The following is a 72,089-nucleotide window of genomic DNA, read 5'->3' on the forward strand; positions in this document are numbered from 1 at the left end:
AAACCTCTCAGATTGCTAATGGAAAATCCTCACATTTCTATGCTGACTAGTAATTTTCATATTCAAGACTCCAATTTTTAAAGAAGAATAAACTGTGTATTCACATGGCAAATGCAAACTCAGTTTGGGCCATATCATTTTTGCTACTGCTAAGAAATAAGGCTATGTTTGTAGCTCAGTGCTACAGTGGGTGCTTAGCTTGCCCTGTGTTTAATTCTCGAAGAAGAAGAAGAAGAAGAAGAAGAAGAAGAAGAAGAAGAAGAAGAAGAAGAAGAAGAAGAAGAAGAAGAAGAAGAAGAAGAAGAAGAAGAAGAAGAAGAGGAGGAGGAGGAGGAGGAGGAGGAGGAGGAGGAGGAGGAGGAGGAGGAGGAGGAGGAGGAGGAGGAAGGGGAAGAAGAAGAAGAGGAAGAGGAAGAAGAAGGAGAGGAGGAGGAGGAGGAGAGGAGGAGGAAGCAAAAGAAAGGGAAAGATATAAGCTTAAAAAAATTCATGGAGTCATTTATTGTTATTTGCACAAAAAAGTGATAACTTCTTTTTTATCCACCCCCCTCCCCCCCAGGACCTTGCGCTTGCCAGGCAGGAGTGGCACTGCTGAGCTGCATCCCGGCTCTCTCTTTTATTCTATATCCCTTTCCCAAGCAGTTTTGAGATGGCCTTATTGGTAGTTAAAGTCTCATAATCTGTGGTGATTTTTAAAAATATAAATCAACTACACAATCAGCTGGTTTTGGGGGATAAGGCAGCTAATATAGTTCCAGACCTGCAGATAGATCTTAGGCAAAATTGTAAAGAAGAGTAATTTGACTTTGATCCAATAGCATCCCTCTTTTGCAGACTTTTAGCCTCTTTCCCAAGTGCTGGGCTCCTGCTGCAGCTCTAGCCCTGTCCTTGGAACCACTTCCCCAGCCCATTCTAGTACAGCTCCCCCTCTCTGCTCTACTCGCCAGGACTCGCCCTCCAACATCAGGACAGACAGCAGAAGAGCTGCCACCCCTGGCCCCTGCTCCTAACCACTCTCAAAAGTAGTGCCAAAAACACCAGCAGAGGGTGTGAAAGGGGTCACACTCTCCCTGGCTCCTGTCCTGCCACAACAACTGACACAGTGGACAGAGACAGTGGGAATGAAAACCAGCTCCACTTACAGGGTACATGATAGGTCTAATGCCTCTAATTTGTTCTCTGCAGTGTTTCATCCTATTTCTTTCCCTCATCTTACATTTTTTGCTAGGTTTCTCACTATTCCCTTGGACGTCAGGCCGTGTGTCCTCTCTTTCTTGTCTACTTCCCTTGATCTTGACCATTCTAGATATTTTCACCTACCCTATCTGTGGATGTTTCTCTGTTCCTGGCCCATGGCCGGAATCAAACACCTAGACTAGACATCACAACCCCTGAGTTACACATTTACTGTCAGTACCCAGGCTTTGTCTTGGGCTTCCCAACTCTTATTTAACCTGTTTTCCTTATTAATACTGTTATTAAGGTTGATTCCTTGCCCTATTAAGCCGCACAGTCTACATGAGGCCAGAAATTCAGTGATCTGACTTTTCTAGTATTTTCACATGATAATGCTTCAGTACTAAATCCCAAACTAATATGCACATTTTCTAAAAGTCAGTAATAGTATTTTGTCATAAAGAAGTGATTGGTGTGGGGGAAAAATTCTTCTGTTTCTACTTTGCATATAGGGGTGAAAGACCATTGCAGAAAAAAAATGGTGAAGAAAAATAGAGAAAATTTCTTCTATAGGGAAGAAAAATGTGGCTCAGAGTAGGACAAATATGCTCCCTACTCCTTATGCTGCAGAACTGTATCTCAATTAAAGGAAACATGAGTGTTATTATTTCATTTTTCCCACATCCCAGGGAGGGGATTCAAATGCCTATTTATATGCAATGATCAGAGTTATCGAACTTTTGCCCTATCTGCAGCTTGTTTTATTTCTATGAAAATTTATAAGCTAAATGTCAGTAAGTAGAGATATATCTGTGCTGGAACTCAATTTATATTAGCTATGAAGAAAGGAAGGTTTATTGATTCTTGTTTTAGACAGTTCTAACATCCTCTGCTCACAACGCTTAGAAGTCACAAATAAGAAGTGGTAATAGTATAAGAAATAGAAATTTAGAAGCAGACAGCTAAGACAGCATTCCTTAGAGGAAGGGACACAGAAAAAAAATGAATAGAAGTTTAGGGTCATTTTATATAAGAACAGAAAAATCTATTACATCTCTCAGAGAATGATAAGGGCATCAAAACATTATAGGAAAATTCAGCAACTGAGATTAAATTAGCTTCATGCACACTTTGATGAGACAAATGAGTTTGTAATACGATTGAGACCATTACCAGCTTCTGTCTCCCCAAGTCACTCCTCCTCTCCATACCCAGAGTTTTACTACTAAGTCACAAAGGTCATCTTGTCATTTTCCTGATTAAAACCCCTCAATGGTTCTCCTTTCTTTGCCTACTAGATAGCAGCCCAGCTTTTCTGCCTGATGTACAAAGCTCTTTACAGTCAAACTATAATAATCATCATACTTACATACATTATCAATATGCTCTATTTTAAGTATGAACATTATTTCATTTATGTATTATAAAAAATATTTAGTAATTGTATACGTGTAAGGAAACTATAGCTCATGTTAAGGTAAACGTTAACTGACACAATATTTTATAACTAGCGACTAGTGAAGGTCAGTGTAAAGGTCATCTTGTTAGGTGGCTGCCTCGGGCCTTATCTGAGAGCCCCTTGGACAGCTGTGGTCATTCTCCCAAGAAAAGGTATTCCCTGTTCTGTCATTTATATTTCTCAGGATTTCCTAAAAAGAGAGAAACTGAATGTAATAGGAGAGATTAATACGATTTTTGTGTATTGCTCAGTAAAATTTAAATTCAAAGAAGAATTGGGTAGATATGTAACAAAGAGTGTTGTCTTTTTGATAAGATAGACAGAAAATAGAGGTCCTGATCCACTTTGGATAATTAAAGAGTATGTGACACATCTTGAAAGTGAAGAGGTATGAATTCCAGTACCCTGGCCAAATTCCGACACACATAATTATATCTTCCACTCTACCTAGAAATTTTCCTCAGAGTTTCAACTAAAAAATAAATTCTTGACTTCCTCCTAGTTACCTTGCTGCTTGTAAGACAGTTTTATGCTTCTTAAGTAAGCTTTTCCTATATTTCACCAAAGTCAAATTTTCTGTTCAAGGTAGATCAAGAGAATAGATACAGTTTGGTGTGTCTTTCCATACTCTGTTGGATGAATATACTAAACATGTTCAATTTTCTCCTAGGGAAGTGGCATAGAGATGTGTAAATGTAGAGATGGATACATAAATACATAGACATCAAAATTATGCTAAAATCAAGATAATAGAAAATAATAAGTATGAGATTTTTTTTCTAGTTATAATTTATCTCTAAAAATGAGTGGCTTGTTGATAGGATGAAACAAATGGAATATTTTTAATTGTAGGTGACAAAATAAAGATCAAAGAAATTTGCAAGTGTATTTTTGGACAGGATTATCCATTGACTTTCAAGTGTAATTGAAATTTGGTCCAAAGAATTATGCTAGAAAGTGTTGTAACAAATAGTAATTAAAGTTGATATGTCTTTATTAATACTGATAGCATATTTTAGCACCTCTGTGTATATTAAGTAGAAATCCTTGCTAAACATAGGGAAATTATAAAAATAGAAAAAAGAAATCAGTTTTGTCTCTTTTATTTTAACTGTGCCACTGATAAAATTTATTAAAATTACAGACTTTATTTAGTGACCTGTTAACATTTATTGACTAAAGTCCCCAGCACTATGCTAAGGGTTTTACATGATCCATTCTGCAGAATTTTGTGTGCTTCCTTGAACTGCCAAGGAATAGAAATGAGACAAGAGAATTCACCCATTTTACTGTTGAGAAAAAGGAACCAAACAATCTCAACCTTATTTTCTTAACTAAATGTGAAACACACTGCATAAAGGAATGACCTCAAATTTCAAATTACTTTTTGGCTAAAACACCAATGTTTTAAACAATTTTTGCTCTTGTAATGAGGTTGTTTAATAGAGTGATTGGAGAAACAGAGGGTCAAAATAACTAGGAATGATTGGTCTATGAATAATAATTGCTTTGATACTATAAGACCATATCTCATTCCAGGTCAAGAAATCAAGGTTTTTAAATTTTTTCTCCAAATCTCTAACATGTTCTGATCCTCATTTAAAAGAATTAGTCTCTCAACCAGAGCAAGACTCTTAGTCTATGGTAATAACATAACCTCTATAAAGCAAGGTAAATGTGTATATCAGGAATTAAACACCTAGTCTAGCAGTCAACATGACTTTGCTTATGCAAAAAACCAATACAAAAGGATCTAGAGCAGTTCAAGTGCAGAACATAAATAAACTGTGTGCATTTAATCTGCTTTGATTTTACACACATCTATGTACTCCAACACTTTTTTTTTTTTTTTTTTGCTGAAGAAGTAAAAACGGTTTTATGAAACATTCAGGTATAAACTGAAACTTTGGTTAAAAGAAAAGTCACTTAAGATATCATTTTGTTTAATTTATTTTAATTCATTATTATCTTTTTGCAATGTACCTTGCTAATTGTTGTTTTCTTCTTGAACTAAATGACAGCTTTGTGAAACAACTGCTACTGCTTACAAAATGCTGTCAAATTATGAATTATAGAAGTCTTTGATGGCAACAGTAAAGACAGACTAGCATTGCCTTTCCTTTCTTAAGCTGCATTTCTCTCCAAGATTTTGTTTCAGTCAATACCACTATTGCTACTTATGCATTCTTTTTTTTAAAGAGGTTTTCATTGTGTTTTTTGCTTTCCTTCTTTTTCTAATCATTAAGTTTATTGGTACAGTTTAGATATATATAATGATCACATTCATAGTATGGAATTTGTACCTGTACATGATTATCTTGATCTTATTTTTTCCCACTCTCCTCCCCTCCCCTCTACCACTCTTCTCCTTATTTACAAGAGCTTTGTTTCCATTTTATGTCTTTTCTCATTTTTTTCTTACCCCTTCCTTCCTTTTCCTCTCCCTCTTCCTTTGTGCCCCTTCCCATTTGAACATTTTTTTTCCTATTTCAGAAGATCTATTATAAAATTTGGTCCTTATTTACACTTTCAGTTTCTCATACCAGAGAAACAATGAGATATTTACACATGAGTGTCTGATTTATTTCATTTTATGGCCTCTGGTTGCATCCCCTTAGCTATAAAGGCATTCTTGTCATTCCAACAAAAAGTAAATTTTTTGTCTTTCTAATTTGTCAAATATCTGTTAGACATTACAATTCTTTTTTTAAAAAACTGAAACTTGTTGGTGGCATAATATTAAAGGCTAGTGTTCCATATAATTAATACATGATTATTTAAAAAGTGAGAGAAGAAACTCCAGTGCAGTGACTTACAAGCTACACACTTGGAATAGTTTGGGTCTGGAATGTCCCCCAAAGGCCCTGTGTTAAAGCTTTAGTCCTCAGTTTGGTCTATAGGCAGTGATGGAAACCTTAAGAGATGAGGCCTAGTGGCATTGGTCATTGGTGGCATGCTCTTGAAGGGAACTGTAGAATTCTTGTTCCTTCCTTTTCCTCTCTTTTATTTGGACCCAGCTACAAGGTGAATGAACTTTCTCCTTGAGGTTCTCCCATCATGATATACTGCTTCATCACAGGCCAAAAGCAATGGGGCTAACACCCATTGCCTGAACCCTCCAAAACTGTGAGCCAAAATAAAACTTTTCATAAGTTGATTATGCTAGTTATTTGCTGCAGTAAGAAAAAACTGACTACACGAGGTATTTGATAACTTAACCACTCTCTGGCTTAGTTTATTCATGACTTAGGCATGATGATTCTAAACTTTTGTTTTACAATGAGAATTATATGAGCTAATTTTTGAAAGTGCCTCAAAACCTATAATGTGGAACATAAATGTACACTATTATTAAATGATACAACTTTATATTCTATAATTATTAATGCTTTGAATAATGAGGTCATCATATGTAGCTCTGAGTGTCTTGAAACAGACTGATACATGCTGTATTGTATGTATTATATTCACACATAGGTGTTCATACCATGTGGTATCTTCCTAATTCTCCAGTATCATAAGGGAGGCTGTAATCTGGAAAATAGGTAGTGATCTGCAAGAAGATCGTAAGAGGTTGTGCTGTTCTAGTGTTAGTGAGTTTCTAGCATTAACAAATTGGACTTTTATCAACTTCTTTATTTAATGCCTTTTATTTTCCTTCTCTACAAGGAGTTTGCTTCAGCCAGTGTTCTTGTGGTTGCAGGAGATGGAGGTATTGATAAGGTGACCAACTGTCCCAGTTTGGCTGGGGACTTCAATGTTTCATGGCATGAGACTTTCAGCGTTCATACTGGGATAGCCCCAGGCAAATTGAAATGTTTGCTCACCCTACTGTCAGAGTTTATTGAGAGAACATCTTGCATGGAAGCTAGGCAAAGTTTAATAAAACCTCAAAGAAATAACCACTAGTCAGTTTTATGGTGCAGCCATATAACATTCATCACCATAAATCGTCTCTTTTCCTCTTTGTCCACTGACTTCCCTTACTTAATCTTTATTTCTCTTCTTCCATAACTTTGTTTCTGTTTTTCCATAACAATTTAAACTAAAATGTAAATAGCCTGCTTTTAGAGTCAGGATACATTTAATTTCAGATGAGCCATGAATCAACCATTGCCCAAAACGGACAGAGCAGTGAGGTCATGTGTAACCAACCACTGGGACTGTAGAGAGCAGAGCTTGTGCACTCAGTCCTATGCCACAGTGCAGGTGTGAGTAGGACAAACTTTCCAATCTGTTTTGGGCACTCCATTCTCCCTTCTACTCATTCTGTCTGCCATTGGTTCAGGTGTACTCTCGGATGCAAGTTCACAGGCCAGTGTGAAATACAAGCATAGGACTTCTCACTTTGTAGTCAAATGCCCTTAAGTAATCTTAACTTTTCACAACACAGCATATTCTTTCAATAGACCAGTTTAAAGCATCTGTAGTCTTCCTTGGATCTCTAGCCCTCTGGTCCTAAATGTCATCAACAGCTCCTGGAGTCTGTCTCAAGATTTCCTAATTCATGTCTTATATGTTTTACATGTTCTTTAGCCTATTAGTCTGGTTTTCAATCTGTATCTGTGACAATTATTTTATAAGGACTTATAAAAATGAATTTGATACTGGAAAAATGAAAAGGGGATGGGGGAAGGGAGGAAATAGAATTGAAATGTGTTATGTACATGTACTAATTTCCTACAGTGAATGTAATCATTATGTATGCAAACATATACTAATAAAAGTCAAAAAATGAAAAAAAAGATTTCCTAATTCATTTTTAAGACTAACTCTTTCACCAATAGACTGCTATCATCTGACTTATATGTGCACCTTAACATTCTGATTTTATGAGCTATGAGGCCTCTATTTCCAAATACTTTGAAAAAATGCAGCGGCTTTTGACAGTTAAGCTTACAATTTTAATTTTTCCAATTATCTATGTAAAATGTAGGATTGATAATGTAAATATCTAAGAGTAAGTAGTTTTAAAAATCACACCACAATTGAAACTCCTGATTTCATAACCCTTTCTGTATTTGAACTGTACCATGAAACCCAATATCGATTTCTCTTGCTGCTATAGAACTCTCTCTTGCTATGCATGTTTCTTTAAATAATGTAATTACTAATCTATTTCTGACCATCATCTCAGGACTTTAATTTTTTAATTATTATTTTGATTAATACATAGAAACAAATAATACTATAGAGATTTATTTCTATCACATATAGGAGACTATCCACAAAAAAGGAAAGCATTCTTCTTGTTTATTACTGATATATGGTATTTTATCTAATTGCAAAAAAGTCAGTAATGCCTATCTTCCAAAGAGATCCTCTGGGTAAATTTTCAATTTCCATTTTATCAAGCAAATCCACTTAAGGACAATAAACTGTGCCCTCATAAATTTAGTGTAAATTATAATTGATAGGATTTCTACTACTATTCTAAAATAGCTATTGAAACCTTAATAAAATTTATGATTTATACTGTGACATCCATTTAGAATTTATTAAATTGGAAGAGCTGAGGAAACTCATTGATTCAAAGAAAATACCCTCTGAAAATTGTTCTTATTATCAGCTTGAAATATTCAACCTTCAGAAGTATTCACTATGAATCATTCAAGAATGGAAGCAAATAAGTAAGAACATTTTGTGTATTGGGTAAATATAAAATATTCACTTGTATGTTTGTGATGTAGTTTATAAGCTCAAGACCGTAATCCATCGGCAGTTTAAGAATTTTCCTGAAGTGGTAAACTAAAATCCCCTGTCACATTGACTTTGTCATACATCTATTTTATTCTATTGAAATTTGGTTTAGCTTTATAATCAATATATATGTGCATGTTTCTTATATTTCTCTCTTTTTCACCTTTTATACATTTATCCTAGTGTAGTCCCTCATCACTCAATAGATTACTTTCCTCCTCAGTAGTAAAATTCTCTACAATCTCTTCTCTCCACAATCTACATACCAGTTCCTAACACATGGATCTTCTTAAAATCCTGATTTTAACATGTAACTCCTCTACCAACAGCCTCTAAATTTATCTCAAAAAGTCATCTTGAAATAAAAAAGCCATAAACATCTTGGATTATAAGGAAATTTAGAGATGTTTAATCTAACCTCCTACAACATCCATAGTATATGATTTATTCATCTAGTCAACAAATACTTATTACATCCCTACTCGTATTAGACATGAGGGAAAACCACAAAGCATAGGTGTCCAAACTTTTGACTTGCCTGGACCCCGCTGAGTGAAGAGGAATTGTCTTAGGCCTCATTAATATGTGTAATATGGTTAATGTATATAGGTAATAAAACTTCCTTTTAAAATATTTTCATTATAACATTTTTAAAAGAGAACAACAAAAACATCAAAGTAGTGGGATACACTCTGGTTTTGATTTGACTGTGTGAGGTGGGCAGAAGGTGGAGTTAGCTGCTCCACCTATAAGCATCAAGAATTCAAGTCATGAAAAATATCACTAAAATCACATCATAGTTTTAAAAGTTTTTGATCTTGTGGGCCACATTATTAGCTACCCAAGGCCTATGCTGTGGGTCATATGTGCCTGAAGGATAATAGAGGAACACACAAAAAAATTATAGCTACTCTTTTAGAATTTACCTAATAAGTCAGAGAGAAGAACAGATAAGGAAACACTAAAAATAGTCAAGCAGTGATAAGAACCATGAATAAAATAAATAAAAAATAAAATGTTATGGTAACTTCTGGTTCCTTTACATTGGAGGTCAGAGATGGCATAGTAGCTTCCTGGATCTGGTAAAACAAAGTACCACACACGTGGTAGCTTAAAACATCCTGCATTTATTCTCTCACAATTCTAGATGCCAGAAGTCTGAAATCAAGGTGTCAGTGAGCCAGTGCTCTCTCAGAAGGCTCTGGGGAGGATTCCTTCTTACCTCATTCAGCGTTTGATGACATACAGCATTTTCCCCATCGGAACAGCCTGTTCTTCTCTCCATGATTCTTCTCTATGTGTCCTAGCAGGCATTTGTCACTGAATTTAAGGCACATCTAGCTAATCTAGTGCCATCTCAGTGTTCCTAATAGCTTCTGCAAAGCCTTTTTCCAAATAAAGTTGCATTCACTAGTTCCAGGGGTTATGGCATAGACTTTTTGTATACTACCATTCCACCCTCTGTAAAAGAATTCTCTAAAGACATAGCATAGAGGGAGGGATGGAGGGGTTGAAGGGAGGGCAGGGGAATGGGGAAAAATAAGAACCAAGATAGATTATCTAAAGGTGCAAATTTCCAATGTTAAATGTCATTATTTTGTATACCTAAAATGTACCAATAAAATTAACTTTTAAAAATGACATAGCATAGAATGAAAAACTAGAGTCATTTATAGCTAAATAGATGCATATCGAGGCCATACTCTTAATTGAAATAAATAGGACACACATGTGTGAATACCAAATAGTTTCACTAGTGTGAGAAACTGATAGTGTAAACAAGGGTTAAAATGATTAAAATGAATAATTGATAATTTGAAATAGGAAAAAGGTCCAAAGACGAAGGGGTGAAGGGAGGGGAAGGGGAAAAGAAAAGAGGGAAAGGAAAAACTATGAGAAAAGAAAAAAAAAATGGAAATGAAATCTATGTAAATAGGGAAGGGCAGAGGGGGTGAAGGGCACACAGGTAATGGGGAAAAAAAATATAAGAACCGAGATACATCATGTAGAGGTACAAACACCCAATGATAAATGTAAACGAATTGTATACCTAAAATGTACCAATAAAAGAACAACAACAAAAAAATGACATAGCATAGAAAGAAAGAGACAGAGAGAGGAGAGAAAGAGAGAGGGGAGAGTGAAGGAGGGACAGAGGAAGGGAAGGTAGACAGAAGGACAGAAGGAAGGAGGGAGGGAGGGAGGGAGGGAATGAATGAATATAGGGAAACCTATGAAGATTGGGGAAAGAGATCACAAGAAGAAAGACCAGCCAGTACAAAGACTAAAGTAAAACCAATTTTGCATGTTTGAGGAAGTAAAAGGAAACCAGCATGGCTAGAGATTCATAGTGAAAAGAATTTACAAAATGGGCCAAGAGCGCAAGGTTGATCCTGATTGTTTGAGTAGATACTTAAAAGATCCTGTAATTTAGTGCCAATGTTGAGAGTACGGAGCTTATGTTTTTAGCCAAAAGGAAGTCACTGAAGAGTGGTAAATAGAACAAAGGTATGATACCGTTTAAGTTTCAAAATTTCACTGTGCCTTCTGTATAGATTCTGAGAAGCCAAGAGCAAACGCAAATAGACAAGTTAAGAAGTCATTTAAGTAATAGTTCAGGCAAGAGGCAACCATGGCTGATGGTAGCTTTAGCAGAGAGAAAATACATAAATTCAGAATACATTGCACAGCTATGGTTGATAAGATTTGCTGGTTGGTTGCATACAGAAAGAAGAAGAAAAGAGATGAACAAAGGATGAGCCCTGGATTTTTAGTAGAAAGTGTTACTACTTCCTGGAATGACTGTGAGAGGAACTTCTTCGAAGTAGAAAAAGCAAGGATTTGGTTTTGGTCATCATTCATGTGGAAATCTTACATAGGTGAATACAAGAATTTAGCATTAAGGCAAAATGCTAGCACTACAGACAGAATTCTGATAATTATATTACTTCTGTTTGGATATACTTCTGATCACTTAATATTTAACAATTCAGGCTGGGGATTTAGCTCAGTGGTTTCACCACCTGCCTCGCAAGCGCAAGGTCCTGAGTTCGATCCCCGGTACCAAAATAAAAAAATTCAGTTGTGTTCTTGGACTTGTAATTAGAGCTCAAAGTGCTCACTCCTCTCTTAAGGACATTGCCTGATCATACTGCCTTCGATCAGCAAGCACAGCAAAGGAATGTGATGTTAGTTTACCTAATATATTCACTTTGTTTCTTAAGCTCAAGTTTTCACTGAAATTACAAGAGTTCTGAAATTCTAAAAGCTTGAAATTGTAGCCATGCAGTTGTGACAATTTATATGGCTTCCCAAGGTATCAAACTTCTCTGGAGCAAGTGTCATTCTGTAGGAAAAATGTGGATGTTTTCCAAGTTGTGGAATGTTTTTTAAAAATATTTTTATACTCATTTCTGATGTAGAATGACATCTGTGTACATTTGTACATACATGCAAATATATATATGTAAAATATGAGATAAATGTATGGATGACAGATAAATATAGCTGGAAAAAAAGAAGAAATACCTCACAGCTTTAAATGAGAATACTACAGTAAATCTGTGAAGAGATTAGAAATCACATAAACAAGTTGGGGAAAGTTGTAGTACAAATTATGTATTCTGTTACATGCTCCCACAACTGCTACTCGTTTTTGTCCAACTTAAACATCCAGAAGTCGGTTGGAAACTCTGTTCTGTATGACAGTACAGTAGCTCATAGCACCTGGGTGCTAAAGCCTTTGTCTTTTCTCTCTCTCTCTCTCTCTCTCTCTCTCTCTCTCTCTCTCTCTCCAGGAATAGTAGTCAGTCTCAAGCCAATACCACTGACTTAAAATTGAGGATGAAAATAAATTTAGTGATTAAGCAATCTCCATTTTCTGATTTGGTCTGAACCCCTTCAGTTTTCCTTGCTTCTCAGAAACCATGGGGATTTATCCCCCCACCCCAGGATAAACAAACTTGCAACATAAAAATGCACAAAGAGCTATGAAATCCCAAATTGAAATATACTTTGGTCCAGAAACAAATGGCCCTGTGTAACTCGGCTGTCTGCGAGTCATCTCTGGAGGGTGGCCACTGGAATCTTATGACCTGCTTTGTTTCTCTGAGAGACCATGTGGTATTTGTGCTTTGAACTAAAACACCTGTGTTTGAATCTGGTTCTACCATTTAGTAATATGTGACTCTAGGAAATTCGCTTGAATTCTCTGAATTTTAGTTTTTTCATCTGTAAAATGCTAGCAATGTCACTTATAGGGAGGTGGCAAAGTGATTTGCAATATGTTTGTATTGATTTTTCTTATTTACCATAAATATTAAAACTTACTTTTTTAACTTCTCAGAATATATGAGTCTGTTGGCACTGTTAGGAATATTGGTTAAAAGTAAAAACTGTAAAAAAAAAAAAAAAGCATAGGGAAAGACACTAAGCCACAACAGGAAAAAGAAATGGGGAGAAATATACAGAGTCTTCAAGGAGGGTCAATGCAGACCTTTAGAAGAGGGGGATGTTAGACATGCCTTGTTGAAGAGGACTGGTCTAGACTGAAACACAGCACTAGAAAGGCTACATGTTGAGAAGTAACGAAATGTAGAAAGCAAAGGCCAGAGAAAGGTTGTCTGTTTTTGATTCAAAGAATATCTGTCAACAAACGTAGCTTAGCCTTGGTCTGTCCATGAAAATGTAAAGTAAACTAGCAAAACAAAGCAATAAAAAGCCACAGGTCAGCCTGAAAAATGACAAAATGTGGACATCCTTAAATTGATCAAAGTTTTAACAGTGTCAATCTGTTTATGTAAGTTGAGGTGTACACTTTAAACTTATGTCAAGCATCTCTGATATGTGCCACAAGAGTTTCTCTGCTTTGTAGAATACTAAGCTAAGAATATTATGGGCCAAAGATACTGCAGACAAAAAAGCAGGAAAGTGGTGTCAGTTAAAGATGTTCATAAAGGAGACATTACTCTGGTTCTTCAATCAAAAGACCACCTACCTTGCCCCCAAAGTCTTCTCTATAGAAGTCTACCCAGAGAGGAAAGAAGCAGGCATTTATACAGGAAGGAAGATAAAGGAAGTGCTCAGATAAAACACCATATTTTGGGTTCCAAGTTATCTCGCTGATCAATTGCTTTGCTATCTAGCAGAGTGCAATTAGCTAACTTCAAAGTTAAGGGGGAAACAGTATGTGTGTGCTTAAATTTTTAATGTGCTAAGGCTCAAATGCACTACGTTGAACTGGAACCAATCCTGACTCAAAGAGTATCTAGTAATTAGAGAAAGGCCACAGTTAGTTCCAAGTGAAACAATGATCACAAAGGAGGCTGAAACAGATTGTGCCCACAGACATATAGTTTTTTAAAAATTATCATCAATGAATTCAGAATGCATATATATCTGAATTGTGAATTAGTGACTTCTTCACAGCTAATACTCTCCAAACACTTAAAGAAGGAATGGAAGTAATAAAAGGAATTGTTCATTCATTGGCAGAAGAGCAAATAAACTGTTCAAAATGGCCAGAGGATATCAGGGTAATTGTACCAGCACTTCAGTTATGCCTCTGGTACCAGGGACTATAATCTTCATACTTTCATGACCACAGCTACTTAAAATGCCTTTGTCCCATTCAGTGCAAATTTTCAGTCTTTCCCCAGAAAGACTTCAGGAAACCCAGTTTTGTTTTTCCTTGCCTAAATCCCTCATAAGTAAACTGTATGATACAGGTAGTATCCATTTCTTTCTGGGGTGTTATTTAGTACACTGATTCATGCTTCCAACTGTACTCTTGTTCTAGTACTACATACCAAAGTAGCCTGTATGTCACTTTCTTGTCATTTCCATTGGCTACCATTGCACTATTGTTATGGAGATAGCACATGGTCTATACTATAATTTATAACAGGACTAGATTCCAATTTCTATCCCTTATTAGCTTTAAGGTTTGAGTTAAGTAGTTTTCCCTGCTCTCATTCTCAGTGGCCTTTGTTGGGGTACTCTATTGTTCTTAACTCCAAAGCTCTGTATTAATGATTGCTGCTTTCCTGTGTGGTAAAACAGTGATAACAATAGAGTAAATTAGAAGGAAAATGAACAATGTCTCTCAGGAGAAATCATGAGTTAAGATTTGGATACTCTAGGCTTGAACAGGTGTGATATATGTAGCAGCCAGGAAAACATATTTGTGACTTCACTCATACCTGAGGCTTAACTGAGAATCCAAAGCTACATTTCCCTGGAGTGGTCTGTACATTACCAGAGTTTAGTATATGCAGAGTGCTCTAAAACCTTCTATGACTCCCTGCTTTCTTCAGGTAAATATCCAAATGTGGTGGAAATGTAAAGCTATCCATGTGCCTGCCATGTTTCCATTCTCTAAACGTGGCAATCCTCTGATTTATATAGTGTTTGACATGCACTCTGCTTTCCTGGGAGTTACAGGATAAAACAGATAGTACTCATCTGAAGAAGAATGTACAAACTGGAAATAAAAAGTACTTGGGAATTAAGGAAAGTAACCTGAGGGTCATTCTTGAATTTTGAAAGGGAGAAAACTATCTTATATTATTCTTTTAAAATAGTGATCTGTATACTTGTACATTTCCCTATGTTTGGAAGATACTCCTCTATACCCTATCTATGTAGCTCTTTACTTAAAATCACCCTAGATGCAATGTTTTCCTAGTGTCTAATTTAAGTCTCTTACTATAGGGTAAGCTTTCTCCTCCTATACTCAGTGAAAGGGAAATGAGTGAAATCTGCTTAAATAATATTCTTTTATATATGTTAACATTATTTGAAATAATTGTTTCCAATCTTTTCTTCCATGGGCAAAATCCTACAAACCCTATTCCTTTAGACTTTATTAGTAATACTATAGCTTTAAACCTTTTTAGTAGACATATTTCTTTTTTATCTGAATCTTAAATCAAATGACAAATGCATATATGTGGATCTTAAAAAGTCAATAAAAAAAGGAGAGTAGGAATGTGGTTTTCAGGGGTAGAATGGTGGAGGAAATGAGAAGGTAATGATCAAAGAGAACAAAATTGCAATTATATAATAAAAACTTCTGGAGACCTAATGTACAGCCTATTGACTATAGTAAATAATAATGTATTATGTACTTTAAATTCCTTAAGAAAGCACTCTTACTACACACAGTAGTAGTTGTTGTATGAGTAGCAGTATAGTATGAGGTGATGTTGTATGGAGTAGTAGTTGTATCAGTGATGGATATGTTAATTAGGTTGATTGTGGAAATCATTTCACAACATGTACATGTATCAAAACAGCACATTTTACATGTAGGATATATATAATCTCTACTTGTCAGACCTCTGTAAGCCTGGGGGAGAAAGCCAAATTTTATTTTATTAAAAGCACATATCTCATATTACAGAAAACAAATAAGATATAGAAACATGTCTTTGTCTACCTAACAAAATGACCTCTTTCCTGTTATATACAACAATATTCTTGGAGTGATTCGTAATGGCTATTAAGGTTTTTTTCTTCTACATAGAGCCCTTTACTGTTCTATTTAGGACTGTTTATTTCAGTCCTGCCTTTCAGTAAAATGTTAAATTTCCATATTGGTCTTTTCTTAACATAATCTTCACATATTTCAAGCAAACATCAGTAACTTTATTTTAAAATCTTGGTCTCTGCAGCATTTAAATACTAGTATAGATGACATATAGGTTCAATGATGATCTCATAATGATTATCATTATTATTTAAATCCAACTTATTTTTAAATCCTTTTCAAAAATTTAAAAGTATAGGCTAAGAAAAAATAATCTTGTCTGAGAGGGATCATTTTGCTTTCTCCTCTTAATGATAAACCTCAATCATTTGTTCAGTTCATTCAGGTCAGCGTGTGTGTGTTTGTATGTGTGTATGTGTGTTGTGTGTGTGTGTTTCAGTGTTTTTATCATTCCACTTCACATTGCAGGAGTCTTTATTCACTCTTTTTTTTTTTTTTTTTTTTGTACCAGGGATCGAACTCAGGTCCTTGGGCTTGCAAGGCAAGTGACGGAACCACTGAGTTAAATCCCCAGCCCATTATTCACTCTTTTAAAATATTGACCCTAGATTTATTTTTGAACTGACTCATATTAACAACACACTTACTAATTTTGTTTTAAATCTAACCTGGTACTTTAGACAAGTTCGTTAGCCTGACACAAATCGATAATGAAATGCAGGATGGTTAAAGCTTCCATTTGGCCTGATTTTCTGAGGGATAATATATGATATAGTAAACATCTTCTTTTGCTTATTGGTGCTTCTGGGAGCTGAACAATTTGCCCCTGGGGAAAATGAATCCCAAGCCAAGGAGGGATGCACCCTTCATATTCTGTTAATTGATTGAAAGGACAAATGATCTATAGGAAAAGTTGCATCATTAACTTAATTGAGGGCAAAGCCTAATTAAAGGGGAAATGGAGTAGACAGAGCCAGAGACACAGCAGGCCTTCATCTGTGATGTCAACAAACAGACCTTGTAACTAGAACCAGACAGAGACTCCAAGCCTTCATTTACATCTTCAGTTTCAATGTGAAAACATTCGTGTGTGTGTGTGTGTGTGTGTGTGTGTGTGTGTGTGTGTGTTTGGCCAGGGGAAAAGCAAAAGTTTACATACTTAGATAGAAATCAGTTACTCCCAGGTGGAGCTGCCTAGTGGGAATCAGTATGTTTTAAACAACTTAACTGAATTTTATATATTTGAGAGACTAATCTGAAACACATTTGAGCTCTGATTTTGAAAGGCATGGGGTCCAATCCTAGTCTAATTTATAGAGTGAATTTTAGAAGTAAATCAATCAAATAAAATGATATTTCCCCCAACTTGAATGTGGGCTGATTACATGGAGATTTGTCTTGGATACATTTACATTACCAATAACAAATATGAACAATTTTAACATACTTGGGTCAACAACAGTTCATCCTATAATAAACAGCCATTCTGAAAAATGTGTGAAATTCTATTGCATTACAAAAGACAGAAGATATTGATTCCATTGCAGTGTAGGTTGCAAGTAAAGATATCCAAATTCTTTATTCTGTAAATGATCCGCTTTCTAGAAACTCCTAGTCTAGGTGTCTTTTTAGAAATAGAAGCTGCTGTATTATAAAAGGCAATTTTAAATTTTAGATACTTCTGAAGTATCATAAACTCTGGGTTCAGTTCTGAGCTGAGTCTTAAGACTGGTGGTGGTGATGATCAGAATGTGTTTTTATTCTTTCAGAAAACTTTCCACATCCAACTCACCGCTGAGTGCATTTTTCTCTGACTGTAGCAATACAAACAAAACCTTTCACAAGAAATGCCACTTAGGAGAAATAAAGAATGCAAGCAGACATGTTTTGGCTACAGCACTGGTTGTTAAAATACATAGTCTTTCTGTTACCATTCTCTATAATCACTGACTTTACAAAAGTTAGACCCCATTTTTTACTTCTCATGCTTACACAGATTTAAATAGGAAAATTGTAATAATTTTAATAACTATTATAGATGGCCAATAAAATATTTCAGTTAAGAAAAAAAAGGCACACATTAATTAATGAAAATTTTATTTAGCATCCCAACTAGGTACTACATTGAACAATAAATCTGTTTTTGTGTATGTAAGGGCAATTTTTTTTTTTTTTTTACAGGGATCAAACTCAGGAACTTGGGCTTTCACAGGTGTGGTGCCACTGAGCTAAATCCGAGGCCCCTATAAAGGGAAGTTTTAATGATACTAGGTAAGAAACCGGTAACACTTTGCTTTGGTAGAAACTTAAAATGGTACTAACTCATTAGAAATCTGGATCGATAGTAATGTTTTCAGTTTTGGTTATGACACTTTTATTTCTTTTACCATTTAGTTCCTTGAATATTTGTATTTCTGTTTTTCAAGTTTGATTCATGTGCAAACTGCTAAATCATATTGCCAAAACCATATCAGGAGAAAAAAACTAATCACAAAGTTTGATTTTAGTGGTCACGGGAAAAGGAGGAATAAATACAGTGGTGGCCATTAATCATCATAAGAAACACACATATATTATCTTCCAGAATACTTTTCTTTGCAAACAATCCAAGGAGTTATGAGGTTGCTATATTTAGTGATATTTTCACTATAAATCCATAAAAATCTTGACTGGTTTTTAACATTTTTCCTATCATGTCTTAGCAAAAGAAAAGGTAGCTTTAAGGTAGTAAGGTAGACCTCAGAGTGGCGGTTTTAGATTGACTAACTTTGTTTCTGTATCTATAACTGCATGCTTCAGGCTGGGGCCCTTTGCCACCTCAAAGGCTTTGGAAAGGAAAGTCCAGGACTCCCTCTGACCTAGAATCTAATGACTGACCTGGGAAGGAACACTGGTCAAACTGATTAAAGGAACAACATAAGGTATGGATCTTCCAGTCTCAGGATATAAAATCCTCCCAGTCATAGGGCCTACAATTACAGAATCCAAACAGCAGCACCAGTACTGTACAAAAAATCCACACCTTAACCAAGATGTGTTCTTGAGGTCCCTCTGAAACTTTTTCCTTTTACTTGTATATGTAAAATTGGAATAATAATAGCTACTTCACTAGACAATAGTAAGAGTTAATACAAATTAAATGAGATGAGCGTAGAGAATTTGGAGGTCAACATTTTATTCTAAGCACAAAGTACAGTATGTCCCTCATGCATCAAAACCCTGCCCCCAGACCACACTGAAATGACTCAAAGAAAGTGAAAAGAGGAATAGGCTGATAACAACAAAATGAAGATAGTGAGTGGGTGTAGTCAATAGTGTATAAGAGACTTCAACAAATTCCCAGTAGATAGGAGCACCTGAAAACTGCTGACCAGAGAAACAAAGAGGAAACCACATTCCAGAGAATGCCCACAAGGAAGCTTAGTTGGAGCCAGACTCTGGACAGTAGCCTCAGAGCTGACATCAAGGGGAGTAGAGTAGAAAAATGCTCCTAAAACAGGAGGGTTAAAACAACTTCTGCCTAAAGCTTACTCCACTTCCCCAACCCCACTCTCCCATCCTTCCTGTAGGTAGAAAAACTGGAATTGCAGCTCAACATTTACCTCCAGGCTAACCTTTGTAGAACCTTATCTTTAAAAAGTGAGGAGGGTCTTTCTTAAAGCCAATCCTTTCCAATATGGAAGAGGAGGATACCTTTCTCCTCTCTCTGGTAGTTGAGGGCCCAGCTGACCTACGGCTTTCTGCCTATGCCTCGCTGTAATGTGAAGTCTGTGGGCTTGTAAATGTAACTCATTTCTATCCAAAACAGCTTTCCCATGTGTTATAAAGTCAGCCTTCATTTTCTGTTAAGAACAGCCAGCCATGTGAATAACCAATAATTATAGCTATGATCCATAACAGATACCATTTGATGTCTTTACATTTGTAATTCACTTAAATTAATCTTTTGGGATTAAAGTATCTGTTAAGTAGGTACTGTTATAATCATTATTTTACAATTGAGAAAACTAAGCCACATAAAAATTTAATTACTTGGCCAAAACCACATAGTTAATAAGTGATAGAGTTGAGATCGAAAGCCAAAAATCTGGACTTCAGAATCTACATTTCTAAAAGCTGCACAACACTAACCTTTTTATAAGTGTTTGTTTTAAAGCAGCAAAAATAAGGAAATAAAAATCATTCAGAGAATAGAAAAAATAAATTAAGTTTTAATTATTATTCTCTGATTTGAAAGCTTATTTCACAACTGCCATGAAAAAAAAATAGCCAGAAAAAAAGAATGAGTTTTTTAGCAATTGAAAATAGAACTGTCAAACTTTAAAAAAAAAAAAAATTTCAATAGGTTGAGTCGAAGATAAAGTCAAGGAAATCTTACAAGATGTAAAATCTCATCATGAAATAAAATATTGAAAGAAAAGATAAGCAACATAGAGCACCAATGCCAGAAAACTCAAAATTAAATTAAGAACAGTTCTGAAAAGGTAGGAAATAAAATATAAGCAGGAGGAAATTATATAAAGTAGGTTAGAAAAGAATTTCCCAATACTGAATATGTATATAACTTTAGTTTGAAAAAGTTTGTCATGTTTTTAGGGAAATGAATGAAAAAAAGAAGATACAAAATATATCTTTGTGAAATTTTCAGCAATGAAAGCTAAAGAGAAATGGTGAGAATTCTTAAAGAAAGCGTAAAATCATTTGCTTATAAAGGAGGAAAGACCATGCTGCAGATGAATACGAAACCTTTTCCCTAGCTATACCGGATGCTGAGAAGTCTTTGGAGCCAGTCCTTTCTAGTGGCTAGAAGACATGTTTATGAGATGTGAATCCGGGCCCAGTTCAACTGTGATTAAGCATGGAAGTGAAAGGGAGGTACTACACAATATAACTTGATCAAATGAGATGTGGCGGTAATCACAAGCATATATATAATAATAATAAGCATATATAAGTATATCATTTATATTTATATAGATAAGCACTCAGAAAACTAAAAATATAAATAGTGGAAAGTGTGTAATTCTGAGATTTATGGGAATGAGAAAAGAGCGTAAATCAGGAACTATTAATTTTTATGGCATGCTATTTTGGACTCTGAAATCTTTTCACCCTTTTCAAGGGTGAATTTAATCTTATAGTCTTTATAAAACTTTAAAAAACAAATCAGGACTAGGCGTGGTGGTGCACACCTGTAATCCCAGCACTTGAGAGACTGAGACAGGAGGATCACCAGGAGTCTGAGGTCAGCCTTTGGTACATAGTGAGGTCAAGGCCAGCCTGAGCTACCATATCAAGACCTTGTCTCATAAACAAAAACAAACATAAAAAACATAGATCAAGGGCTGGGGATACAGCTCAGTGGCACTGTACCTGCCTCATAAGTGCAAGGTCCTGAGTTTGATCCCTGGTACCAGAAAAAAAAAACAACAACACACAAATCAAAAGCACCTTGTCAATACCTAGCTTAGGTAGAATTAGATGCTGGTGAGCCCTTCTACTTCCCTGCTCTTGCTCCAACATATATTTGTTATAAAAGCTTGAGAGAACTACTTATCCTTCCCTTGCCTCAGTTAAATTCTTTGTAAAGTTAGAGAAAAGTAGTGATCATCGTACTTGAATGTGCTTAGAAGCTGTTCGCTATTCAATGAGCATTACCAATGACTAATACTATCTAAGTTTCCTATTTACCAAACAATTTTTTTTTTGTTTTTGGTACTGGGGATCGAACTCCAGACCTTGTACTTTCAAAGCAGGTGGCGAAACCACTAAGCTAAATCCATGGCCCAAGAACCATTTTTTTTAAAACTTGAGTCCACCCGATCATCTAAACTTTTATATTCATCATACCCTAAAGATTCCATATTCATTTTTATTATAACATATCCCATTATTAAACCTTTTTAAGATCTACATTACCACATTTGCTTTATGATTCCTAAAGCTTGTGTCTTACTTAGGATGTGAATATTCATATTTACCACTTGGCATGCTGTGATTTTGAAATTGTGTTCACAGGTACATGTCAAAGCTGAAGAATGCATCCTCATGGCAAATACTTAATTTGTTTTTCTGTATCACTGCTTCAAGGATAGAGGTTACAATACAATGCAGAACACATCTATGATCTGAAAAAACGGCAATCTGTTTATCTGCAACAAAGTAGAGGCAATCGGGAAAGTTGGCTGCTGTTATTTCCTGAAGCTCCTATTGAAGTATGACTCAAAAGATCAAAGTTGTTACTAAAAATATACAGTTCTGTCTGAGATGATAACATATTGGCTACAAATATATTAGTGTGATACTGCTCAATGTAGTTTGAAGTACATGCTGAACGGGTTTGTTTTTTATTGCTACCATAACAAATTACCACAAACTTACAGGTTTAAACAGCACTAATTTATTAATTCATAAATTGAGAGGTCAGGAATCTGGAATGGGTTCCAGGTAGCCAAAGTCAAGGATAAAGGTAGGGCCACACTTTTCTAAAGGCCCTGGGAGAGAAATCTTTCTAGTGTTCACAGGCCATTGTCAGTGGCTCAATGTCACTTCCACTGCTACTTCCGTTGTCACATCCCTTTTGTGACTCTTGTTCCCACCTCCTTAAAAAGATGCTTGTGATTACATTGGGCCCAGTCATAATCCAGGGCACTCTCCCCATATCAAAATTCTGCATTTGATCACATCTACAAGAGCTATTTCATCATAGAAGGCAAAGATGAGTACAGGATACACTACCGCCCTTGCCCCAAAGCAGGGTGAGAGAACACCTTGGCTGAGTATGGGGAGAGATGAAGGAAGTTCAGGAAACCTCAGAAGCATAAAGGTCAATTTGACTTTCTCCAGCTTTCTCTCTGGAGGTCCTAAAGAGAATTCATTGACCTACTTCTCCTGGGAGAAGGATTCTGTCCCATACTTTGATTCCAAGGAGAATCTGAACAGAGACCTTACTCAGTCCCTCCACATCCATTATTAGCACTAGGTCACACCCCCTTTTGCCCCATCACACTTTCACATGACTCTATTCTTCATCAAACCTCAGCATTAAAAAATGCAGTTTTCGCTGCATCTTTAGATCCTCATTTCTGAAGGTCCTTGAAAAATAAAACTTCAGTTAAAAATGTAATGGTTTGCTCATATTTATCTCCCTTTTGTTAGTCCAGTGTCAACCATGAACCTTGCGATAGGTGAGGGAAAGATTATTTTTTCTCCCCTATAGTAATATATTCAAAGGTTCTGAGGATAAGAATGTGGTTATCTTTAGAAAATCATTCTGTCTACCACCTTGAAGTGTTAAATTAAACTTAAAAATATCCTAACCTAAGGACAAATAATCATCTTGAAAGAAATCAATAAACTTAGACAAAATGAATAAACCAATGATACATATCAAACTAGACTTTTTCTATGATTAACACCAAGAAGAGAAAACATGACTTGACATATAGCTATTATATTTGATTGGCATAGTGACTCAGGAGTTCATGATTCTTAAAAGTACTTCTACCTTCATAGATGCAATGTATTAATGAATATGTGGGAAGGAGGAGGAGGAAGTTAGGAAAGGAGAGAATAAGCATGACTCATTTATCACTTTATGCCAAAATGACTCATAAAAGTCATAAAATGGAGACTTCATTATCCACTGAAATAATTGAATTTGATACAATCCAAAGTAAAGGTCAGGAAAAGATTTTTGATAACACATAGTGGAAAGAGGAGCTATGGATTCAAGTCCTGTCTCATGTCAGACAACATGAAGCAAGTAACCTAACACCGGGCTGGGGATTTAGCTCAGTGGTTCCACCGTCTGCCTTGCAAGCACAAGGACCCAAGTTCAATCCCCGGTACCAAAAAAAAAAAAAAAAGACAACTATAGACCTAACACCTGTATGCATTATGCATGTTTTTGGAAAATGGAGCAGTACTATCTGCCTCATATATAGGTTGTAAGGATTTGATGGTGAAGGTTTGTTGGCTTTGTAGTGAATAATGAGTTATAGACTTCTCAATCTCTCCCAGTACACTAACTTTCAATATATGATACAAAGGTCCAAGTTTATCCCTCATAAATTTTGTCTTCAGATAATGGCATCAGACTACTCTAGTGCAGGAAATACTAAGCTGGAGAGTTATCTTTTTGTGTGTGTGTGTCATTGAGTCTCAATAGAACTTTCTGAGTTTAATTCCAACCAATCATCTAAGATTAATATAAAAGCATGCTCTCTGATTTAGACATGTACAGAGCTTTATTATATTTCTGTGTGCACTGGTTGCATCCAAATTTAAGGATAGATGATTTTAAATAGATGAATGGCATCTTTTCTTTTTTGTCTTTTTTTCTGTAAAGCACTGTTCATCATCTTTAATATGACATAGTAGTACTACATGTAACACAAACTGAAGTACATTTTCTTTTTTTGTTTTTTTTGTTTGTTTGTTTTATTGAGATATGGTCTAGCTATGTAGCCCAGTCTGTCCTCAAACTCACAACAATCCTCCTGCCTCAGCCTTTCTAGTGCTGGGATTACAAGTATGTGTCACCATGCCCAGCTTCTTTTTGTTTTTTAAACTTTGCAGACAAACAAGTATTTATCTTCCATATTTCACAAATGAGTATTATTTGACCTAAGTAGAGACTAAATTTTAGACTTTAAGATCTCAACCAAACAGTCAAGAAAAATAAGTCCAAATGAAATATTATAATTAACATTAGAAGTAGCTTTGGTAGTAATTAGCCTGTTCCCCTTAGCAATGTTTAAATTCTCCATGTGCTAATTGCACAAGCAGAGTATCCATTACATTATATCCAAAGGGATGACATGAATTTGTGAAATACAAGATAATTAAGGCCTGCTGGAAACCAGACCTTCCAGCTATCTTACACAAAGTGAATTGTATAACCTTTTAAAGCTTGTCAAGTCCCATTGAACAGATAAAACACTATGTATGTGGATATTTCAAATCTCAATTATAGTTTGAAATAATTTTCTTGAAGAAAGAAAAGGCAGATTTTCAAAGATGATTTGGTTCATCCATCTCACAATATCTGAAATGATTCTTATTTCGTAAATGCGTACTCCCCAAAAGTTAACCCATGAAGGTTGGTAGATTATCTTTAATTGCCCGTGAGACTGCTACAATTGCAAGGCAGATGGGTGAATTCTCAAAGTTGAAGGGTTTTTGTCCTGACGTCTGGATGTATATTTAAAAATTTTTCTTCGAATACCTACCAGCAGTCGCACTGATTTAGCCTTGTATCTTTTCTAAACCTTTGCTCAAAAGGTAAATATTAAAGACTAAAGATTTTTCAAGATCAAAAAAATAATAATAAAGACGGAATACACTGCAGTTTTTTCCTCAAACATTAATTGAAATATTTTTAAGGAGAATGGTTATCAGGTTTTAAATAAATTTTAAAACATAACAGATTTTCACTGAATGGTTTAAAGACCAACAGCAACAGGTGACCAAGAGTACTTGTTAAGATCATAGCTCTTAGGGCCAGGGATTTAGCTTAGTGGTTCTGCCTCTTGCCTCGCAAGTGTAAGGTCATGAGTTTGATCCCTGCTACCAAAAAGAAAGAAAAAAAAGAACATAGCTCTGGAGCTGCCAAATTTTGGAAAAAAACTGGGAGGAGACATTGGTAATTCCTACTTTTTCTTTTCTTTTCTTTCCTTTTCTTTTCTTTCTTTCTTTCTTTATTTTGGTTTTTTGAGGTAAGGTCTCCCTTTGTAGTTCAGGCTGGCCCTGAACTCACTATGTAGCACAGGCTGCCTCAAACTCCCTGCATTCTTCCTGCTGACTCAGCCCACAGAGTGCTGGGATTCTAGGCCTGTGCCACCACACCCAGCTCTTCTTTTTTTATTAAAGGGAGAGTCTTGCTATGTTTCCTCAGCTTGTCTCTAATTCCTCGGCTCAAGTGATTCACCTGCCACAGCCTCCTGAGTAGTTGGAACTATAGCTGTTGGCCCATCATGTCCTGCTTTAATAAGTCAGTATGCCAAGCATGGTGACACATGCTTATAATTACAACACTGTGGGAGGCTGAGACAGAAAGATGGCAAGTTCCAGCCCAACCTGGAAAACTTAGTGACTTGATGAAACTCTGTCTTTAAAAATATGGCTGGAAAAGTAGCTCACTGTGAAGGTCCTGGGTTCAGTCCCCAATGCTGAAAGAAGAACAACAAAAAAGTGAGTGTGAACCACAGGTGCACTTAGTCTACAAACTCTTCACTAAACCGCAGATAGTTGTTGAGTATCTATTATATGCTATTTCTTTTCTTTTATTGGTACATTTTAGGTATACAATACATTTACATTTATCATTGGGGACTTGTACCTTTACATGATGTATCTTGGTTCTTATATTTTCCCCATTCCCCTCCCTTCACCCCCTCCACCCTTCTCTAAGGGAAAGGAAAAAATATGAAAAAAGGAAAAAAAGGAAACAAAGTCTTTGTAAATATTACATGCTATTTCAGAGTGGAGTTTGTCAAACTATGCCCCGAGGACCATATCCAGCTTATCACCTGCTTTTATATGACCTGTGAACCAAGAATAGGTATTCCTTTCTTTAACAGAATGAAAATTTTAAAAAAGAATATTAAATTATATGAAAATCAAATTTTATTGTTCATAAGCAAATTTTTATTAGAACACAGCCATATTCATTAATTTTCACATTGTCTACAGTGGCTTTCATGCCACAGTGGCAGAGCTGAGTGGTTGTGACACTCTGTGGTACATTGCTGCTAAGCACGGTGTGCTTAATAGTGATAGAGTTATAACTCAAGCACTTCACTGTCAAACATATCCCCGAACTGTGACATTTTAAAGTTCATTTAAATTCTACTAGTGCAAATTACATCAAAACAAGAAAAGAAAAAACAAAGTGGACTTTCAATGTCACACTTTAAGTAGAGTTGAGTGTAGCTATTAAAAAACAGAATTAGATTACAAAGCATCATGTTTATTATGCAAAGACTTTTAGGTGTGCAGAAAAGAATACAATGTACTTCAACATCACTGACCCTCACCAGAAGTCTCCCAGTAACAAGCAACAGCAATGAAGAAAATTAGAAAATATTTATTTGTTAGCCATTCAAGAAAACCTAATCCCTAAAGGTGTTATAACCAAATTGTATTTGACATAATAGCAAAAGAAATGTGCCCAGGAAAAATAAGCTTAGTTGAGACCATTTGCAGTGAAAATACTTGCTCAGAGAGTTGAGGACATACAGAACAATATCAATAATCAATTAAAATACAAGGCAAATGATGTTTGAATACTTTTCCTTATCTCAGATAAATCAACAGATATCAGAGTTACTGCTTGGTTTTTGTTTATGCAGAGAGGCAAGGCTGAATTTAAGGTGACTAAAGAATTAGTCTCTATGAATAGTGGGCATGTAGAAACTATAGGCAAGAATATTGCCAAAGATGTTAAGAAACACTAATCCAGTAAAATCTAAAGTAGAACCCACTAAGATGTGCTAAAATTGATAAGGGTAAAAATATGTCCAGTAGAAAACAAACATGGGTGGACAAATTTGGAAAGTTTGTGAAAATCAAAGTATTTACAATCTGTGATTCTTTGTTGTGTTATTCATAGGCAGATACTTTTCAGAAAACATTAATCTGCTATGTGCTTTTTAATTTTATTTTATTTATTTATTTTTGGTACCGGAGATCGAACTCGGGTCCTTGCGCTTGAGCGGCAGGCGGCGAAACCACTGAGCTAAATTCCCAGCCCCGCTGTTTTATTTTTAAATAAAATTTATTTTACTTAGTACATTATAGACAAAAGATTGGACACATCAGTGGGTCACACATAACGTTTTGACACACGTATACTATGTATAATGTTTAAATTGAATTAAACAAGCCTAACTCCTCATTTATCACTTCTTTATGGATCAAACTTTCAAAATCCTTTCTCTTAGCTTTCTGAAATGTGTAGTATATTATAGTTATATGTAGTCACCTCACTGTATAGCAGCACATCAGAACTCATTGCTCCTAACAGCGATTTAATATCCAGCGATCAACCTTTCCCTCTTTCTCCTTACTCCTTTGCAGCCTCTCATAACCACCATTCCATGCTCAACTTCCACGATATTAAATTTTTAAGATCCCACATATAAGGGAAGTCATGTGTCATTTGTCTTTCTTTTCCTAGCTTCTTTCGTGTAACATAATGTGGTGGCTAATTAACTGTCAGCTTGAGTGGGAAGTGGCCAACTCAAAATTGAGTCAGCGTGGTTCTGGGTGTGGAAGACCCACTTTAAGAAGGAACGTTGTCGGAATGGTTAAAAAAAAAAAAAAAAAAAAAAAGGAGACTGGCAGGGAAGGATTTCATCTGATTTTTCTCGGAAGAGCTGGACTGTTCTCCGGTCCTTGCTGTCACCAAGGATGCCTGCTGTTCTCTTCAGGGGAGCTTCGGGTCTTCATCTTCACGTGGGCGTCTTCTCCTGGCTTTTGGTGCAGATGCTTCAGCTTCCAGCACCTACCTGCCTTCCAGATTGCTGGCACAGACTCGTTAGCTTCTAGAGCTGACCCTTCCGCCACTGGGCACAAACCCATCAGTCTTCCATCCATCGTGGATCCTTCCGCCTCCTAGTGCTGACTCTAACAGGACATTGCCTGGCGATCCAGGTCATACGCCCTTCTGATCTCTAGCGCACAGACAGATCTTCTGCACTCCAATACGTTTGACTCTGTGGGCAGCCACTGTAGGCCACTCTTGTAAATTTCTGTGTCCTGCATTAAATTTGATTCAGAGCATGTGCAGTCTTTCGAGGAGCCTTGCCCCAATCCTGCAAGCTCTTGTAAGAACTGACTAAAACACATAATGATCTCCAATTCCATCCATGCTGTTGCAAATGACAGGATTGCTTTCTTCTTTGTGGCTGCATAGGAGTCGGTACCTGCCATATATTTTGGAGCCCGCAGGTTCTAGAGCCAGCTTCATTAGCTCTTGTGAGACAACCATCGTCAGTTCCATGAATTTTTGTTAAAAAATAGAGGTTGAATGTTCAGATTTCCTTTATCACACAAGAGTTTGACAGTTTCCTCCATCACATGAGTTTATTAGCTTGTTAATAGAAAATATTTATTTATTATTTGTTTGTTTGTTTTAAATGCAGGGCCAAGTTTGAAATTCTCCAGAATAAAAAGAAGCACTTTCAATCAGTATTACAAAACACTGGATGGCTTTAGTTAAGCTTTGAGATAGACTTTATGATATTTCTTAATAAAGTCATCCTATAATTACAAGGTCAAACAGCACTATATCAGAAATTTATGCTGTGGTAAAAGTAATTTTGAAGACAGTAGACATTGTTTGAATCTCAAGTAATATCAAGGTGCTTTTATACATTTAACATTCTGTCAAAGGTTAGAATAAAGAGCAACATTTCCATTCCTAGACATATATGTAGTAAATATATTTTCTGACCTTACACTACAGTTCCACTAACATTTTCCAAATATTTTGTAAGTGTGAAGGAAATTCCCATATTTTGAAAATTTCACTGTGCCTATGAAAAGCTTCTATCTAACACTTTCTGTGAAGGTAATAATCTTCAATCTAGTCACATGCTAAAATGCAACACTCAGGAGAATAAGCCAACATCCAAGAAATGAGCATGCTCAGTTAAAGTCACATGCTAGTGAATCCATCTGTCTGGAAGTACATTTTCAATGATGAAATATGTAAAATCTCACAGATATTTTATAATCAGCATTAAGAGATAAATATGAAATTTGTTAATGAATTTAATGATATGATAAAGAATTCTGATAATAAAGAATACTAATTTTGAGCTCTAATTAAAGAATATGTTATTCTTTTCCCCCAAAAGAATTGTATTCTCAATAGAGCTGTATTACAAAAAAGCTGTACTTATTAATATATTTTAAATGTCATGAATACAAAATTTATAGACAATGTAACTCCTTTGTTATATATACTTATTTGGTAACTGTGATTGTTTCTTTGCCCCAAAATCCTAAATTATTTCCTATGAAACCTTTCATACATTTTTCTGACCTCTTCTCTGAATTCTCAGTGACTAACTTGTCTTTGGTGAATGGACTATGTCTTGAACATTTTTGCTTCTCCCTCAATAACCAAAACAATTGTTGGAATTTGATGGATAACAACTTTGTAGAATTACACAGAGCTTTGTAGTGAGTTGAAAAAGGACTCTTTTTATGGTTATAATAATTATTATGATTTTAATATAATGTAAAGAACTTACTCTCCTTAAATTTTTGGAAATAAACTCAGGATAAATAAATTATTAATGAAAGCAATTACAATCAAATTCTAACAAATTAATTCTGCCAATTTTTCCACTGAGACTCAGTGGATAAAGGGACATATCAGTGGTAGCCAGAATTTATCTGTTTGGCTGTTTATTTTATACAAAGGGATTTTTTCTTCAAACATGTCTTTAACTTTGTCTCTATAATGAGCTTATTTTCTGTATTTCTCATGGAAAATTATATTTAAAAATCAAAGAAATCAAGTGAGGCATGGTGACATACTCCTGTAATCCCAGCACTCTAGAAGATTGAGGCAGAAGGATTGCAACTTCTAGTCCAGCCTGGGCAACTTTAGTGACTTACTGAGACCCTATCTCAAGATAAAAAAATAAAAAAATAAAAATGTCTAGGGATGTAGCTCAGTGTGAAGGCTCTGGATGCAATACTCAATATTATACAAAAAACGTAATCAAGTCATGATAGTCATTTCTTTGTGTAATATTTATATAATTGACCAAGGACAATGAAGCTATTTTAAGTACTTGTAAATTATACCTTTCTCTCTTTGTCTGCTACCTATGTTTCTATTTTTTTTGTATTAAATTCTTTTATTGGTACATTGTAGGTATACAATGCAATTACATTTCTCATTGAGAATTGTACCTTTATATAATGCATCTTGGTTCTTATTTTTTCCCCATTCCTAGCCCTCCCTTCACGCCCTCCACCCTTCCCTATTTACAAAGACTTTATTTCCATTTTTTCCACTTCTCATTATTTTTTCCTTTCCCTTCTTTCCTTTCCCCTGTGCCTCCCACTACCCCTACCCCTTTGGACCTTTTATTCCTATTTTACATTATCGATTATTCATTCTAATCATTGGTACACTTTAGGTATACAATATAATGACATTCATCATTGGAAATTTGCACCTTTACATAGTCTCTCTTGGTTCTTATTTTTCACCCTTGCCCAGCCCTCCCTTCAACCCCTCCAGCCCTCTCTATTTACAAAGATTTTGTTCCTATTGTTCCTATTTTTCTCATATTAATCCCATTCCCTTCTATCCTTTCCCCTAGCCCTCCCACTTCTTTCCCCTTTGACCCTTTTCTTCCTATTTCACATGACCTATTATACATTTAGTCCTTATTTACACTTTCGGTTTCTCACACCAGAGAAACTATTTGGTATTTACACATGTGTGTCCTATTTATTTCACTTAAGAGTATTGCCTCAATGTGCATCCACTTAGCTATAAATGTCTCTAATTTCTCATTTTTTATGGATGAGTAGTACTCCATTTTATAAAAAAACCACATTTTCATTATCCAGTCTCCAGTTGATGGGCATTTGGGCTGTTTCCAAGTTTTAGCTATTACAAACGGTGCTGCTATGAACATGGGTGCACATATATCACTGTGGTATGATTCTTTTAATTCTTTGGGGAAGATCCCCAGCAGTGGAACAACAGGGTCAAATGGGACTTCCAGTCCTAGTTCTTTGAGGTATCTCCATACTGATTTCCACAGTGGTTGCACCAGTCTACACTCCCACCAGCAGTGGAGCAGGGTTCCTCTTTCCCCACAGCCCTGCCAGCATTTGTTATTGGTTGATTTCATGATAGCAGCCATTCTTTCTGGAGGTGGAATCTCAGCATTGTTTTTATTTGCATCTCTCGAATGACCAGTGATGTTGAACATTTTTTCATGTATTTATTTGCTATTTCTACTTCTTTGTCTGAGAAATGTCTGTTCATTTCAGATGTCCATTTTTGGATTGGGTCTTTAAATTTGAGAGGTCTGATCTTTTTAAGTTCTTTATAAATTTGCGATAGTAGACCTGTCTGAGGAAGAGCAGGTGAAGATGTTTTCCCACCTTTTGGGTTGTCTCTTCACACTGCTGGTGGTTTCTCTTGCTGTGCAGAAGCTTTTGAATAAGAAGACATCCCATTTGTTGATTGTTTGTGCTAGTTCATGGGGAACTGAGGTTTTGTTCATAAAATCTTTTCCTACACCAATGTCTTCAAGGGTTCTACCTAACCTCTGTTCCAACTGGTTCAGAGTTTCTATTTTACTATTTAGATCTTTAATCCATTTTGATTTTAGTTTAGTGCATGGTGAGAGACACAGGTCTACTTTTGATCTTTGGCAAGCTGAAACCCAATTTTTCCAGCACCATTTATTAAAGAGGCTATCTTTCCTCCAGTGAGGGTGTTTGGCTCCTTTATCGAAGATGAGATGGCTGAGTGTGGCTGGCGTTGTTTCTGCATCTTCTAATCTGTTTCACTGGTCCTCAAGCCAGTTTCTTTGCCAGTACCATGCTGTTTTTATCACAGTAGCTCTGTAGTAGAGTTTCAAGTTGGGGATTGTGATACCCCCTGCCATGTCTCTGTTACCTAGAATTGCTTTTGCTATTCTGGGTCTCTTCTTGTTCCAAATGAATTTTTGGATTGTTTTCTCAAGGTCTATGAAGTATGCTGCTGGGATCTCAATTGGAATTGCATTAAATCTATATAGCAGTTTTGGAAGTATGGCCATTTTCACTATATTAATCCTTCCTACCCAGGAGCAGGGGATGTCTGTCCATTTTCTGATATCATCTTCAATCTCTCTTTTCAGAGTGCCATAGTTTTCAGAGAAGAGGTCTTTGATTTCTTTCATTAGGATGATTCCTAGGTATTTCAGTTTTTTGGATGCTATTGTGAAAGGAATTATTTGCCCTATTTCTTGCTCAGTGAGTCTGTCATTGGTGTAGAGGAAAGCTATTGATTTTTGTGTGTTGACCTTGTAATCAGCTACTTGACTGAATTTGTTTATTAAGTCTAGAAGGCTTTTGGTGGAGTTCTTGGGGTCTTCTATATAGAGTATCATGTCATCTGCAAATAATGACAATTTCACTTCTTCATTTCCTATCTTTATTCCTCTTATTTCTTTCCCTTGTCTAATTGCCATGGCTAATGTTTCCAGAACTATATTGAACAAGAGTGGTGATAGTGGACATCCTTGTCTTGTTCCTGATTTGAGTGTGAAGGATTTCAGTTTTTGACCATTTAGTATGATATTGGCTGTTGGTTTTTCATAGATGGCTTCTATCAGTTTGAGGTAGAGACCATCTATTCCAATTTTTTGTAGGGTTTTTATCATAAATGCATGTTGGATTTTGTCAAAGGCTTTTTCTGCATCTATGGAGATAATCTTATGGTTTTTGTCCTTGGCTCTATTGATATAGTGTTTTACATTAATTGATTTTCATATATTGAACCATCCCTACATCCCTGTGATGAATCCCACTTGATCAGGGTGTATGATCTTCTTGATGATCTTCTGCATTCTATTTGCCAGTATCTTATTAAGGATTTTTGCATCTATGTTCATTAGTGAGATTGGCCTATAGTCCTCTTTTTCAGTTGGGTCTTTCTCTGCTTTGGGGATCAAGGTGATGCTTGCTTCCAGGAATGAATTTGGGAGTATTGCTTCCCTTTCAATTTCATTGAAGAGTTTAAACAGCAGCGGCAGCAGTTACTCTCTAAATGTCTTGTAGAATTCAGCAGTGAAGCCATCAGGGCCTAGGCTTTTCTTAGGTGCTAAGTTTTTAATTACATTTTCAATTTCATTGGTTGATATTGGATTGTTCAGAATTTTTTGGTCTTCTTCATTCAACTTTGATAATTCATATGTATCTAGGAATTTGTCCATTTCTTCTGTGTTGTCCATCTTATTGGCATATAGGTTCTGGAAGTAGGTATTGATGATCATCTGGATTTCTGCTGGGTCTGTTGTCATTTCACCCTTTTCCTTCCTAATTCCATGGATTTGGGCCTTTTCTTTCCTTTTTCTAACAAGGTTGACTAAAGGTTTATCAATTTTGTTGATTCTTTCAAAGAACCAACTCTTGGCTTCATTGATTTCTTGTATCATTCTCTTAGTCTCCATTGCATTGATTTCTCCTCTGATCTTTATAATTTCTTCCCTTGTATGAGCTTTGGGGTTGTCCGGCTTTTCTTTTTCTAGAAGCTTGAGGTTCAGCATCAGCTTGTTTAATTGGGCTCATTCTGTTTTCCAAATATGCGTATTCACTGCCATGAATTTCCCTCATAAGACTCCTTTCATTGTGTCCCATAGATTCTGATATGTTGTATTGTCATTGTCATTTAATTGAAGGAACTGTCTGATTTCTTCTTTCATTTCCTCTGTGACCCATTGGTTATTCAGAAGTGTGTTGTTCAATTTCCAAGTGTTTATGAAATTTTTTGAGTTTCTTTTGCTATGGATCTCCAATTTCATTGCACTATGGTCTGATAATATACAGGGGATAACTTCAATTCCTTTGCACTTACTTAAACATGTTCTATGTGTGAGTATGTGGTCTATTTTGGAGAATGACCCATGTGCAGCTGAGAAGAATGTGTATTCTGATTTTGTGGGGTGGAAGACTCTGTAAACATCTGTTAAGTTCATTTGTTCAAGAGTTCGATTGAGTTCTAGTATTTCATTACTTATTTTTAGTCTAGTTGATCTATCTATTTGTGACAGTGGCGTGTTGAGGTCCCCCACTACAATTGTATTAGTGCATATATGACTTTTCATGTCCGTTAGTATTTGTTTTATATAGTTGGGTGCACTAGTGTTTGGTGCATAGATATTTATGATTGTCATCTGTTCCTCTTGGATTCTTCCCTTTACAAGGATGTAGTGTCCTTCTTCATCTCTCTTAATTAGTGTTGGTTTGAAATCTACTTGATCCACCAAGAGGATAGCTACTCCTGCTTTTTTTCGGGTTCCTGTCACATGCAGTATTGTTTTCCACCCTTTAACTTTCAGTCTATGAGTTTCCTTTTGAATGAAGTGTGTTTCTTGTATGCAGCATATTGTTAGATTTTGCTTCTTGACCCATTCTGCCAGTCTATTTCTTTTGATTGGTGAATTGAGACCATTAACGTTGATGGTTATAACTGAAACGTACTGACTTGTCATGGCCATGACTTTTTCTTTTTGTTGGGTTTTCCCCCTTTGCATTTAATTTCTTGTCATGCCAGATGGGTTCATTCTGCTTTGCTTCCTGGGGTTGTAATCCTCAATGTCTGTTCCTAGGATATTGTGTAAAATTCTTTGGAGTGCTGGTTTGGTATTCACGAAGTTCCTAAGGTGCTCTTTATCATGAAAGTATGTTATTTCTTCATCAATTTTGAAAGATAGTTTTGCAGGCTACATCAATTTGGGTTGGAGGCTCTTTTCTTTTAGCGCTTGGAATCTGTCACTGCAAGCTCTTCTTGCCTTGATGGTTTGTGTTGAGAAGTCTGCTGTGATTCTGATGGGCTTTCCTTTGTATGTGATTTGTTTCTTTTCTCTGACTGCTTGGAGAACTTTGTTCTTCTGTTCTGTTTCTGGAATCTTAACAATTATATGCCTATGTGCAGATTTTTTTTGATCAAGGCTATTTGGAGTCCTATATACCTCATTTATCTGTATGTCAAGCTGTATGTCTTCCCTGCTTGGGAAGTTTTCTGCCATTATTTCTGTGAAGAGATTTTTTATGTCATCTCCAGTCTCTCCTGTTTCTTCATTGAGCCCAATCAGTCTTATGTTATTCTTCTTTGCATCATCTAGCAGCTGCTGGATTGATTTCTCATGTTCCCTTATCATTTTGAAGCAATTTTTCTTTTCCTCTTCACTAATTGCAATCTTATCTTCTATATCTGAAATTATATCCTCACATTGGTTCATTGTGCTGTGTAGACTTTCAATGGAGTTTTTCATGTCCTGGAAATCTATTTGCATCTGTTTTATGGATTCCATTTGTTTCTTATGTTGGGATTCCATCATGTTCCTCAGCTCCTCTCTAGATTTATTAATCATGTCTTGCACTAGGGGCACAATTTCTCCTGTTATCTGAGAATTTATTTCTGATTTCATTTTTTCCAGATCCCCTTTTGTTACCAGTTCATTGGGTCCAGGTGGTTGAGTATCAGAGTGTTCCATCTCATTTCCCTTTGGGGTTGCTGTAGGTGATCTGGCAGTCTAGTTTTGAGACTTATTTATGTGTTTTCTCATTTGGACTGGGGCGGGGGGCTGTTAGCGCCTGCATGGATTACCTCCTTTGAGCTGGGTGAGGTGGGACAGGGGCCAGGAGCAGTGGTAGGGATGGTGACCCAAAAGCCCTTTCCTGTGGGCTGGGAGCAGCGGGAGGGATGGTGGCTGGGAATCCCCTTCCTCTGGACCAGGAGCGGTGGGATTGTGACTCAGAAGCCCCTCCCTCTGGGCCGGGAGCAGTGGGAGCCATGGTAGCCCGGAAGCCCCTTCCTCTGGGCCAGGAGTAGCGGGACAGAAGATGGCCCAAAAGCCCTTTCCTCTGGGCTGGGAGCAGCAGGAGGGATGGTGACCCGGAAGCCCCTTCCTCTGGATCAGGAGCAGTGGGATGGCGGCTCAGAAGCCCCTACTTCTGGGCCGGGTACAGTGGGACTCAGTACCTTGGTCTGGTGGTCTGGTGTCCTCTGTGCCTTGGTAATGTGGAATCAGGTGGCTGCCTGTCTGCAGTGGGGTGATTTGGTGTCTTCCGCATGACTCAGGACCTCAGTAGGGTGTGCACAGACCTGCCTGTCTGCAGCGGCCTGATTCGGCATCTTCTGCGTGACTCCCTATGTTTCTATTTTATAAGTGCCTTTCCATCCATTCATCTGTCCATTACTATATTTTTTCCCCTGGAATTGATTCCAATGACTGAACTCAGTAATTTTGTTAAATTTTCAGTGACCAACTCAAGACTGGGTCATCGTTGAAAGCACAATTATCAGGCTGATTTTCCTCACTCCATTAACTCAGTTTCTCTTATCTATCCACATACCTAAAATGGTCTTTCTAAATTTCAAAGGATAATAATCTCTCCTCAGTGCCTTCCATTTAAAACTCCTTATGACATCAAAACCTACTTCAGCCTAATTTCTTGCAATTCTCTTGCAGTGATGTCCTTATTCCCACTCTCAATATCCCCAGAACATCAGGGATTTTTTTTTTTAACTTGGTGCTTTTGCTCATGTGGTTCACTCTATTTATAATCTGACCCTTTCTTTTCCCTTTCATTCTCTGAATAATTTCTCTTTAGTTTTAAAGTTCTTGTCCTCTGGATCTATTTCCCTTAAACTATGCTCTCTGACTCCAAAGGCAAAGGGCTTGCCCACAGATTGTCCATAGCTCCTATCATACATTAGTATGTGTTTACTCACCTGGCTTTCTTACCTGTTCATAAGCTCCCTGAAGACATCTATTCATCCCCTCACCCATCCATTTGAAAGTGTGGTTTTCCCACAGTTATTATGGTGTCTGGAATATAACTGATTCTCATGTCCATGTTTTCTAATCAAAGTCAGACCATTGTAGGAAGCAAGATATTGTGTTCAATTGACAAAGTAATTAATATTCACCAATATTTACACTAGTTTACAAAAATCCTTTCACACTTATATCTTCTCACCAACACTAGGTATCATTGATCTCCTTTAATAAAATGAGAATATGAAGTGAAATTATGAACTTAAGTTTTTGTAGCAAGAGGATGTTATAACCAGGCTCAAAACCAGTCTGTCCACAGTACTATTATGCTACACAAATCTACCTTCTTAGACAATGGACTTTGACAAACCTGGTACAACATTATCTCCTTTTAGCCAAACCTCCAATACAGCAGTGTTAATCTATTTCTTTTGCTATAATAGAACACCTTACGCTGGGTGAAAAATGTAAGTTTTTTCTTCACTGGAATCTGGAAAGTCCAAGATCAAGTAGCCACATCTGCTGAGAGCTATGTTCTGCTTCACTCATGACGAGAAAGTACAAGGAAGACTGGGCATGTGCAAAAGGGGCAGAACACCTATTGTGCCTGCACTTTATGACCAACTGCTCTCACAGTAACTAGTCCATCCTGAGAGAGCAAGAACTCACTGCAGTGTACACGGGGAAAGACATTAGTCCCTCTGAATATCATAATCATCTGTTAAACCCCGACTTCCCAATCCAACACAGGGGAATTTAAATTTTAGCATAAGTTTTGGAGGAGACAAGCAACATATTTTCCCACATATTATTTGCCACTTGTTCTTTTTATTAAAAAACAATTCTCATAGCTATCTTTCCATGCATTTAAATCTACCTTTTTCTTTTTTCTAACATGGCCATGTGGTATTTAGTGCCTTTGATGTTGTATAATTTGTTTAACTCTCCCTATTAATGTTCTTTTTGGTTATTATAGTGTTTTACAATTGAAAAATATCAGAGCTGGATATATTTCAGAATATATGTTCCACTTCTCATCAGATTTAATCTGAAAACCAAAATTTCAGGAAAAAGGATATTTGCAAGTGAGATAAGATACTCAAAGATGTTAATATCAATTGTATATGTAAGTATTAGAAAAAGATCTGTGAGAAAATTTTGAAGTCAACAAGAGTCTTATGAATAGTCACAGAAATATTTCTAATACTAAGCTCTTTATCACTTTTTTAATTTTCAGAATCTACTCTTTAAAAGGAATACATTTCATAAATTTGTAAAATTTGATATCTAAATCTAAGAATATTTTAAATATGTGGAGTATATATAACTTAAATATATTAAATGTAAATATTTATAAATATAAATTATAGGTATAAAATATAAATGATAAAGTATTATAAATTATAAATGTACCTATAAAATATAAATATTTTAAATATATAAGGAATATATAGAAAGAATCTGAGGATATTTTAAATATATGTGGAATAGAACCAATATAGTGTTTATGTTCTTGAATATAATAGTATCACAAACCCAGAAGAGTACATATGTATTTTAGAAGTTTAGTATGGTATAAACTTTATTCGAGAAGACTTTTAGACAGGTTACAGTATGAAAAATTATATTTAAAGTGTTACCAACATTGTTTAAAATGCTCAAAATATCAAATACTCTAGAAAATATTTGGTTGGGTTTCTACAGAAAGCAGTTTTTATTGTACCTATTATGATAGTTTGTGCCTTATTTTTATTTAAGATCATATCCTCACTGATTGCTTTTAGAATTTTTTTGTCTTAATTCATTTTTACCACCTTCAACCACTGAACAAAATTAAGGCATCAAACACAGGTCTCATATATTTTTGGGAGTAGGAACTGTAGAAACTGAATGTAAAGAAAGGTTCTAACTGGTGTGCAAAGAGAAGAAATTGTGTGGTTTATTTTTAAAGTGTGCACTCACACACAAACTAGTGGGCTTGAAAAGAGAGAAAAAGAGTAAAAGTTCATTGGAACCCAGTGATTTATTGGGAAAGGCTCAGCGAGCTCACATAAAAACTAAAGGGGGGAAGTAGTCGGACATTGGGTCAAATCTCCATTCACATGTTGTGTAATAAAAGGCTGACTGTAGCCTTTCAGCCTTGCTTCTAGTCACAGACAATGGCAATTGCAGAGCAAGACTAATAACAGGATTTAGCATAAATCCACCACAGGAAGTGAACAGTTGTACTGGCAAATAATTAGCCAGGAAACATTTTAGAGCAGCATCAGGATGCGTCCGTGAGCTTTCCAGCTCTCAGTGCATTTGCGATCCTGAAAACATAATTAGTTCTCAGCGATTGTAATTTTTGTGTGTGTTTGTTGTAAGATGGCTCTTTCCCGCTCCTTTCTTTTCACAAGCAGGCCTTATTTTTCCTGTCCTAATTTAGCAACCCCAGTGAGGGTTTTGAAGTCTCAAGGGAGGGGCTTAGAATGTTCTCTTTTTCCTCCTGCTGATGCTTTTTCATTGCAAGGTGGATGGTGTTTATTTTGCACAGCCAACAAGAGAGTTCAAAGCAATACGTTGCTCTTGAACTCCTGCCAGATTCCCAAAGCTGAAAGCTCCCCTGCGTGGTAAAGCCGACCTGTACTATCAAAGCCTGATTAATTTGCAAAGGAATGTCAAAATGACTGGTGCACGGCATTTTCCACCACCCGCTTCATTTGACACTTAAAGGAAAGCTAAGTGGGAGTGTCAAAGGAAGGAAACACATTCAAGGCAGCAGCACACCCATATGTGAATTAATTTCAGAGAAATGTAGCAGCACTCATTGCTGGGTACTTCCATTTCCAACTTTTTTGCTCTTTGTTTCAGTACTGCTTCAGTAAGAGCTGATAATAAACATTAAGTCTCTGTTCTAACATTACTCATATGAGAAGTAAACGCTGCCATTAGACTTGGCTTTGAAATTCTTTGTGTCAAACGCCTATGTGAACCTGCTTCGTCTGATTTAGCCACCAAACAGCAGCCCTATAACAAGTGCTTTTTCCAGGCCAATATATTTTTTTTTTGCCTCTGATCACTGTAAAAAATCATTTCCTCTGAATCAAAAGAGCTATGTTTATAAACAAATACAAATCATTGTTGCCGAAATTACTGTTTGCTGAAGACAAAATGGAAAAAGCCCTAAACTAGACATCAAAAAGTGTAATTCAGAGATGTTTAGAAATTCAGTCCATCTTACCTAAAAAGTATTAATTTTGAAGGAAAGTTCATAGAATTACTAAGGATCTAATATGAGACTTTGATTTAATTGAGTCTGATTCTAATCTCTGTGTCCTAATTGCAGCTTAGAATCTCAAACTTTATTTAAAACTCATATTGAAAACACAACATTGGCATATTCCTCAAAGGAAGTTCACCTACCAATAATTTCCCTGGGTATTAACCCTAGAACTTTATTATCATTCCTGATCATTTTCACAATGAGTTTGCTATGATTTATATAAATTGGCATCATGATTGGCTGGGTGGTTAGGAATCTCACCTTCAAATATTATCTTCCTTGTTTGAGTTTTACCATAGCCTTTTTTTTTAGTTCTTTCATTTTACAGCTTTTTTAGTCTTGCTAAAGCAAGGCCTCAAAAAATTGGGTTAAGACTCAGTATTGTTCCTCTCTAAGGAAATCTTTAGTAAAAGGCAAAAGATTTATCCGATCTGAAGAGAAACCAGAGTATTACCATAAACTTTTTTAATGTTACCCTCTAACACTGCACCCCATTGCTCCACATGCTGTTAGCCATTAAAAGTGTTATCGAAATCTAAAGTAGACCTGAGGATGTAGATCAGTGACAGAACAAATTCTTTGCATGATAGTAGCCTTGGGTTTAATCCACAGAAAAAAAAAGTGAATATAAATAAATAAAATTAATCAATTAAGTGAAATAAATCAGATGCAGAAGGTTAAATATTACATGGTTTCTCTTACATGAGAAAACCAAAATATAAGTAAATAAAAATCAGGGCCGGGGATTTAGCTCAGTGGTTCTGGCGCCTGCCTCACAAGCGCAAGGTCCTGAGTTTGATCCCCAGTACCAAAAAAAAAGTAAAATAAGAGAGAGATGGTAGGAAATAGGAAGATAGATTCTTTGCAGATGGGGAAGAGGATGAGAGAAAGAGCAGGAAGGTTGGAAAGAGGATCAAAACTAATCAATATATATATATGTATATATACTAAATCCCCAAGATGGGTGACATTATTATGTATTGTAAACATATACCAATGAAAAATAAATTTGTTAAATTCTAAATCAAATTCTATTTATTAAATTCTGAAAGAAAGAGAAAAGAAAAGAGAGAAAGGAAAGAAGGAAAAAGAAAGAAAGAAAGAAAGAAAGAAAGAAAGAAAGAAAGAAAGAAAGGAAGGAAGGAAGGAAGGAAGGAAGGAAGGAAGGAAGGAAGGAAGGAAGGAAGGAAGAGACTAATTCGGTGAAAGCAAAGATTCTGGCAATGGCTCAGTTGCTCCGACAGAAGTGATTAATAAGTGTGCTCACGGATGTGAGTGAATGTCAGACTCAACCCCTGCTGCTGAAGGATGAGGTTTGACAGACTCAGATCTGGATGACACCGGAACCAGTTGCCAATTAGTGTGGCCACTACTGGTTAGTGAAGCTGTAAAGGCTTAGCTTTCTCATGTGTACAAGGGGGATAATACTGATACCTAGCCTGTGGTCTAGTGCACTCAGTACCATGAATGTCAAATAGTAAATACTCAGTGAATATTAGCTATTACAAAAGTCAAAGCAGTGTGGAAAGCAAATACACCAAAAATCAGGAATTCTTTCAACTAGGCTTCAAATACAGGTAATAATTGTCTTCAGGCTGGATCCCCTCCTGATTGCAAAGTAGCTGCGAGTAACCACTGAGATATGCAACTTCTTTGCTCAGTTAGGTTGAATAAAGAGGAGAGAAAGTGCTTCTTCATCCACTTAATGGAGTTTCTCCCTAATTGGGAAAACTTAAACTTTGTATCTATCATATGAAATGTGATAATAGTCACTAGAGAAATATTTTGACATAGTTATCTTAAACCTCATTTCCTGCATTGGTTTCTAGCATCAGAGAAGAGATTTTCATGACTGATCTATACCAATGAGCAATTCATGCTAGAAATAAATCATCTCCCTCTAAATCACATCATCTAGCTGTTGAAGACTAGGTATATAGAGCCAGGTGGGGTTCCATTAGGAGGGCTGAGCTGAACGGTGAGGTCTGTCACTCAGGGTTCTAAAGGACAGAAATGGTAGACTCAGACTGAGTAGTTCAATAAAATTCTAACTACAAAGGTAGGGTCAGGATATTTCTTTTAGCTAGCAACATCCAGGAGCTGTTAAGCATCGCTAATCATTCATCTGCAGAATTTTACTGAATTCCTACCTGGCATGTTCAATTCAACAAGCAATTATTGACTTTTTAAGTACCTGCAATGGGGTAGCAAGCTGAGTAAAAAACACAATTATTTATAAAGGGCTCACCAAGGTGAACAGATGTGAACATGATAGCAGATGTGTGCACACAGACACCCACTCACACACTGCTGCATTGAACATGGGGCAAAAATTCCGGAGTCAGGGAAAATTGTACAACACAGAACAGTGTCTGAGTGGTGCTTGAAGGCTCAGTAGTTGCTCACTGTAAAAACAAAGTGGAGAGAGAGAGATTTTAGTGAGTGCCAAGAATTTAAGCAAAGAAGTACAGGCATAAAAACACAAAGTGTGACTGATGGCAGCAAGGTAGGCAACTTAAGCTCATAGGAAAATGTAAGGGACTCTTGATGAGTCTCATCATATTTTGTGTTCTGAGATAATCTGTAAAGAAGCACTATAATATTTTTTATTATAGGGATGAACTAAGGGCCCTTGCACTGAGTTACCTTCTCAACTCAACCCTTTCAAATTTTTTTATTTTGAGATACAGTTTTAATAAGTCACTAAGTTACCCAGGCTGGGCTTGAACTTACAATCTTTCTGTGTCAGTATCCCAGAGTGCCAGGATGACAGGTGTGCACTGTAAGTCTCTAATCACAAAATTAGATGATTACAGGTCAAATTTTTGTTACACAAAGAAAATTGCAGTGGTGCTGTTACCAGGTTTTGGGGTGCTGGAGTCTCCTTCTAGAGGTGGTTTCTAGGTTCTTTCTGTCCAGAACAAAGAATTGGTCTAGACAAGTGTAAACGGTGGCAATGTTTTACATTTATTAAATGTAGGAAAAAACAGGCTCTGCAGAGCAAGTTTGAGCCAAGTAAAAGTAGGTAAAAAGGAAAAAAATATGCTCTACAAGCAAGAGTGGGCCATTGTGAAGGGACACGATAGCGACAGCTCAGTGGCAGCTATCTTTTTTCATATGTCCTGTGCTGGTGTCACATGCCTATGTCATCCTACTGAAAACCTGCTGACAGGAGAAGTTTATAGGCAGGGCTTTGGGAACTGTTCTGTTCATTTACCTGGGATTTTGTCATTAACAGTTCACAGTCTACTTTCCCAGCCAGTCTTAGCCATGCCCTGCTCCCTGACTCAGTGCTAGGGAAGGAAATTAGAGCAGAGAGTTTGTTGGGAGGCTTTGTGAAGGGAATAACTCTCAAATCAGGATCCTGGCATGAAATGATGTAATAAATGGGACCCACTTGAAGGACAGTTCTTGATGAATAAACATTTTTGATGAACAAGGACAAAGATAACTCTGCCTTCTCTTCCTTGGAGTATCCATGCTTCCCAAGAGATATCTTCCACTTCTGAGGTCAGGTGTCACACACGTGCTTATAGCTCCCAGACTCACATCTACAGGAAAGATACTCACTGTCAGTGGCTACATGTTTTAACCACCTGGTGTCCCATCAACATGAAGGTCAATAAACTGGATTAAATAAAAACTGTAAACTTCCCTTCTAAATATATTTCTCAGCTACACTACATTGGTCAAAAAGTGACCTCTTTGTAGAGTCATCCCTGAGTCCTTTTACTTACCCTTACCCATGTACTTAATTATCAAGTATGCCTGAATATTATCCTTGAAATATCTTTTTTCAAATATGTCCTTGCATTTCTGAATACCATCACTGCTTCTGAGTCATTAGTTTCTTTGAATCCTGCTTCTACCTTTCCTCCATACAATTCCTCAGAAAACCTCTGCCAATTCTCTTTTATTGTAAAGATTCGTTTTCATTCCACCTCAGCTCAGGCTATCATCATTTCTAAATTTTGTGATTTTATTGTTGTGCAAAATCCTAACCAGTTCCATTTTTCAGCAATTTTCACCTGACACAGTAAGGCACCCATAACTAGCTTCTCCGCTTGATGAAGTCCATTTTCCACCCTTTCTCCTAGGCAGCCACCTAAGGCACAAATCTGCCAAGTCATAGCTTTGCTTAAAACCTTTCATAATCTCCCTCTCTCACCAAAAGGACCAAGATCTTTAGCAGGGGAGATGACAATGAATGTACTCTGTGCCTGCATCCCCTCCTCCTCCCCATCACTCATCCCCACCACTCCAGGTTTCACTAAGTCATTTTTAATTATGTACATGAATATAATCATAAATACAAGTTACCAAAAGTAAGCTATTTAGTAATTTCCCATTCATTTACACACAAACTGTGGTTCTTTGATACTTCTAATTATTCAATTAGAATATACTACAGTGAGAGCAGTGAAGCTCAGCGGGTCTCAGCACCCGGAAGGAAGCCCCCCCCCCGCCATCCCAGGCTCCTAGGGTCAAGAAGGTGAGCTGGTCCCAGTACCCGGAAGGAAGCTCCCCTGCTGCCATTACAAGCTCCTAGGCCACAGAAGGTGAGCCAAGTGGGCTCCAGAAGCAACCCCCCTCCCTGCCGTGGAAATGAGAAGACACATAAACAAGCCTCAAAAACAGACTTCTGGATCACCTACAGCAACCCCAAAGGGAAATGAGATGGAACACTCCGATACTCAACCACCTGGACTCTCTGAACTGGCAACAAAAGAGGATCTGGGAAAAATGAAATCAGAAATAATTACTCAGATAACAGCAAAGATTGTGCTCATGGTGCAAGACATGATTAATAAATCTAGAGAGGACAGAGATAAAAACATAGAGGATCTGAGGAACATGATGGAATCCCAACATAGGAAACAAATGGAATCCATAAAACAGATACAAACAGATTTCCAAGAGATTAAAAACTCCATCGAAAGTCTGTGCAGCAGAATGAACCAATGTGAGGATAGAATTTCACATATAGAAGATAAGATTGCAATTAGTGAAGAGGAAAAGAAAAATTGCTTTAAAATTGTAAAGGAACACAAGAAATCAATCCAGCAGCTGCTAGAAGATGCAAAGAAGTCTAACATAAGACTGATTGGAGTCAATGAAGAAACAGGAGAGAGTGCAAATGACATAAAAAAATTCTTCACAGAAGTGATGGCAGAAAATTTCCCAAGGAGGAGAAAAGAACTTGACATACAGATAAGTGAGGCATATAGGACTCCAGCTAACCTTAATCAAGAAAAATCTACACATAGGCATATAAAGGTTACGATTCCAGAAATCCAACAGAAGAATAAAATTCTACAAGCAGTGAGAGAAAAGAAACAAATCACATACAAAGGAAAGCCCATCAGAATCACAGCAGACTTCTCAATGCAAACCCTCAAGGCAAGAAGAGCTTGGAGTGATGTATTGCAAGCCCTAAAGGAAAACAGCCTCCAACCCAGATTGATGTACCCTGCAAAACTATCTTTCAAAATGGATGGAGAAATAAGATGCTTTCATGATAATGAGCACCTCAGGAACTTCATGCATACCAAATCAGCACTCCAAAAAATTTTAGAAAATACCCTAGGAAAAGACAATGAGGATCACAACCCCAGGAAACCCAGCAGAATGAATCCATTGGCTGTGACAAATTAAACACAAAGGAGGAGAATCCAACAAAAAGAAAAAGTCATGACAAGGCTTTTAAAACTTTTAAATTCACCTCCCTAATGAGTGTATAATTCAATCTTATTATTGCACAGATTAGTATTTTTCTGATTCTAGAATTCCACACCATTGTTTGTGCTATACTGGCTATTTATCATCTTCTTATGTCTACATTTTAATTGGGTTGTCTATTAATGAGCTCTAAGAATTCTTTATATATTCTGGTCATAGGTTATATGCATTGTAAATATGGTCTGCTTAAGGACTACTTTTCATTTTAATGATGTCATTTAAAGTTCTAAATTTTGATGGAATCTCATTTATCAATTTTTTTTCTTTTATGCATCATGTTTTTTGTATCCTAGGTAGTTCTTGCCTACCCTGAATTCATAAATATTTTCCCTTATAATTTCTTCTTAAAGTTTTATACTTTTAGGCTTTCTTATTTAGGTTCATAGATCCCTTCAAGTTATTTTCATGTATGGAAAAAAAGAGTTGAGGTTAATTTTTTATATATGGATACCAGGTGTTCTAGTGCCATTTGCTGAAGACACTATCTCTTCCTCAACTCTTGAATCAAGTTTATATTCTATAAAATGCTAATGTTAAATAATCTTTCAAAACTCAGTGGACCATCTATGTGTGGTTCTATTTCTAGATTCTCTGTTTTATTCCAATGATCTATATGTCTTTCCTTACAACAACACTGCCTTGATTACTGTAGCTTTAGAAGAAGTCTTAAAATTGGGTGCTAAATGTCTTCCAACACTGTTTTTGTTTTTGTTTTTGGCTTTTCTGGGTCCTTTGTACTCCTACATAACTTTTAAATTTCAATATCTAGTTCTTCATTTATAGCAATTAAACACAGACCTGAATTTTTATATATACCTTGTGTTTTCTAATCCTGATAAATTCAAGTACAAGTTCTAGGGGCTCCTAGAGATTTCTTAATATTTTCTCTGTAGATGATCATTTCATCTACATATAAAGATTTTGCTTCTGCCATGCCAATCCTATCCTAGTTGTGTCATTTTATTGCCAGACTATTTTGGTTTAAGCCTATGTTTCAAAGTCTAATGGACAGATGAAGAGTAGGCATATATGCCCTTGTTCCCCACTTTAGGGTGAAAGCATTGTATCGTCTCCATTCATAGAAGGAGTTTTTGTTGGAAGTATGGAGTATATGTCTTTGATCTGTTGAGAAGGTTCTGTTCTACTCCTAGTCTCCTGATAGCTTTCACCATGAACAGGTGTAGAATTTAGTCCAATACTCTTTCTCCGACTAGTGACAGGATCATATGGCTTTCTCCTTTCTTCTGTTAAAATGATGACTTTTGGGGGTGGATCTTCCAATGCTGAACCAACACTGCCATCCCTATAACAAAACCACTTTCTACATCCTGCCAGATCTGACTTCTAATAGTTTGCTTTGTTAAACAAATTTCTATCTGTGTTCATACGTTTTTCTTCTATTATCTTTATCCAGTTTTAGGATTAGCACAATGTTGAGTTCCTAAAATGAGGAGAGAAGTGTTCCTTCTTTTTTCTGCTTTAATTGTTTGATATAATTTATCAGTTAAAATGTTTATGAGCCTACTGTTGTCATATAGGTAGGTTTTCAAGCTAGGAGTATACTTTCTTTAATAGGTGCTATTCAAATTTTATATTTCCTCCAGAGTTAGTTTCATTTATTTGTCTTCTAAGTTACTTCTTAGAAGTTGTCAAATTTATTTCAAAACAGATTTTTGTAATATGCTTTCTATATCCTTTTAAATTCTGTAAAATCTGTGGTAATGTCTCCTAGATCTTAATATTGTAATTTAAAAATGTATAACTGATATTGTGTAACAGGAAGAAAAGGTCTAAAAAGAGCAGGGGAATTGGGAGGGATAGGGGAAGGGAAAAAAAGGAAAGAAAAAAATATGAGAAGAGGAAAAAAATGGAAACAAGGTCTTTGCAAATAGGGAAGGGTGGAGGGGGTGAAGGGAGGGCAAGGAATGGGGGAAAAAAAAAATAAGAACCAAGAGACTCATGTAAAGGTGCAAGATCCTAATGATGAATGTAACTGTATTGTATACCTAAAATGTACCAATAAAGTTAATGGGGGAGAAAAAAGAATATATTACAGCATTCTCCAAAGGGCACACTGTAGTCAACTAGTCTCAGATAATGATGATTACAAATGCAGTCCTGGGGCTTTTTATTAAGATACTGAAACTCTAACATTTCCACCATTGAATGACACAAAATCACAGGGGCTGAAATTTATTTGATTTATTTTTAATCTTAGTAAAAGAAGAAGAAGGAAGCAGAGAAGGAGGAGAAAGCTACCATTTACTGAAGAAAACAACACCACCAGATGTTGGTAAATGCATCATTAACTTCATTAACTCAAATTATGTATCATTGTTCCCATTTTACAGATGACTAGACTGTCTCAATGAGATTTGGGTTCTTCTCAAAAATAATAATACCAAAGAGAAGATTTAACCCATATCTTTCTGATGATAATGCTCTCTTGCTACCATGATACATTACTTCACATAAGTTTTCTAAGTCTATAAATAAGTGCATTACTATCATAAAAGGCATATGAAGTTATATTTAATTCTATGCTTAAATTCATGGTTTATTTTTCATTTGGTAGAAAATGGTTTTTCAAAGTTTGTAATGTTTACAGTAATGTTCATAGGATAGGAACATAATATTTTTTACTTGGTATTTAACTATAGAAATTTCCTCTTAAGTTGGGTTTGGTGGCAAATACCTTTTTGTTTTGTTTTGTTCTTTGCTTGAAAAACTGGAGAGACGTGAACTGACAATCCAGTTGTGGAATCAAGTAACAGCTTTGTTTCAATCTGTAAAACATTATTTTTACTAATATTTTAATGTAGGAACTGATGACTATAGGAAAAAAAAACTTTGGAAAGAATGATTCTGATATAGTTAAAAATTTACTGCCACATTCAAAGCCACAAAATGATGTGTATGATCTATAGCAAGTCAGTTGTTTCCTGTAATTCCTGATTATCTATTATGGTAGTCAGCCTCCTAAGTAGCCTTCAGTGATTTTCAACTGTTGGTGTTCACATGCTCATGTGGCACCTCCCACATTGTGCCAGAGCTGATGACCAATGGCATATAGCAGAAGTAGTGGCATGTCACTTCTGAGATTAGATTAGATTATTAAAGTCTGTGTGTTCTGTCTTCAACTCCTCTCTCTTTCTCTCTCTCTCTCTCTCTCTCTCTCTCTCTCTCTCTCTCTCTCTCTCTGACACACATACACTCACCTGGGGTCATCTATTTGCCAATGACATTGAATCATTCCATGGGGAGGCTCATTTATAAAGAGCTCTAGCCATGTAGCAAGTCTCTGGCTAACAGACACGGAAGTGAAGGCTGCCAATAACCATATTAGTAAACTTAGAAGCAAATTCTTTAGCTCAATCAAGCTTGAGAAGACTACAACTCTAGCTGGTATCTTGACTGTCACCTTCGGAAAGACCTTGAGCCAGAACCAACCAGTTAATCTTCTTCCAGATTCCTGACCCTCAAAAATAGTGAGTACTAAATGTAATAAATGTGTTCAGCAAGTTGGGTATGGTAGCACACTCTTGTAATCATAGTACTCACGAGGCTGAGGCAGGATTGTCAGGAGTTCAAGGCCAGACTGGGCTACCTGGTGAGTTCAAGGCCAGCCTGAGATACATAGCAAAACATAACTGCTTTGAAACATACCTTTTTCAAAAAACAATAAATAAATACATACATTAAAAAAATAAATGTGTCAAGCTGCTAAGTGCAGGGGCAAAGTTTAATAAAGCACCTACTTCAGAAAATTATTATAAAGGTCAAATAAAACCAGGGTCTTTTTCAATGAAAGGTTTATCTATAAGTCAATATATTGTTATGAGTAATCCCATATCCCACTAACCCTGATGGTACAAAAAAATGTCTCAAATATCTAAAGAGAGACTACAGCATAATGGATTCAGCTATGAAAATAGTTTCCTCAAATTTTAGTAAAATAAAGATCTCTAAAATAACACAAGCTCCAGTTCATTATTGTGAACAACTCACAATTTACTTTGTTTTGATTCAAAATGAAAGTTGTAAGATAGTAACTTGCTTTCATATATAAGAAAAGAAATGTTTACTTTGCTTCACGAAGATGCTATTACTCTTTAGCACTAAGAAGATAATATGGTCCAGCTAGTACAAAAAAAGTCAATTACATTCATAATTTCAGCATTCAGTTTAAAATAGATTTGGTGTATGATGATCACATATGCATAGCCAGAAATAGCTCCCCAAAATATTTTTTTAATGTAGCTAACATCTTACTGTGGTTCTTCCACACTGAAATGGGTAATGCCTTTAACAGTCATTCTGGAGAAAAAAAATCATGCCATTACCTAATATAACTTTGGGGTGAACAATCATCACAGCAGTCAAGGCCTTATAGCTTTAATCCCAGGATCAATGTATTTCAGAAATGATTTAAACTTCAGGATTAGTATAATCCTGAAATTAGTGAAAAGAAACTCATTACTGGCAATAGATGGTCTGCAAGAATATACTCCCCATCTATTTCCACATGAAAATGTTTTAACAAATACACTGAAAAAATATAATAAATAAACAAAAGAAATGAAAATGCTTTATAAAGCTGTAAAATACACATAAATAACAGGAATACTATTGGCAAAGTTATTATAAAAGCAACTAATAAAATGACACTTGCTCAAAAATGTAGGCAGTGAGAAAATAAAAGCTACATAAAATAATGAGGGAGGAAATTTAGATTCACTCATGTCAAGAGCAATGTTGTTCTTAGACACTGAAAAAAGCCACTTCCTTTAGGAGGAGAGGATTTAAGTGATTTAACATTGGGAGATCATAGTATTCTATAAGGATGGAAATCTATTTAAAAAATCTGTGAATAATAATGGAAATGAAACTAGAGCAAAGGGTGGAGGGAGGAAAAGGAAGAAAAAATTGAGTTGAAGGATGCCTCTTAACAATGTGATTTGAATTTAAAACTCAGAACATCTGCTTTTTATAAAAATCCAAGTATATTAGCTTATAATAAAGGAACATGTTGACTTGCATCTTCAATTGCAAGAAAGAAATAAAAAGATTAAGAAAAAAAAACACCATCTCAAGGACAATGAAGTTTTCTCTGACTGCAAAAGGGAGCTTCTTACAAACCAGTAGCAGCTGCATGTACAGCTTTCAAAGGACATTCTTGTGAAAGAATTTGAACCAGACTTAGTCCATTCATTTTTGATAATATAAAATTATATCTGTTAAACAATATCTGTTCTGTACTCCAGCTTTCTCTCCAAGCTTGCTGTCATTAAGAACTTTGCATAACAAAAATAAAGACCTCTTGTATTTTTTTAAAAGTTATTTTTTTAAGTAGATAGCTTTCTCAAATGAGTTATTAAAAGTGCTTAATCCTTTCTAGGAAACTGGAAAAGAAAAATCTGGATTCCAAAATTTTGTGAAATTCTAGTTTCTTCAATAAAGGCAATGAAATCTTTTGATAATAATTGCTAAAAGACCATTTCCTTTCAGTAAAAACTACTTTTAAGCTGTATTTACTGAGAATTATATGATTTATTTTTAGTAATTTCTGAGAATAAATGCATTACTGAAAGCTTCTTTAGGTTTTCAGGAAAAAATTCTAAATCTAATGTTTACTTCCTAAGACCATACCACCCTCCATGTACCAAAATTCTAATACTTAACTGTCTTCCTTTCTTTCTTTTTCTTTCTCTTTCTTTCTTCCTTCCTTCTTTCTTTCTTTTTTCCTTCCTTCCTTCCTTTCCTTCCTTCCTTCCTTCCTTCCTTCCTTCCTTCCTTCCTTCCTTCTTTCTTTTGTACCAGCGATCAAACTTGGGACCTTGCGCTTACAAGGCAGATGGTGGAAGCACTGAGCTAAATCCCCGGCCCTTAACTGTTTTCCTATATCTGGTTATATTTATTTTTTATTTTACATCTAGTGAAAGTATTATTTTCTAATTTGTTTTTACAAATTAATATTTAAAATATTAATCAAAATCTTCTTTGCTATCTCATATGACCAGAAAAGCAATAGAGTTTTCTAGGATATGAATATCTTGTGACCACGTTATATTTCATGAGCAACAGGTTACTATCATCTAGAAAAAAAGAATCCTCCTGGAAGGACAGGACAGAAGAAGAAGCTAAAGACAAAGCAATCTAATCCATTAATTCTGGGTGCATAAAGGTTTTTTGCAGTTTTTCACTGGCATCATTCAAGCCAGGCCTACAAATTTCAGCTATCCCAAGTACTGTGAATGTCACGAATTATCTACTTTACTGTCCGAGTGACTGGCAACCTGCCAAACCACAACTTTGCTTTAGAAAGAGCTTCTCAAGTGAAGGGGAAAGTTAAAGCAATTATTGAGATAATTCAGTCCAAAACAAATGCACTGAGAAAAATCTGCTTTCGGGGTTTGGTTTGGTTTTTTGTTTTTCTTCATCAAGATTGGGTTATTTTCTTGGTGTAAGGTAGACCTGAGTTCATCCTACTACTACTGAGCAGCTCGTATTTTAATCACCTGCTAGCAACATTTTTCTGCAGTGTTTCTGTGTGTTAACCAGGGAGCGACGGCTCCTCTCCTCTTTACATAACTCACTGTGAAGTATTGGATGGAATGGTTTCTTGAAAATAAAAGCAGATTTGTTGACAATGACAAAGACAAGTTAATTCTTTATATAAGGATCAACTATATTATTTTGCAAGATTTAACATTTCATCTAAATCATATTGATAAAATTTAGGTATATACATTCCAAACTTGTATGTTTTCAAAGAGATAGAATTGATGTTTCTTCTCTACATTTTCATCAAAGAAAGGGAGTGTTTTCAAATATGGAAACAGGCTAGAGATACAGATATCAATGAGTTTATAAATATGAGAATAAATATAAAATAGAATGACATAAATAAAATATAAGGATTCCACATAAGTCCCCAAGAGACTATATTAGCTAATCTTGTTCCTCATATGAGCCGATAGTTCTCTAATCCAAGCACTCTGGGAGGCAGAGGCAGGAGAATCACAATTTTGAGCCTAGCTTAGGCAACTTAGGAGAAAGACGCTGTCTCAAAAATAAAAAGTAGCAAAAGGACTAGGGATATAGCTCAGTGTTAAGGCCTTGAGTTCAATCCCTAGTACTGCAATAAAATTAAAATTTTAAAATAAAATTCAGTCACATAAATTATTTCTTCAATTTTAATTTTTTAGTACAGTGTACAGTATATTTAAGTGTGATCTAAATCCTCCCAACAAACTAAAGGTAAGAGCTTTTACTATTGTTCCACTTCTTCATCATTCATTCATATGGTCACTAAGGATAATCACAAATGTTCTGATAGTTCTCTTTCTAGGGACACAATAGGCTGGGAACAAATTGGTGGCTTGTTTGTCAAAAGAAATATCTACAAAAAAAAAAAGAAAAGAAATATCTATAGAAGTACTGTCATTTCCATGAAAAAAAAAAGTGCAATGCTGCTGTGTGATTCTAAGTGCCACCTTCCAGTGCTTTGATCATGGAAGCTGTGATCAAAAGAACATTTTCCTCAGCCTGAATCCTTAAGTGACTATGAATAAATCAACCTTGAGTAAATATTAAAAAACATGGGAGTGCGTGTATTTGTTTTGTTGACTAAGATTTCGAACTGTGGACAGGGGTATGGTTCAGGGGTAGGATGCTCACCTAACATGCGCAAGGTCCCAGGTTCAATGCCCACCCCCCCCCACACACACACAAATTGCTTTTGTTTGTTGCTGTAGCAAAACTTAACTTCTGATTGATATGCCAACTATTTCTTCCAAATTTCTATGTTAGTCTAGAATAGCATAAAGCTAAATTTTGCTTATTTGTTTTGGGAAAAAAAAGGAATAAAGGAAGATAAAGAAGATTTTAAAAAATGGAGATAAAGATACCTACCTCTGTGTGCTGCTGTTTACTGTTTCCTTGCTTTATTTTCTATCCTTTTATGGCAATCTTGAATTTAGAAATAAAATTTTACAGAATCAGGAGGGTGAGAAGACAGATGTCTCTGGACATAGAATGTGAATGCATGTCATATTTAAAACATAATAGAAATATTCCTATTTGCTGTATTAGGAATATGGTGGATAACTAATCTAGCTGACCCTAGAACATCAAATATCCTTTCCTGTTTACTTTGAAAAGTCCTGAAGAATTAACTTGAATTATGTGAAATTGTTTTCCAGGTCAATCCCCCAGTGACCCACCTCTTCCGACCAGGCCCCACCTACTAACAGTAAATCAGCTATATTGACCCATGATTCAATCACATTTCAAAAGCCTATGAGGCCTTTGGAGAACATTCCCTTTTTTTTTTTTTTTTTGAGACAGGTTTTTCAGTTTGGTTTGGTTTAGGTTTTTTGAGACAGGGTTTCCCTATGTAGTTCAGGCTAGCCTTGAACTCACTACATAGGCTAGGCTGGCCTCAAACTCAGGGTGATCCTCCTGCTTCAGCTTCCTGAGTGCTGAGATTACAAGCATGCACCACCATGTCCGGTATCAAGTGAGTTTTGTCCTGTCCTTTCCTGTAACTTGTCTTCAAATTTTCAGTAACACAAAACAGGTCTAAAGAGATATGATTTTATCATGATGAGACCATAATGTTGACATGGATTTTTTGAGGAGAAAAAGCACCCATCACACTCCATTAAGTTAAACAGCAGGTTATGAAACAGTATATATGGCATTGCCAATTTTTTATTTTCAAAAATGCATGAATTATCTAGAATGGTTTGATTGGCTTAATTTGTCTCTGGGAGTGAGATGGTGAGCACATTTTTCTTTCTGTTTAAGAATATTTTTTGACTTGTGCTGTTACAAAGTGTTTCTAAGAGGAAGAAATTGAGAATTGCTGTAAGTATGTGAGGTGATGGATATGTTATTAGCCTGGTTATAGCAATCATTTCTCAAGGCATACGTATCCCAAAACATGGTGTACACTTTAAGTATATAGGATTTTATTTGCCAATTATGGTCAAATAGAAGAAAATGAGCCCAGCATTTTATAACTTCTTACAACTTCATTACTTTTCCATTACCACTTGAACCCCATCATCTACTACCTAGATGTCTATAATATTTTCTTACGTCTTCACTAAACAGAGTTTTGTCTGTACCCTCAGGGACAGGCATCACCTGGAGGTTTGCTAGAAATGCAGAATCTCAGTGCCCATCCTAGGTCGACTGAAACAGTAGCATTTTAGCAACATTCTCTGGGAGTTGTATGTAAAGTATGAGAAACTTCATCCTAACTGTTCCCTCTGTTTTTTTCCCAGAACCTGTTACAGTCCATTTTCAATATAGCATCAACCAGAGTAACAACAGAAGTCATGGGTGGAGGATGTAACTTAGCGATAGAGTGCTTCCTTATTATGTTTGAGACCCTGGGTGCAATTTTCAGCACTGCAAAAATTTGCAAAAAAGTTAAAAATTATACCCCTTCCCTGCTTAAAATTCTTCAGATCTTTCTATCTTACCAAAGTAACAGCCAGGATTCTTATAGAGGCCTACAGAAACATTTCCACAGTTGGAGCGTGTTACCACTTCCCTCCACACCTACAACTCTTGTTCATTAAGAATACAGAAAGTTTCTAAATCTTCTAGGAAATTCCTTATGAAACATCTTTCAATATATCTTACTTCTACACATGGGTAAATTCATTCTTAATGTTCTGTTGGTACAGATTTCAGTTTTTCACTCACAAGCATGAACCCTACATGTTGTCTCTCAACTAATTTCTGGAAATCGTTTACAAGATTTCCCAAACACTGATTACATTCCCATAAATATTTTAAAGTTTGTAATATTTGTAGTCCTTACCTTTTATAGATACACTGAATTACTTACAGATATACATATACTATGTCTAAGATTTGTGTGAAAATAATGCAGGAGGAAAGGAAGCAGATAGAAAAATGTTTGAACCAAGATTACTCTTGTATATGTTTAAAGTTTGTCACAGCATAGGAATTTTAACTCACACAAGTTGGATAAAATAATTTTGTTCTTTCCTTGATACCTGAATAAAGTTTCATGTTGTTCAAGTTTAACTTTGGTGGTAACAAAATATAAATATGTCAAAAATTCTAATAAATATTGCTGTCTATGCTTATGATTTTTTTATTTATCTAGCCCTCTCTAGATTATATCTCCTTGATTAAGATTGTTTCTATTAACCTCTCAATGGCATATAGTTTTAATGGGAAATTCAATCCTCCATGGAATTAGGAGAAATAAATTCAGTCCTTGATCCATTCAGAGAAGAAGATGTACAAATGGATAATATATAAATGAAAAAATGTTCAGCATTGCTGGCCTTTACAGAAATGCAATTTAAAAACACTGAGCTGGGCATGGTGGTGCATACCTGCAATCCCAGCAATCAGGAGGCTGAGGCAGGAGAACCACTGCCAGCCTGAACTACATAACAGGACTGTCTCAATAAAAACAAAAAACAAACAAAAAAACCCAACACTGAGATTCTATCTTACTCCAGAAGGAATGGTGAAACTCAAGAAATCAAATAAAAGGGCCAGAGATTTAGCTCAGTGGTTTCGCCACCTGCTGCACAAACGCAAGGACCCGAGTTTGATCCCCGGTACCAAAAAAAACCAACAACAACTTTGGTTCTTAAATTATTAAAAAAAAAAAAAAAGAAATCAAATAATTACAAATGCTAATGAGCCTACAGGCAGGGACAGGAGCTCCTACATTGCTGGTTGGAATGTAAACTAGTACAACCACTGTGGAATCAGTGATACTTGTATACCCATGTTTATAGCAACGCAATTCATAATAGCTGAATCTTGGAACCAGCCTATATGTCAAGCAATAAATGAATAGATAAAGAAAATTTCGTATTGGGCCAGGGATGTAGCTCAGTGATGCTATGCCTGTCTGACAAGGACAAGGTCCTGAGTTCAATCCCTGGTACAAAGAAAGACAGAAAAAAAGAAAGAAAGAAAGAAAGAAAGAAAGAAAGAAAGAAAGAAAGAAAGAAAGAAAGAATTTACACTCAATGGAGTACTAGTCTGCTATAAAGAAGGGTAAACTTGAGTGCTTTGCAGGAAAATGGATGCACCTTGAGACCACAATGTTAAGTGAAATAAATCAGACACACAAGCTTAAATATTGTATGGTTTCTCTTATTTGAAAAGCCAAAATATAAATGAAAAGCACAATAAAAACAGATAATAAGAAGTAGGGATCAAGAGATGGAAGGAGGGAGAAGGGGATGAAAAAGGAATTAAGGTATGTTATACCAACTCCCCACAAGGAGCAAAAACATTATGCACTCCAAACATGTGTTCATAAAAAATAAATCAATTTTTAAAATAATATATAATTAGTTCAAACAGTGTAAAGTAGTCTCCAATTAACTCACTCTCCATCTTTTAAATGAGCAAAATCTTACTCTATGGAAAAACCATTACTACGGGGTTGGAGGTGCAGCTCTGCGGTGGAATACGTGTTTAGTATGCATCATGTTCTATGTTCAATCCCCAGCATGTGGATCCACACACATGCACATGTGTGCACACAAACGCACACACACACTTAGTTTCTTGTGTGTATTTTCAGAAAATAGCTGTGTATATACCAGTATATGTTTATTTTAAGACATAAATAGGAATTATATGTCTTCTAACATGTATCTTCACTTAATAATACATTTGGTAAGTATGGAATAGTTGTATATATAAAAAGTACCCAGATTTTTAGTTCCATTTAGCATTCTCTCACGTGAATAGACCAACACTTATTTTTCAAGTTTTTTGGGTTTATAGTTATTATAAGCCATCCTAGATCATTGTTCCTTGTAAAACTATGTGAATGTATTTTTAGGCTAGATACCCAAAAGTGAAATTGCTAAGTAATAATGCAAGTCATATTTTCAACTGAGTAGTTTCACACAAATTGTTACTCGAAGAAATTCCATTAATTTAATTCTCCCATCAATATTGTTTATTTTTCACTTACAAGATATTTCAGTGGCTGTTCATATATGTCATTTTTACATTTTTACTCTCAGCATCCTCATTATAATATGGATAGCAGATTTCTTTATTTCATTTTTGCAGTACTAAGGATCAAACCCACTGAGCTGCATCCTCAGGCCTAATCAACCTTTTTTTTTTTGAGACGCGGTCTCCTTGTATAGTTCAGGCTGGTCTTAAACTCACTATGTAGCCCAGGGTGGCCTTGAACTTGCAGCAATCCTCCTGCCTCAGTCTCCCAAGTGCTGGGATTACAGGTGTGCATCACCATGCTCGGCACCTAATCACCTTTTTTTCTGTACCAGGGATGGAACTCTGGATCTTGTGCTTGAGAGGCAGGCACAGTGCCACTGAGCTAAATCCCCTGCCCTCCTAGTCAACTTTTTAATGAAATTGTTTCCCCACATCTTCAGTAACACTGTATTTCTCAAAATTATCTAGAGTTTACCAATTTGGCAGCTTAAAAATTATATTTAATTTTCCTATTACTTTAATTATGAATAACACTGAAAATTTTTCCCATATTTTTAAGTCTCTAAATTTTGACAATTTGGTCTATTTCTTAATATTATGTAGATAAAGATATTGTTTTATCTTCCATGTCTTATATGATACATATATTTTTCTCTAATTATAATTTTATATGTTTTGTTTCCGCAGAGCATGTTTCTTTTTTTTTTTGGTACCAGGGATCAAACTCGGGACCTCGCGCTTGTGAGGCAGCCGCCAGAACCACTGAGCTAAATCCCTGGCCCCTTTGTTTCTTAATTCTTACATAGTCAGTCACTTAGTCTTTTCCTTTATTGCTTTTCTATTTAAAGGGTCTTACTTAGAACCACTTTCTTCATTCTAGTGTTTTTATCATTTCAATTTTTACATATAAAGCATCAAGCCATTAATATAAAAAAAGAATCTAACTTAATTTTCACAATTAACTAGCCCAATTATTTTGCCCTTAATACTACTATCCTTAATTTAAAGATGAGAAAACAAATTCAGAAAGATTATTTGTCTTGAAGTCCAAAGAAGTATTAGTATTTGAATAAAATAACCAGACTGAAGTAACAGCTTTGCCTGAACATGCCACATCCTTGGCATTTTACCACTCTACCTTCCATTGTCAATTGCATATATTTTGTTTTGAGGGGGAAAAAATGTAAAGTTAGCAGAAATTAAATTGGCAGATCACAAAATAGTTCTCTGTTGGTGATTTAATTCAAGTGAAAGATTATTGGTCATAAATATGAAAAAAAAAGGTTTCACAACAAAATGTTCAGGTAGATTGGAACATCTTTAAGGTCACTTCTATCCTTAAGATTTTACACTGTGTAAGACTCAAAGTAAGATAGCCCCTAAAGAGCAAATAAGTTAAAATGCAGGAATATCCTGTAATTCAGCTTTTCATGACAATATCTCTGTAATACACACACTCCTATCTTCCAAATGCCTTCCACTCTCCCATCCTAGTGTCCCACTTGGAGTGTACAAGTAGGTCCTAATAATTTCAGATTAAAGTAAAATTGTTTCTTTCTGTCAAAGATTTGTTAATACATTTAAAATATTACAGATTGGTGTATATGTGTCTGTGTCTATAGAACTGAGAAAGGAATATGTTTTTCAGTAACATTTGTAGGCTATAGATGGAAGTAAAATGGAAAAAATTGATTTCAATAGACAGTAGCCATAATTTAAGGCACAGATTCTATTTCTTCATCTTTCATTATTGGTTACTATATCATCTATTTTCTAAGGATATTTTGTTTGTTTAAGTGAAAGCACTTTTATATTTTCAGTCTTGTTTTTCCCTGAAAGACTCTGAACTCTGTGTTCACCCTGTAACCTCACATTATATCAGGTCTTCAAAAATATTAACTGAATTATTGAGTTTAATTTCACCCTCCAGGTAACACTGACTCTCTTAAGTGATATCCTGAAGAAATATTTAACACTGTAGTTTAGGGGGTTTTTTTGGTACCGGGGATCGAACTTGGGACCTTGTGCTTTAAGGCAGGCGCCAGAACCACTGAGCTAAATCCCCGGCCCTGTAGTTTAGTTTTCATACAATTTTATCACTCCTTTATGTAACCCACAATGCTTGAATGTCATAATTTTGTTTTGTTTTGCTTTTGTTTTGTATGAATTCCAAACCTGCAAAATGTAGCTACTGTATAAAACAAGCAAAACAAGATTCCAGGATTTCACATCATCTAAATCAAAGCTACCTAAATATTTTTAACAACTCCAATCAAACCAGAACTGCTAAGTCCCCTGCAGTTCTATTTTCAGTGCATGCATACTCATGAAATGAAAATGAGTAGTTTCGTACAACTCTAGTAGTTTATAATTTCTATGCAGTCTTTCTGCAGTGACGTTTATCTCTGTAATTGTCTACTAAACTTCAACCTGCAAGAACTGTACAGGAAGTCTACACATGGCTTCTAATGAAATTGATCATTCACTCCCTATGTGTTGTCTATCTTCCCCTGTTAATAATTGTTATGTATCATTTTTACTTCTAACATTTTAAACAAACTTACTGGTTTTAATTATAAAAGAAGCGATACACACTCACTACAAGTGTAAGAAAATTCCAAAAACTGTATCACAGAGATGACTACAGCAAATATTTGATGAACACCCTTCCAGACAGCTTAATATAAATATCTAGAACCGATATGATACTTTAAGAGAGGTCATTTTATGCATAGTACCCTGAAATTGATTTTTCCTTTTTCTGATAGGTTGTGAATCATTTTTTAATGTCGTTATAGATCTGCCTGCCATATAAGAATTATAATTGAGGTGGTAATAGGGATGTGGATATGAGCAAAATATATTATAGCATATTGAAATCCCCCAAAAAATGTGAAGCCAGGGGAATAGGGAAGGGCAAAAGGGGTAACAAGAAGTAAAAATGATCAAAATACATTTACTATATCTAAAAAAACCCCTAGAGATCAATTTAACCAAGGAGGTAAAGACTTCTACTAAGAAAATTTCAGAACACTAAGGAAAGAAATTGAAGATATCAGAAAATGGAAAGACCTCCCATCTTCATGAACTGGCAGAATTAATATTGCCAAAATGGCCGTATTACCAAGAACGATCTACAGATTTAGTGCAATCTCCTTCCAAACACAAATCTTCACAAAACAAGAAAAATAATACTAAAATTTATATAAAAACACAAAAGATGCAGGATAACTAAAGCAATTCTAAGCCAAAAGAGCAAGGCAAGAGGCATCACATTACATGATTTCAAATTATTCTACAAAGGCATAGTAACAAAAACAGGATATTCCTGGCACAAAAATAGACATGTAAACCAATAGAACATAACAGAAGACACACAAACAAACTCATGTAACTATAACCTAATACTAGACAAAGGACCCAAAAACATGTTGGAGAAGACTGCTTCTTTAACAAATAGTGTTGGAAAAACTAGCTGTCCACCTGTAGAAGACTGAAACTAGATCACAGTCTCTCACAATGTATACAAATCCATTCAAATGGATCAAAGATCCAGGTATAAGACCTGAAACTTTGATAAAATTGCTAAAATAAAACAGAGAAAACACTAGAAGCCATAGGCACAGGCAAAGATGTTCTTGCTTGCAGTCCACTAGCACAGGAAATGATAAGAATCAACAAATGTGACTACATCAAATAAATTTTTTTGGCATAACAAGAAAAACTATTAATAGAGTGAAAAGACAATGTACAGAATGGAGAAAGTCTTTGCCAGCTTCTATTTTGACAGAGTATTAATATCTAAAATAAAAAGAGCTCAAAAATCTTAATGCCAAAAAATTCAAATGCCACAATCAATAAATGGGTAAATGAATTGAAAAGACAATTCTCAAAAGAAAAAGTACAAATGGTTAAAAAATATATGAAAAAAATGTTCAACATATTTAGCCACTAGGGAAATGTATATCAAAACTACAGTGAGGGCCGGGGATTTAGCTCGTGATTTCGCGGCCTGCTGCGCAAGTGCAAGCACAAGGACCCGAGTTCAATCCCCGGTACCAAAAAAAACAAAACAAAAAAAAACTACAGTGAGATTTTATCTCACCTAAATTGGAATGATTATAATCAAGAAAACAAAAAACAACAAATATGAGGCAAGGATGGAGAAAAAAGAGCCCTTCTGCACTGCTGGGAGCAATGTAAATTAGACAACCACTATGGAAATAAGTATATCATTTCCTCACAAAACTAAAAATAGAGCTACCATTTGATCCAGCTATACCACTCCTCAATATCTATTCAAAGCAGTTAAAGTCAGCATACTATAGAGCAGTGATGGCGAACCTGTGGCATGTGTGCTACAGTGTATACACAGAGCCCTTTCTGTCAGCATGCAAACCAAGTTGCCCCACCATCACTCTATCAGCCAAGCATCAGATGACAGTGTGCATAGGGGCAGTGTTGGCACTTTGGGATAAATAAGTGGGTTTGGGGTTGCAGTTTTGTCACTTGGTCTAACAGGTTCACCATCACTGCTGAGATACCTGCATACCTAATGGAGCACAATTCACAGTAGCCAAGATATGCAACCAGTCTAGGTACCCATCAACAGGTGAGCCAAAAGGAAGAATGAAATTTTGTCATTTTCAAGGAAACAGATGGGTATGCAGATCATCAAGTTAAGCCAAATAAGCCAGACTCAGAATGACAAATATCACATGTTCTCCCTAATATGTGGAACCCAAAAAAGATCTCAAGAAAGTGGAAAAGACTCTTATTAGAGAAGAAGAAGGAAATAAAGGGGAAAGGGAAGAAGTAGAAGAGCAGCTAACAGAGGGATTGGATATAATCACAATATATTGTGTACATTACAATGCCCCCACCCCAAAATGAAATGAGGAGGACGGTGGGGGAAAGAAGTGATGGGGGGAGAAATTGATCAAAGCATGTTATGGACATATATGGATCTGCCGTAATGAAACCCATTAATATGTATAACCAATAAAAAAGAGTGAAAAACCTATTACCATAAATAATGATCCTTTGGACAAATGTTTACAGCTATTTAAAGGTCTCCTACTAATAGACCTATGGCTTATTTCCAGTTCTGCCTTATCATAGATAGTATACTGGTTAAAATTAATATTCTTTTAAAAAATATTTTAAAATAACTTTATTATCAAACACACACACATACAGAAATTAAAACCATTCAAAGAAGTACAATGCAAGGGAAAAAAATCTACAATAATATTCAAATACAGTAGAATTCAACCAAAACAAAACTGAAAAGCACTTAAACATTTTTCCATATAACTTAAAAAAACATCTCATGTACCAACAAGACACCAGAGGATGTGATTTGTTTGAGAAAGATCCCCAAAACCAACATTGAACAATAGTGGTCTGGAAAAAAAACTCCAGTTAGCTAACATACTCCACATAAGCCAAGCTTCTCCCTAATTTAAATTTGGATACAGTCATATGACACACAATGGAAACACAATCTGAGAAATATGGTATTAGGCAATTTCGTCCATGTGTATCCTTAATTACACTTTCAGTTTCTCACACTAGAGAAACTATTTGGTATTTATACATATGTGTCCTATTTATTTCACTTAAGAGGATGGCCTCAATATGCATCCATTTAGCTATAAATGTCTCTAGTTTCTGGATCTTTATGGCTGAGTAGTATTCCATTTTATAAAAAAACCACATCTTCTTTATCCAGTCTCCAGTTGATGGGCACTTGGATTGTTTCCAAGCTTTAGCTATTACAAACTGTGCCACTATAAACATGGGTGCACATATATCACTGTGGTAAGATTCTTTTAATTCTTTGGGGAAGATACCCAGCAGGGGGATAGTTGGGTCAAATGGGGCCTCTAACCCTAGCTCTTTGAGGTATCTCTATACTGATTTCCACAGTGGTTGCCCCAGTCAGCACTCCCACCAACAATGGAGAAGGGTTCCTTTCTCCCCACACCCCTACCAGCATTTGTTAATGGATGATTTCTTTATAACAGCCATTCTTTCTGGGGTGAGGTGAAATCTCAGTGTTGTTTTCATCTGCATTTCTCGAATGACTAGTGATGTTGAACATTTTTTCATATATTTATTTGCTGCTTTTACTTCTTTGTCTGAGAAATGTCTGTTCATTTCAGATGACCATTTTTTAACTGGGTCTTTGAATTTGAGGGGGGGGGGTCTGATTTTTTTCAGTTCTTTATATATTTTAGATACTAGTTCTTTGTCTAAGGTACACTTGCTGAAAACTTTTTCCCACATTGTAAGTTGTCTCTTAGCTCTGTTGGTGGTTTCTCTTGCAGTGCAGAAGCTTTTTAATAAGATGAGATCCCAGTTGTTGATTCTTTGTGCAAGGTCCCATGCCACTGAGGTTTTGTTCATAAAGTCTTTTCCTATGCCAATGTCTTTAAGAGTTCTACCTAACTTATCTTCCAGCAAATTTAGTGTTTCTGTCTTGATATTTAAATCTTTAATCCACTTCAATCTTAGTTTAGTGCATGGTGATAAGTGTGGGTCTAGTTTTAATCTTTGGTAGGTTGAAATCCAGTTTTTTGAACACCATTTATTAAATAGGCTATCCTTCCAATGAGGATGGTTGGCTCCTTTGTCAAAGATGAGGTGGCTGAGCATATCTGTAGTTGTTTCTGCATCTTCTAATCTATTCCACTGATCCTCAGGTCTGTTTCTTTGCCAGTACCATGCTGTTTTTATCACAGTAGCTTTGTAGTATAGTTTCAAGTTGGGGATTATAATACCCCCAGCCGTATCTCTGTTGTCTAAAATTTCTTTTGCTATTCTAGGTCTCTTCTGGTTCCAAATGAATTTTTGGATTGTTTTCTCTAGTTCTTTGAAATATATTGTTGGAATTTCAATCAGCATTGCGTTAAACCTATATAGTAGTTTTGGAAGTATGGCCATTTTCACTATATTGGTTCTTCCTATCCAGGAACAAGCAAAATTAATATTCTTTACTTACCTTGTGAACTTGTGTACAATCATCTCTTTAAGAACAATTCCTAAAAGCAGAATTGTTGTGTCAAAGATTATGATCAATTAATTTAAGGGGCTACTTATAAACTGTCTTCCAGAAAAATTCACCTTTTTTTTTTGCTTTGTTTTGTTTTATTCTCATTGAAGCCAATTTAGAACCCCATAAGTAGACAATGAGGAGACCTGCTTCCCACATCCTGTCCAAGCCAACAACCTTAAATGCATGGTTAAATACACTATTAATATCTTCATTTATTTTCTTAAGAAATTGCCAGTTATAAAGTAACACTGTAAGGATGACTGCATTTATAGTCCTGTAGATTACAGACACTGAAGTCTTTCCTAAGAAAAATAAAAACACATGTATAAGTGACAATAAAGTTGCCCAAATTGGTACATCTATATTCTCTAAATACAAGAGGCCCCAAATACCTGATACCTGTGGTCTTTTCCATTGTCTTTTTAAAGATTTTCATTGCATTAATTATTATATTAATTATATAATTATGATATATAATTATATAATTAATATAGTTATATAATATTAATTATATTCATTGTATTAATCATTGAAGAGGTCATTTCTGTGTATTAAGGGTCATTTCAATACACAAAGTGCAAAACCATGTTTATAGCAACCCAATTTCTAATAGCTAGGTCTTGGAAGTGGTCTGTGTGTCCATCAACAGAGGAAAAGATAAAGAAAATGTGGCATTTATACACAATGGAATTTTACTATTCCATAAAGAAGGATAAATGAGGCATTTGTGAAAGCATAATTTAAGTGAAATAAATCAGACATACAAGCTTACATATTGCATAGTTTCTCTTATATAGAAATCCAAAATATAAATGAAGAGCAAAATAAAAGAGATAATAGAAAATGGGGAGAGAGATTTTTGCAAAAGGGAAGGGGATGAAGAGAGGAAGTGGGGGGGGAGAAGAAAAAGAAAAAAGAATTAGGATGTGTTGTGTACAGGTATCAACTCCCCATAAGGAATATAATCACTATCTACTGCAAACAAGTACCGATCAAAGTTTTTTAAAAGGGAATTTCATTATAAATAAGATCTCTCCCAGGAAATAATTTAATTCGCCATTTGGAAATTCTGACCCCTGGAACGCATTGCTACTCTTCTTGGGCTTTTTGCCAAGGTTGCTCATGCTAGGACACCGTTCAAAATCTTCAGTCTTCTGGAACTGTTTACAGAACATCTTAAAATAGCCTTTCTCTATACTTTAATAGCAATAATTAAAAACATGATGAGAGCTGGGCATGGTGGCTCATGCCTGTAGTCACAGCTACTTAGGAGTCTGAGGCATGAGGACCAATTGAACCTAGATGTTCAAGAGCCAGTCTAAGAAATATAACAACACACATCTCAAAGAAAAGAAAAAGATGAGAACTACTGTGAGCTCTTGACTGTAGTGTACCAACTGTTCAACTTTGCCTTAAAATTTGAATACTTGTGTCTTCAATGTTTTCTTTATGTTTCTCCATTACAAATACATGCCTAGACCTATTCTCATAAAGATTAGGAGAAAAAGTAGCTACAACTTGAGAGTCCTGAAAGGACATGAATATATAGGAACTTGAGTCCAAAACATTCTTATGTAACATTTCTAGACTAATGGTGAAAAAAATCTGTTGAAGAAATCAATAAAATTTCTTTCAAAGATGTCCTTTGCTACTGAACTTGTTACTGAAGTCATGAAATCATCTGATAAAGCTTGACTGTGAACCAGCAGTACAAATTGAAAGAACTTAGAATGATCAGCTGGATAAAATTTTTACTTTTAAAATAAAATGATTTAGCATCTATTAAAGTGAATGATAATGGTTATTAATGAAATCTACAACTTGTTATAAAATAATTGGGAGGGAGAAAGATAACATGTTCTATTGGTATGAGAGTATATTTGTTTCATATTATTAAATCATGCATTCAGTTCCAAATAGTATGCTAATTGTAAACTACCCTAGGTAATATTACAAAAATGAAGTAATTTTGTTTTCCTTTTCCTTTCATCAGTCTGGAATTCTGATCATCTCTCAGAAGAGAAATCTTAAAAATGAGTTATCTTTTTGAGCAAGTAGAAAATCCTTTACCAATTTACTGTTTACTTCAAGCTTCATTTGTTTGTGTGTGGTACTGGGGATTGAATACAGCACTTTGCCAATGAGCTACATCTTCAGCCTTTTTTTTTTTCTTTCATTGAAGCCAGGATGTAACTAAATTGCTAAATTGCTCAGGCTAGGCTTGAATTTTCCATCTTCCTTTCCCAGCCCCCCAGAGTGCTGAGATTACAGAAGTGTACCAGCTAACCTTTATCCTTCTGGACAGTTGTTTAGTCCACAAATTCTCTGAACATAGTCTTTCAAATGCGGAAAAGCAGCTCCAAGAGCACAGGACTATTCTTTTTATTGCTGTGGTCCCAGTGACTAGGATTGCACCAGAAACACAGTAGTTGTGCAGAAAGAACTCCAACAACATTGAAGTAACAGTCTCTTGGCAGTAGTTTCTCTACGTGTTTACCTTCATGCTGAAAAAATATTTTGTAAATAGAAGTTTTTACATTGACAAGTTTGGTTTCCTTTCATTGCTTCAAATATGATTTTGTATTTTCTTCTTGGCTTTCCTGGTTTGCTAATGTGATTTTCAGTTTTATTCCTTGGCATGCAGTTTTTCTTCTTGCTTATTTGAGAGGTTCCCCTTTGTCACTAGGTGTTGATTGAATTATGATTACCCTCAGTGTGGTTTTGTTTGTGTTAATCTGCTATACATTTATATATCTATGGGTTAATAGCTCTCATTAAATTTGAAGAAAACAACATCAGCCATTATTTTGTTGAAAAGTTTTTTTCTTGTCCCTTTTCTCTACCTTCTATTTCTGATACTCCAATTACACCTATGTTGGAATGCTTAATATTAAGTTTGGATTGCTTATCTTATTATCTGTCTATCTGCCCTTTATTTTCAAATATTGAAACAGAGAGTATAAATCCCACTTTGTTGTGATGTATAATTCCTTATATACATTGTTAAATGCAACTTACTAATATTTTATCTAACGTTTGTAAACTTATATCCATTAGAGATATTGGAGCATAGATTTCTTTTCTTATAAGGGCTTTGTTTGATGGTCTTAATAATTTTTTTAGAGGTTTCTCTTTTCCAGAACCTCAAACTTTCCTCCTACATCACTCTGCACTTTTCCATCATTGCCAATGAACATGCAGGTGATGGTAAAAGCAAACTGAAAACTCTGATGCACTCCTGTTACTATGAAAAGGAAGACACAAAATAAGCACTTTGATTTTTTTAAAATTTAATTTTATTAGTACATTTTAGGTATATAATATAATGACATTCATCATTGGAAATTTACACCTTTACATAATCTCTTGGTTCTTATTTTTCCCCCTTTCCCTGCCCTCCCTTCAACCCCTCCATCCCTCTCTATTTACAAAGACTTTGTTTCCATTTTTTCATTTTCTCATAATAATTCCATTCCCTTCTTTACTTTCCCCTAGTTCTCCCACTTCCCATTCCCCTTTGCACATTTTCTTCCTATTTCACATTATCTGTTATACATTTTAGTCCTTATTTACAATTTCAGTTTCTCACACTAGAGAAACTAATTGCCTTTTACACATGTGTGTCCTGTTTGTTTCACTTTAGAGTATGGCCTCAATGTGCATCCATTTACCTATAAATATCTCTAATTTCTCATTTTTTATGGCTAAGCAGTACTTCATATTATAAAAAAAAAAACCCCAACATTTTCTTTATCTAGTCTCCAGTTGAAGGTCATTTGGGCTGTTTCCAAGTTTTAGCTATAACGAACTGTGCTGCTATGAACATGGGTGCACATATATCACCATGGCATGATTCTTTTAATTCTTTGGGGAAGACACCCAGAAGGGGACTAGCTGGGTCAAATGGGACTTCCAGTCCTAGTTCTTTGAGGTATCTCCATACTGATTTCCACAGTGGTTGCACCAGTCTACACTCCCACCAACAGTGGAGCAGGGTTCCTCTTTTCCCACAGCCCTGCCAGCATTTGTTATTGGTTGATTTCAGGATAGCAGCCATTCTTCCTGAAGTGAGGTGGAATCTCAGCATTGTTTTCATTTGCATCTGTCAAATGACCAGTGATGTTGAACATTTTTTCATATGTTTATTTGCTATTTCTACTTCTTTGTCTGAGAAATATCTGTTCATTTTAGATGCCCATTTTTGGATTGGGTCTTTAAATTTGGGAGGTCTGATTTTTTTTTTTTAAAGTTCTTTATAGATTTTAGATAGTAGACCTTTGTCTGAGGAAGAGCAGGTGAAAATTTTTCCCTTGTCTTTTCATTCCACTGGTGGTTTCTCTTGCTGTGCTGAAGCTTTTTAGTAAGAAGAAATCCCACTTGTTAATTGTTTGTGCTAGTTAATGGGCAACTGAGGTTTTGTTCATAAAATCTTTTCCTACACCAATGTTTTCAAGAGTTCTACCCAACCTCTCTTCCAGCCAGTTCAGCATTTCTATTTTAATATATAGATCTTTAATCCATTTTGATTTTAGTTTAGTACATGGTGAGAGATATAGGTTTAGTTTTAATCTTTGGCAAGTTGAAACCCAATTTTTCCAGCACCATTTATTGAAGAGGCTATCTTTCCTCCAGTGAAGGTGTTTGGCTCCTTTGTCAAAGATGAGGTGGCTGAGTGTGTCTGGAGTTGTTTCTGCATCTTCTAATCTGTTCCACTGGTCCTCAGGTCTGTTCCACCAGTCCTCAGGTCAGTACTATGCTGTTTTTATCACAGTACATTTGTAGTATAGTTTCAAGGTGGGGGTGGGGATTGTAATACCCACTGCCATGTCTCTGCTACCTAGAATTGCTTTTGCTATTCTAGGTCTCTTCTTATTCCAAATGAATATTTGGATTGTTTTCTCAAGGTCCATGAAGTATGCTGCTGGGATTTCAATAGGGATTGCATTGAAAGCAGTTTTGGATGTATGGCCATTTTCACTATGTTGATCCTTCCCGCCCAGGAGCAGGGGATGCCTTTACATTTTCTGATATCCCCTTCAATCTCTTTTTTCAAAGTGCTATAGTTTTCAGAGAAGAGGTCTTCGATTTCTTTTGTTAAGTTGATTCCTAGGTATTTCAGGTTTTTGGATGCCATTGTGAAAGGAATTACTTACCCTATTTCTCTCTCACTGAGGCTGTTGTTCATGTAGAAGAAAGCTATTGATTTTTGTGTGTTGACCTTGTATCCAGCTACTTGACTGAATTTGGTTATTAAGTCTAGAAGACTTTTGGTGGAGTTCTTGGGGTCTTCTACATAGAGTATCATGTCATCTGCAAATAATGACAATTTGACTTCTCTATTTCCTATCTTTATTCCTTTTATTTCTTTCTCTTGTCTAATTGCTGTGGCTAATGTTTCCAAAACCATATGGAGCAGGAATGGTGATAGTGGACATCCTTGTCTTGTTCCTGATTTTAGTGTGAAGGATTTCAGTTTCTGACCATTTAGTATGATATGGGCCATTGGTTTTTCATAGATGGCTTTTATCAGATTGAGGTAGAGACCATCTATTCCAATTTTTTGTAGATTTTTTACCATAAATGTGTGTTGGATTTTGTCAAATGCTTTTTATGCATCTATTGAGGTGATCATATGGTTTTTGTCCTTGGCTCTATTGATATAGTGTATTACATTTATTGACTTGTGTATGTTGAACCATCCTTGCATCCCTGGTTGGGGGAATGAATCTCACTTGGTCAGGGTGTATGATCTTTTGCATTCTATTTGCCAATATCTTATTCAGGATTTTTGATCTATGTTCATTAGTGAGATTGGCCTATAGTTCTCTTTTTCAGTTGGATCCTTCTCTGCTTTTTGGATCAAGGTGATGCTTGCTTCCAAGAATAATTTCAAGAGTATTGCTTACCTTTCAGTTTCATTGAGGAGTTTAAACAGTAGTGGTGGTAGTTCCTCTCTAAATGTCTTGGAGAATTCAGCAGTGAAGCCATCACGACCCAGGCTTTTATTAGTTGGTATGTTTTTTATTATGTTTTCCATTTCATTGATTGATATTGGGTTGTTTAGAATTTTTAGGTCTTCTTTGTTCAACTTTGGTAATTCATAGGTATCTAGGAATCTGTCCATTTTTTATGTGTTTTCCATCTTATTGGCATATAGGTTCTCCAAGTAGGTCTTGATGATCCTCTGGATTTATGCTGGGTCCATTGTAATTTCATCCTTTTCATTCCTAATTGCATGGATTTAGGTCTTTTCTTTCCTTTTTCTGACAAGGTTGACTGAGGGTTGGTCAATTTTGTTTATTCTTTTGAATAATCAACTCTTGGCTTCATTGACTTTTTGTATCATTCTCTTAGTCTCCATTGCATTGATTTCTGCTCTGATCTTTATAATTTCTTCCCTTGTATGAGCTTTGAGTTTTATCCTGCTCTTCTTTTTCTAGAAGCTTGAGGTTCAGTACTGGGTGGTTTATTTGAGCTCACTCTGTTTTCCTAATATGAATATTCAGTGCTATGAATTTCCCTTGTAAGACCGCTTTCATTGTGTCCTATACATTCCAATATGTTGTACTGACATTATCATTTAATTGAAAGAACTATCTGATTTCTTCTTAATTTCCTCTGTAACCCATTGGTTATTCAGAAGTGTGTTGTTCAATTTCCATGAGTTTATGAATTTC

At 35.7% G+C, this 72,089-nt stretch overlaps 1 non-coding gene across 1 annotated transcript; it reads right to left on the reverse strand.

The window, feature by feature from the left end:
* Positions 1 to 40,960: 40,960 nt before the first annotated feature.
* Positions 40,961 to 41,076, reverse strand: LOC147823520 (U5 spliceosomal RNA). Its single transcript, XR_015443750.1, has one exon. It is a non-coding gene; the product is annotated as a U5 spliceosomal RNA (small nuclear RNA).
* Positions 41,077 to 72,089: the final 31,013 nt, after the last annotated feature.

Source organism: Heterocephalus glaber, unplaced genomic scaffold, assembly GCF_053883595.1.
Source record: "Heterocephalus glaber isolate CG9 unplaced genomic scaffold, H.glaber_assembly_v1.0 deba00001577, whole genome shotgun sequence".
Taxonomy (NCBI): Eukaryota; Metazoa; Chordata; class Mammalia; order Rodentia; family Bathyergidae; genus Heterocephalus; species Heterocephalus glaber.